The sequence below is a fragment of the Meles meles genome, chromosome 2 (genome assembly GCF_922984935.1).
Source record: "Meles meles chromosome 2, mMelMel3.1 paternal haplotype, whole genome shotgun sequence".
NCBI lineage: Eukaryota > Metazoa > Chordata > Mammalia > Carnivora > Mustelidae > Meles > Meles meles.
The window spans coordinates 153,135,396-153,196,343 of record NC_060067.1 but is presented as its reverse complement, the minus strand read 5'-3'; the positions used below and the strand labels follow the sequence as shown (position 1 = coordinate 153,196,343).

Sequence of the window (60,948 nt, the reverse complement as noted above, 5' to 3'; positions counted from 1 at the left end):
AACTGGTCTGGGTGGGAAACAAAGTAACATCCATCCTTGCTGTACAGGGACGGTTGTATGTAGTTTCCAGGACCCAAGCGTTTCTGGGAGTGGGACCTAGGGACCCCTAACGGGGCCTGATGGTGAGAGTGAAGTGCCCCCAGACCCTAGGGCCAGATTATGTCACTCAAGCCCCAGCAGCTGGTAAACCTGGTACGGGGGTGCTCTTCTGGCCTTGTGGTAGAGCAGAGGGCTTCTTTCTGCCCCCTTTTCCTTGCCACCCGCCCCCCAGAAAGTCCCAGTAGAATCCCCTACTGAGCTGCAGTTTGCCCAAGCCCCTCTACATCGGTTGTGACTTCTGGCTGCACCTGCTGCATTGGCACCTCCCAGGCTCACCTTGATGGCTGCATGCACACACTCTTAACTTGCCAGCTTCCAGTTGGGTTTGACCAACAGGTGAGACCAGACTGGAGTTTGAAGGGCCGGGAGAGAGAGAAGTTGGGGTATTGCATCTCCGGGCCATTCCTGCACCACACAATGTCTGAATGGCTACGGGGCTCGGGGTTGGGGGATGGAGCTACAGTTCTCCCTCAGTTCCAGTAGTAACGCCCCTCACCAGGACTCCCCAGCTTCCCGGAAGAGCTCCTTACCCTCCCTTACTGGTTTCCCATCGCTTGGTCTACACTGTAGACGTTTGACTCTTCTTGCTTACCCTGTCTGGGTGTGTTTCTTCACCTGACAGTACCTTAACATGTTGGAGATAAAAATGATACCAGCAAGCTCTTCTAAGCTCTGCCCCTTTTCTTGTGTCTCCAGTCGGTGGCCCCAAACCAGCAAGATCTGCATCACCTGGTACTTGTTAAAAATGCAAATCCCTCCTGAGTCAGAAATGGGGTGCTGCCCCAACAGTGGTGCCGATCCTGCACTTGGATCCCGAGACGCAGTGCAGTCAGGGCGTTTAGGCTCCTGTGTTCCTGCCCTGTCGTGCTTTATATCAAGCAGGGCCATGTGCTTTTTGCCTCTCCTTCCCAAGAGAGGCAGCTCTGATGGCGTGTCTGGAGTCTGGGCTTCTCAGTGACCTCACTTAAAAACAGCCAGCCAGTTTATTAACCATTTGCTCAGTAGAAGTTTAATGGAGAAATATCTGTTTAAAACAATCCGTCCAAAAGAACAACTCTTTTACAAACAAGTTATGGCAGTGACAAGTCAAAACCCCAGGCTTGATTTCCTGTTCCTTTGACCCACCCCTGGAAGAAGAAAGGGGAGTGAGAAGGAAAGATGGGGTCGTTTATATGTTAGCTGGAGGAATTACAAAAATACACTCTGATGTAGCAACAAGGTTATCATGAAACATGCCATGGGGGGGTGAGGGAGTAGGGGTTGGATGGGGAGGTTCTCCGCCCTGGGGACGGGAACGGGGACCAGGAGGCAAAGCCTGCCTCAGTGCCTTGGGAAAGGAGTCCCGATTCCCAACTGGCAGGTCTGGGGCTGGAGACATGCTGTTTTGGGGATCACTTGGACACCTGGGGAGACAGAAATGATTAAAATGACAAACCCAATAGCTTCTCTGACCTTTCAATCCTATTCGCCTGAGCAATAGCAGGGAGGCACTGAAAAGCTTATCAACCAAATAAAGAGCTTTTAAAGCAGCAAGTAAGGTTCCCTAATTTCCTCTATATACCTGATTTTTCTGGCCTCAAGTCTACTGGCAGGACTCACAAAATAAAGAGGAGCTCTGTGAGCTGGGACTTGAAAGGCATAGCAGAGGCCCCATGTCCAGAAACAGCTCTCTGATCCCTGGTTTTTGGAATCCATGTGCAGTAATTTCATTTCTTGAGGCTAAATAGTGTCCTCATTTATAGCTCTTACCTGGCTCTGTAAACCGGATTTCAACAGTTCCTCACTATGAATGAATCTGCTCATTTTCCACTGTCAGGAAGGGTCAAGGTGTGGGGCAGAAGATAGAGAAGAAGAGGGACAGGGAAAGGGACAGGAACTAGACACCCCCTGGCACAGTTCTGTCTAGGACTGGACCTGCATGTCAATGTCCCTCCTTCCTAACACATCATTACACCTTCTGAGTAGGGTTCTTTATCCCATTTCGGTGTTAGGAGGCCCCACTTCCTGAGCCTTCCAAGTATAGGTTGGTGTTGGGTATCTCAGAAGTCCAGAACAGCCTGGCATCAGGACCCCCCACGATGGAGACATCTCGGGCATGTGTAGGGCTGGTTGGGGTGTGCGCGTAGGTGAATGAAAATAGGATTTAAGCTGCCTGGTGTGGACTCGTAAGTACATATTCCTATTGGCACTCAGCCACCATGAACATGAGCAAAAAAAGGAAACAGAGAGACGGCTGCAGAAAGAGGAAGGAGAACAATCAATGATAGACCCAGTTGAGCTGGTTAACGTTTCCAATGGTTCCGTCAAGAACTTTATATCTTGAGCAAAGCAGCAGACAAAAGCTAGTTACCAGTTACGGTTCACTGCCTCTCAGCTGGAACTTTAATAGAAAACTAGCAAAATCAGTTGTCTGAATAGGAGCTGAAATCTCTCTCTCTCTCTCTTCTTTTTTTCTTTTTAAATTGATTCCTGCTAATGTGACTGGTTTTAAACTGTCTTTAGGTAAAGAAAATAATTGTGGTTCGGAATTAGACAAGAGCCTCAGTGTTCCTTCAGAGCCACTTTAAGAAGAAAGAATGTCTTAGATTTGAAAGAATTCAATCCATGCCCCTTCTGAAAGATATACTGTGTTAGGTACTGTGCAAATATGGCTTAGGAAGAAACAGGATGCTTGTGAAGGATCCAAGAGTATGACTTCAAAAACGGTGCGGATTAATTCAGGGCCTTTGGAGATTAGTCATTCTGCTAAAATACACATGGCCGCCTTCTCCTCACAACTTAATACCGACATCTGTTTGGCAATGGGCCTTCTGCAAACCAGCATACCTGCAAAGATCTATGTGGGCTGTCCCTATGCTGAATTGTGGGTGCCAAAGATTAACATTTTTATTAATACGTTTTGAAGAGTATTAATGATCTGGCTACCTTTGACACATGGGAAGCAAAATAAAACAGCATATGTAGACTTTTTTTCTTTTTTTTAATGCCCCGAGTCAGGGAAAAGCCCCTCTTGGGTAATGTTTGGGGAATGTTTTTGACCAAATGATTAGTTTTTTTCCATTAGGGTAATTTCTAGACAGTTAAAGAAGAGGTATGAGGCTCTGTAGATAATCAAATTCCCATATATGAATTAAGGCACACATGCTTGATGGGTGGGATTTTCTTAGATTTTTCAGAAAATTCTACTGAGCTAGTTTCCTATACCATTTGAAGTTCTGTACAGGTTGTTGGGCTGGGGAAAGCGGAGTTTGTAATGACTGGGCAATAAATTAGGAGTTTTGATGTTTTTTTACCTGATTTGTAATACAGGGCATGTATAAGCATTCCCACGGTGGGGGGGGGGGGGGGCGGAGAACAGGAGGGAGAGAGGACTAAAAGCAAGCAAGGAAGCAAACAAAAATAAAACAAAAATGGCCCCTGGGAAGAAGTGAAGTGAAGAAAGATGCCGATCTCTTAGTCTCTGTCTAAAACTACTTGGTCAGGTGGGCCACATTCTCCACACCTTGCTCAGTGATGTTGCCACTGACCTCAGGGACTCAGTCCATCACTGGCAAGGTGCCAGGATGGACAAATGAGGAGTGGAAGAGAGAAAAGCTGAAAGTGTAACTCCTGGTCCTAATGAGAACTTCTTGACAGGTGGAAGGTGGGAAAGGGCAGTGGTTTCCGTGGAATGCAGCCCCCTTGAGATACAGGAGGTAGGAGAGTAGAGAGCTAATTTGTCTTCGAAGGTGAAATAGCAACATCATGGCCACAGAAATCAGACCGCAAATGGCTAGGGGTAGGTCCAGCTATAGGTTCTTAGAGATGGTCTCTGAAGAAAGGTGAACTGAATGGTTGCTATGGCAACTGGATAGGCAGATTAGTCCACTTAACTGTCCCCATAGTAACTGAGCTCCTGGAGAGCTATAGAGGAATTAGTTATCTTAACATGCTACTATTATCCCCATGGTAACCAATCTCTAAATGGCAGTGGTCAGCCTTAAGCAACAATGCTAGGGAAATCTTTGCTCCCTAGAGAAGGGGTGGGTAGGAGGCGGGTGGGAGGGTGGGGAGGGAGGTGAATATAAACCTCCCCCGCCTCCCAGGAGCCGAACACCTTGAGGCGGTGTGCGGTGTGTGTATGTATTTGGGGGCTAATGTGCTTCCAGGCGTGGGAGGAAGGCTAAGACAGTTGGGTATATAAGGTTTCTTTTTACCCCAAGCTCATTCACACCCAACTCACTCATGGGTTGAAAGGGACGCGGTGCAGCTGGGAAGGGCTCCCCTTCCGGCTACACATGACCATTCTGATTCAGGGTGCGCCGGCGCTGGCTGGACTGCATGCTCAGGACCAGGTACTGCCTCATAAACTCACTGAACCGCTTCTGGTTGGCCAACTTCCGGGCCGACTTCCGGGCCCCGGTGAAACCCCCAAACCTCTTCTGCAGCTGCTTCTGCTCCATGTCTCCAGCATCATCCATGCCAGGCTCTGTCTCTTTCTGGGCTGGGATGAGGCTCCTGATGCGAGGCATACGCTTCAGCTCCATCTCGGGGGCGCTTGGCTGGTAAAGGGCAGCTGCCACGTGCTCTGGGTCAGCAGGGCTGAGCTGCCAGGAGCCCCTGGCCATGACCTTGGTGCATGGAGTCCAGAGAGGGCTGCTGAAGACCTTCCCTTCACACTCAAGGATGCACACCTGCAAAGACAGAGGTGGGAGAAAGGAGGATTGGGAATGTCTCTCTGTCCAAGGCAATGAGATAAAGTCCTTCCACTGGATACAAAGTCCGCATCTGTACCAATGCAAGTGATTCTGAAGCATCTCTTTATTAAGGACCGTGTAGCGCTTTCACATGGCATTACTTAAGTTCATAGAATTTCAGAGTTGCAGAGATACAGAAAATTATCTGCCTCAGCTCTGTCATTTCACAAATGAAGAAACTCAGGGCTCAGAGAGGTGAGATTAATTCACCCAGGTGACACAGAAAGTCAATGCAGAATGAGTGCCCCAAGCTACACCCAGTTAGAGCCCTAGCTGAGTTTTAGGAGCCAAGAACAACTCACAAGGGTCACCCATAAAGAAAAATTTTATTTTGTTCTCTTATCAGGCTTGAGAGAGGCCAGTTGGTTTAAGAAGGTGGGGATGTCAAAGCATGTACTTAAATCTGCATGGCTATTTTAAGATCACCATGTTAAGATGAACCCTGTGTTGTTCATTTTTCATCCCATATATACTAGTTATCATTACCTGGGCTTCAGTCATGGAAAATGAGGCTCAAGATCCTTTGGAAGGTAGGCAGGTTGGCATTAAGGTTTAGCTGGGGAAGAGGGGCCAACAGATGCTATTCAGTGGACCTGCCAGGCCCCTGGCAACTTCTGGTGCTGCTCTGTCTCTGCAAGTGTCTCCCACTTCTAGTCTAGACCAAGAGGCTGACCGTGATGTTTCCACACCCCTCCTGAATGGTCTTGGCCTTGGCCCTGCCTCCCATATTCCTATCTCTGATTAGGTCTTTTGGAAGCATCTAACCTCCAACTTCTCTTAATATTGCTGTTTTGGCTTCACCCCAAATGCTTCTCTGTGTTTCTGTCCTCAGCCAGATGAAAAATTCCACTTTAACTTGACCTTGTCGTCATGGGCAGCCATGGAGCTCTTCATCAAACCTTGGAGCTCTTACCTGGCTTACAGGGCATCAAGAGTTACTGCTCTGTCTGGACAGCTGTGGGACATCAGGAGACTGGTGTGTGTGGCTGGTACCCCCTATCTGGGCAGCGAAACCCTAACCCTGGTGTTCAGAGCAGCATAGATGCCAATATGGGCAAAGTTTCCAACCTGATCCCTAACCAAGGAGTGCGATGTGCCTGCAGCAAAGTCATACACCTTACAGCCATCCCACCAAACCCCTCAAAACGGCTCCTCCAGTCCTACTTCTCCTACAACTCCTACTTCTCCTCCTACAACTCTTTACCATCCCTGACCCTGACCCTCTTTTGTCCCCATCAAGCTTCTCCAAGATGTGGTCTGCACTCATGCCTCCGTCTCAGCATCTTCCATTTTTGCCTCATCTCCTTGCAATCTGCTTCCCGCTCTCATCTTCCACTACCTGCCTTCTCCAAGACCACCAGTGAATTCACAGTCACCAGGTACAATTAGGCCTCATTCTCAGACTGTGCTGCCTTTGACAATGCAGACCACACCCTCCTGAAATTTCTCTGACACTGCACTCACCTCTCAGACTGTTTGTGCTCTTTATTCCTGTATTCCTAAGATTCTACCTTTAAGATCCTTTTCATCTCTCTTTACAATCTGCCCCTTGGTGACTGTTCATTGCTGTGATTTTGGTCATTTCTTTCAGGGGATCCTGGGTCTGTACATCCAGCACCTGACATCTATTGAATTCTCTACACTTCCCTGATCCCTATCTGGTACGTCCACCAAAGTGTCTGACTAGCACTTTAAATGCAATTTGTTAAGAATTCCCTTCCTGGGGGCACCTGAGTGGCTCAGTGGGTTAAGCCTCTGCCTTCGGCTCAGGTCATGATCCCAGGGTCCTGGGACTGAGCCCTGCATCAGGCTCTCTGCTCAGCGGGAAGCCTGCTTCCTCCTCTCTCTCTGCCTGCCTCTCTGCCTACTTGTGATCTCTGTCTGTCAAATAAGTAAATAAAAAAAATTCCCTTCTGGGGCAGAGACTGCCAGTTGTCCATTCCATACTCATCTCCCCTCTTCCTTCTTAACAGAACGCTTGCTTTTTTCCTGAAGACCACCCATAAGTTTCTCAAACACCTTTGTAGCTGGAGGTGGTCGCTGACATATACCTGGAAGTGACCAGGCGTGGCTTCTGGGAAAGCAGAAGGCTGACTTACCTGGGGAAGGCATCCTTTTCTCCTTCTTTCTTCCCTTCCTCCAGGCTCCTGCTTAGAATGTGGATATTTTGGCGGGTGCTCAACTGGCTATTTTGATGTCTTGAAGTGACTCAGGGGACGGAAGCCCTGTGACAGGGGCACCCGTATAAAGGTAAAGTAGAAAGAGAAGGAGCCTGGGCATTGTGGCAGAGCTGTCATACTGGCCCTGAATTGTCTACCTCCCAACTTCCTCACAAGGAACCAAATCTCCATCTTATTAAGCCACTGTCAATTTAGGTCTTTCTTACTAGCAGGCGAATTTAATTATCTGATATACAGTCTTCCCCTTAAGTCTGCTCTTCTGCTTGGTCTGGGTGTGAATTCAAATCCTCTCAGAACTTATTTATTTGAGAGTGAGAATGAGAGAGTGGGGGTGGCGGCAGGCAGAAGGAGAGGGAGACTAGCAGACTCCGTGCTGAGTGTGGAGCCTGATGCCAGGTGGGGCTTGATCCCATGACCCTGAGATCATGACCTGAGCTGAAATCAAGAGTCAGATGCTTAACAAACTGAGCCACCAGGGCGCCCCTTAGAGTTTTGGACGTTGGGGAGAGTATGTGCTAGGGGGAGTGCCGAGAATTGTGTAAGACTGATGATTCAAAGACCTGTATCCCTGAAGCAAACAATACATTATGTGTTAATTAAAAAAAAAAAAAAAAAGACAGAATTCAAGAGCCAGTTAAATTCCTGAGGAATTAGAACAGGGTTTAAAACTTATTTTTTACAAAGCTCAGGTAATCCTGGGCTACCTGTGTAGGTTTGGAAACCCCTGACATAGTCCATGTTCTCATGTTATGATGAGGTTCAGTAACGCGTCCCAAACTACACTGTTAGACAAGATATTACCCGAACAAGAACCCAAATGTCTTGAGTTCCAACCCAGGACATCTCCTATTCCATGAGCTCTGTGCCCTTGCAAGGCAAATCAGTACACATGAGTACAAGAGTAAGGATTTTGCGAGACTAAAACATAAAGCTCTGATGGGAAAAGTGCTCGTTTTCTGCCGGACCAGAGAGGAGAAAGAGACAGAAGCCAGTGGGAGTGCTGCTCTTCTTCACCGATAAGCTTTCTAAGGTGCAGCCCTTGTGGGAGCCCCCCCGCCGGCTCGCCAGAGGTAGTGACGGTGGTCCCTGCTGAGACACACGTCGTGAGCATGTCTTTTCCATTTCGACTTTCCTCAGAGATGCTGACAGAACTAGTATCAGTTCCAACTCAGCAGAGTGATGTAGAGAAATCCCCTTATCACACCCACAGTGTCACTGGGTATGAAAGAATGAATGGGAAGCAGCTTCCATAGGTGGGGAGGGCAGACCTGAACACAAAGGTAGCTACAAACCTGGGGGTTCTTCAAGACTGCTGCTGGTTTGTTAGAACGCAGATCCTTAATCTATACTCCTGGAGATGCTCATCTAGTAAGTCCAGGGTGGGGCCCAGGAATCGGCATTTTTTAGCAAACACCCAGGTGAGTCTGAGGCTGGACTGGACTTTGAAAATTCCTACTTTGGAACTTGCCTTGAGGAGGAATGGGTCATCCCACAATACAGCGGTCAGAGTCTCCTTCAGAGGGAGGGTTGCTTGGGTCTGTATTTAGCTTGCTCCTGAAATACTTTGAAGAAAAGCAGGTAGAACCAACTTGTACGCTCTTTCAGATCATCATCCTACTGGCTGATTACTCTAAAGCCCTGGGTGTCTAGTGGGGGCAATTTTGTCCCCAGGGGATATTTGGCCATGTCTGGAGACATTTATGGTTGTTATAGGGTGGGTGGGGGAAGGGATATGCTACTGCTAGCCGACGAGCAGAGGCTGGGGATGCTGGCCAACAGCCTACACCGTGCGGATCAGCAAACAGTCTACACTGTGCGGGTCAGCCTCCTGTAATTATCCAGCCTGAAGTGTCCGCAACAGCGAGTGTGAGGAGTCCTACTCTACAGGGTCAAGGGGAGAGCAGGAAGGCACGGGGAGCACTGGGAAAGCCAGCAGAAGGGTAAAACTTTGGAGCTCACATGGACTTGGAGCAGACTTGGTCCACTACCCGCAGAATAGGAGCCCCAAATGCTTGTGGAACGATTCTGCTCCTTCCATTTACAAGAACAGGTGGAGGTTGTTAAGCCTAGAGGCTATTAGATCTTCTGTGAGCCCCTGGGTTGCTAAGCCCAGATGGTAATTAGATTAGGTGTCAATCAGAGAAAATGCAAATCTATGATCAAACCAGATGCATGGTCTATACAGAGACTCAACATACTGTTAGAGGAATTAGATGCGAACAAAATCATCTCAACTCTTGATTTAGGAGAAGGTTTTGGGCAAATGCGAGGAAGCCAAATTCACAACAGCATTTGTAGCAGCAGATGGACAAATGAGCTTAATGCCTAACCCTCCGGTCTAAGGGACCCACCGGCCTCTTTCCAAAGACTGGTTAATGGCCTAGTAAGTGAGCTAGACACATTTCCCAGCCCACACGGATGACATTGCTATATTAAGCCAGAGCGTGGATGAGCATCTGGAAAGTCTCAGATTGGTGCCAAATTGATCTGTAAAGCTGGGTTTGTGAGGAAACTGAGCAAAGGGCCGTTGGATGTCTGGGATCGAACATTAGGGAAACAGAGGCACGTGAGCCCATTGGAAGGAAAAGAAGAGGCTCATCGAGATTGCCAAGTTTCTGCCCCTAAAGAATCAAATCACTTCTGACCAAGAGATATTTGGGAGCTACTTCTGTAGGAGGTTCTGCTAGAATGTCTGAGGGCTAACACTAGCAGGGAGGCAGATGAATAGTGCAAGAGAAAAACATATTATGAACTCCTACTGCAAATCAACTAGTAAGAGTTTTCATGTATTGAAGGGAGGGTAGAAAGCACTAGAAGTTAGTTTCTTTTGCTATTAATCGAGTTTCAGGAAGTTGTAAATTAATTTCCCAGGCCTTGAGGGTTACCTTCTCATTTGCCTCTAAAAACAACTCGGTGAATCTAGTTGTTTGAACATAAGCTGATGGCATAAGCACCATTCATAATTAAGTGGAAGGATGCCCAAGACATCGCAATGAGTTTGGGTGTATGAGTCATTTACCGACCAGAATGATAGTCTAACAAAAAGCCAGCCATACTTGGACCATTGATCTGGAGTGAGAAACATGGAACTTCTTGATAAAGCCAAGGATGTCAGGGGTCCGGGGAATAGCTCAGTATTACATAATTTAGTGGCGGGATTGGGAAGGTGATCCTTGCTGAAACATCTAAGTTCCCCCAGCCCCCATAATTCACAGAGTTGGAAAAGGCTTGCAAGATTTGGAAATGCAATGCGGTTGCCAACATTCTAGGCATTTCATCAAACTTTTAAAAGTAGGTTAAAAGCGAATACAAACTAGAAACAAAACAACCAGGCAGTCAGGTCCTCTGAGGGTCAGCAGGCACTTTGAAGGATTTATCCCTCGCTGTGAGGCTCTAACTGGCCATTTTCTGGCCTGTTTCAAAGAAGAATCTATCAGTGTTGTCTGGACCCCTGAGATTTTAGGTGGTAGGGAGGGATGGAAACACGCTCCAGATTCTCTTGCATCTGCAAGGTATGGACCCATTAGGAGACTAAGTAAGGGTCTTGTAGTCTTGGAATTTCCATAGCTCTTTGTCAGGCTCTGTGCCATGCACTGTGGATCCCCAGCACAATCAGAAAAGGACGCTCATACTTTATGGTGAGAGACTAGCAGACACAGGTATCTGTGAGGATACAAAGGAGCGAGGGGTTGGCTGTACTGGGGGCTTTGGAGAATGAGCACAGTGTTCTCACAGGTGAAGTTTAATCTGAGTTTTGAAGTAGGAGTATTGGATGAAGGAGGAGGGAGAGGAGGAGGGGGTCACTTGTGTTTACGGAGTGGGGAGAGGAACAGGAACCCAACAGGAAGTAGAAAAAGAGGAGGCAGAACTGTGCATAACTTTCCGTCTCGTCTAGTTGGCAAATTGAGAATTGAGCAGGGTGGTGATTATCAGATTATCAACCGGTCACTGGTTTACACATAAAGTAAGTTGTCTGCTCTGTTTACTAAGACCATGGAAAAGTAGTTTGTAGATGCACTTTTAAACCTCTCTGAGCTGCACAGCAAAGGCCTGTGAGTCTTCTGTATTCCCCCCAAACTCAGTTTTCTCAGTTCCTTATATGCCACTTGCCTCCGGGCCATGTATTTGCTTGGGTGCTCCCTGCCTCGCTCCACCCCCTGGAGCACTCTCCCTGCCTCTCCGCTCCCATTCCTTAGGTCTCCTTAGACATGTCTGTTCCTCTAAAAGCCCCAAAAGTCTAGGATGGGGGCTGCTGCTCTGTGCTTCCCCAGCACCCAATAATTAATCCCTCTTGGAGGGATTGTGGGATCTTCTTTCCCACTGCTTGCAAACTCCATTCGTCTGCTTACCTTTGGATCCCTTGGCCTGGCTCTGGTCTTGGCATACAGCAAATGCTCAGAAAAACCACAATGGATGAATGAGAAGGAAGTATAAACTTTGGATGGGTTATTTGGGGATGCTCTTCATGACATGGTAGTTATTATTGTTCAGAAAATCGGCTCAAAAACCACTGAGCAGGTGTGGGAAGAGCTTGGTGTTTGGGTCTGTAGGGGCTGCATCTGCTCATTGTTGGTGAGTTAGCCCATGTGAAGGTATGATCTATGTTTGAACACTTGCTTAAGGGACTGTCGTTACTTTTGGTTGTTTTTAAAGGCTGAGGAGTTTGAGGGACGCCTGGGAGGCTCAATCAGTTAAGTGGCTGGCTTGGGCTCAGGTGGTGATCCTGGGGTCCTGGGATTGAACCCTGCATTGGGGCTCCCAGCTCAGCTAGGAGTCTGCTTCTGCTTCTTCCTCTGAACTTCTCCCTGCTTGGGCTAGTGCTCTTCCTCTCAAATGAATAAATAAAAACATCTTTAAAAAAATAAATCTTAAAAAAATAAAGATTGAAGGGTTTGAAATATGACATCTTTTTTTTTTAGAGATTTAATTTATTTGACAGAGAGAAACAGCAAGAGAGGGAACACAAGCAGTGGAGAGGGAGAGGGAGAAGCAGGCTCCCCTCTGAGCAGGGACCCTGATGCGGGGCTCGATCTCAGGGCCCTGGGATCACGACCTGAGCCAAAGGCAGATGCTTAAAGACTGAGCCACCCAGGCACCTCCAAATATGACATCTTTTGAAAGAAGTTTGACTACCAAGAAAAAATAATTGGGTTATACTGAATGTCATAGAGGAATAACTATTTAGACTGACATGAACGCATTGAGAAAGCAGTCTATTTAGTGAGAAGAAATCTAATGCCAGATTTGCACCTCAAATTCAAACCTTAAAGTATGAGGAAACATTTAGGGGTTCATTGTGGAATTATCTATAATACCAAAAATGGAGGGCAACGTACATGTTCAATAGGAGGGGAAGAGTTAGACAAACTAAGCCGTATTCATAGAAAGAAAGAACTTAAAGTAAAATAACATGGGGAAATTATGCTGGTATAATATAGCAAGTAAAAAAACTAGGGTTCTTTCTCTGACAGGTGGGATTAAAGGTAATTTTCTTTCTTACAGGCTTCTCTGAATTTGCCAAATTCTCCAAAATGAGTGTGCATTACTTTAATAATGGGAACAAAATAGCTTCACACGTAGGCCTTTATTTGAATGTGGAAAAGTGGAAAGATGTCAGGGTGTGCACTTAGAAGATGTGGAGGCCCAACTTCTGGGGCCTGCTGACCACGTGACACCAGGTGAGTCATGTGACCTCTGGGCAAGGCTGGAACTTCTCATTCTGGGTCTGGAGGAAGGCGGGAGGAGAAGAGGGGGATGCTCCAGGGCCTACCTCAAGGCTGAAGCTGTCGAGAGCCGGGCGGAGCTTCTCTCGGCAGGTCAGACAGTCCTTCTGGCAGCTGCCCGACACACTGGAGAAGAGGCTGAGCAGCAGGAGGTCACAAAGCAGGATTTTCATGCTGCAGGAGCAGGAAGGGGGGGCTAAAATGCTAAAACACAAGAGAGGATGGGCGGCCATTAGAAGAGCCATTCTGTGGGGCCCTCACATGGGGGGATGCACCAGAGGAGATAGCACCAGAGCCCAAGATTCCCCTCCCAGAAGGAGGTGGGTCAGCAAAGATACAGGGGGCCTGCCCCTTGGGGCAGGGGCTAGTGTCTGGGCTCCTAGGGAGAGCACCCTTGTGATCCCTGCCACCTGGCTGGCTTCAACCTGCGTAAGCGTTTCCAGGGAGCTAAAGGCCTCACTTTGCCACTTACCAGTGTGTGACCTAAGATGGTCTCTCCAAGCTTCAGTTTTCATAGCTATGAAAGGGGAATGGCGGTACCTGTCTTGGCACAGGGCGGTTGCCAAGACTTCAGATCTGTAAGGGAAGGTTTGCAAAGTGCCTTGCGAGAGTGAGATTTATGAATGACTTGTGTACTTTTTTGTCTCTCCCCCCCGCCAGCCTTCTGTCTCAGCAGGGACCTCTCTGCTCCGGGCCCTTTGTCTGTTTCCTGGGCAAGGTGTGAGCTAGCTTCCTGATCCCAGGGCCTCTGTGCTCACTACTTTCGTCCATGCAAAACACCGGTCTGGGTGTGTGTGGTTCTTTATTGAAAAATGAACCAAGAGGTGAAGATAATAGCTCCAACCATCATTAGTTAGATCAGTCATTGACATTCTTTTTTTTTTTTTTTTAAGATTTTATTTATTCATTTGACAGACAGAGATCACAAGTAGGCAGAGAGGCAGGCAGAGAGAAAGGGGGAAGCAGGCTCCCTGCTGAGCAGAGAGCCCGATGTGGGGCTTGATTCCAGGACTCCGAGATCATGACCTGAGCTGAAGGCAGAGGCTTTAACCCACTGAGCGACCCAGGCACCCTGTCATTGACATTCTTTATGTGGGATTGCCTGAGAGATGTACAGTTTTTCCTGCTTCTCTTTAAATTTACTCTGTGATCAAGCCTCCTGAATCAGAAAGCTATTTCCTTGGTCTGCATCGGTTTGTGTCCCTGTAGAAACAGCTTTACTTGGAGGATTAAGTGGAAAGGGGAGCAAGGGAACTTTCTGGGAATGTTGTGAATGTTCTTGACTGAGGTATGGGTCACAGGGGTGTGTACATTTGCTGAATCCCATGGAATTGTACATTTAAATCCTGTGCATTTCACTGTACGTAAATTTTACCTCAACAAAGAGCCCAGCCTAGAAAAATAAAAATTATTGTTTTATTGATTTTTCATCAGACTCTACTGAGAAATAAGACTTGTTCGTCAAATGTAGCCTACAGACTGGCTTCAGCATCACAAGGGATCTTGTTAGAAATCCAGAATGTAGGGTCCTAACCCCGAACCACTGAAGTTGGAGCTGCTTTTTTAGCAGGATCCTCAGGGCATCCAGATACATGCTAAAGTCTGAGAGTCCCCGGAGGAAGATGGGCGTGGAATGGAGCAAGTCAACAAAAGAAGGAAGTGGGTCCTGCAGTTGAATTCACCACTGGCCTTGTTCTGTGTCATCCAAGTAGCTTATAACAAGAGGATGTCCATGAAAAGATACTCAATCGTGTTTGTTAAGTCCATGAGGGGACATTTGAGATGGATTTTGAATGAGTAACAGTTTGCTAAGAGGAGAAAGAAGAGGACATGTGAGAGGCCCAGGAAACAGCTTTGGAAAGGCTTAGAGGTGTTAGGACCACAGCCTGCGAGGGGGTGACGAGCAGGCTGGTGTCCCAGGGCCACCTGCCTTCATGGTCTAAGGGAAGCTCCCTGTGGAAAGAGAAGTTTCGCTCAGATGGAACCAGCCCTTGTTTGCCATCCAAAGGGTTTGGGCTCTACCCTCCAAATGATGGGGGGTCCGGGGCTAATGAACAATGAAGACAAACCCCGATACAAAGAAACCTCTCATATGCATTTTCTTCTCTATCCCAAGGGCCAGTTCCTTAGCTGAGATTTCCTATCTTGGTTATTGTGATGACCTTCTAATTAGTCCAGCTAATGATCTGGACATCTCCAGATCTAAGACATCTCCAGATCTGATGACGTCACTTCATACTTAAGTCTGATGACGTCATGTCATACTTAAGCCCCACTGGGACTGCGTACTGCCCCTGCCCACGTTTTCTAACTTTGTCTCCTGTTGTTCACACTGGCATCCCCTCTGGTCCTAGTGAATCACGGAGAGTTCCCATTTCTATCCTGTCCTTAATGCCTTTGAACCTTGGCCCATGCTCTTCCTTCTGCCCAGAATACCTGTCTCCCACTCATACTGGTACACACCTCAAGAATTAGCCCCTCTGGGAAGCCAGCTCCCAAACCCTGGATGGAGCTGGATGAATTTCCTCTGCTTCAAGGCATGGGGAAGCAGCACTTCACAGTGGGAAGGAAGAGAGCCTCAGGGGCCTGTCAGCCAGGCACAACAGACCTGTGTCCCCGAGCTGTGATTCGCGTTTTCTCATCTGCTCCTCACTACAGACCGGCTGGGTCCAGATCCTGTATCGCAACTCAACCCGTCAGCTTCTCATCCGTAAAACTTGGACAATCACAGTACTTGTTTCACACGGTGATGAATGTGTTGGTATTCGTAAGCAGTTAAAACGGCTCCTGGCACATAACCAGTCCTGAATAAAAGGTTATAAAAGGAAGAGCCCAAAGCGTAGCCTTCACTGTATGATATCGTCATCGTCCCTTGCATGGCACTTGTGACATCATACTGCAAGCTTGGACTTCTGTGTCTGTTTGTCCCACTGGATGGTGACTTCTTTTTTTTTTTTTTTTTTTTTAAAGATTTTATTTATTTATTTGACAGAGAGAGAGATCACAAGTAGGCAGAGAGGCAGGCAGAGAGAGAGGAGGAAGCAGGCTCCCTGCAGAGCAGAGAGCCCGATGCGGGGCTCGATCCCAGAACCCTGAGATCATGACCTGAGCCAAAGGCAGGGGTTTAATCCACTGAGCCACCCAGGCGCCCCTGGATGGTGACTTCTGAAAGGCAGAGACCATGTTCTACAGTTCCCTGTATTTCTGGCACTTAAGAGGTGCTCAGAATGTTTGCAAAGTATCTCAGGAGCATTCTTTTTCTCCCTAGCTCACAGAGAGTTGAGGAGTGTCCAGGAGCATTGGCCACACTGGGTCCAGGAATCTAATGGCACAGGAACCGCTTCAGGATCTGTGTGACTGACGGCATGTCTCTTAGGTGAGTGTTGAGTTCGAGGGGGTTGGGGTGGGAACAGTGTTCTCCAGAGTGAGACAAGATGCCATTCTCACCCTGAGCCCCACGCACGCTCCGGCAGAAGCCTGGTTACAAGGGGCTGTGAGGCGCGATTGGAGTAGTGTCCTATGTTAAGTTTGCAGGTCAAATAGGTGTCCGTACACAAGCTATAGAAGCTCATCACGCAGGTTCTTTTGAAGAGAAAATGCGTCTTGAATTCCAAACAGCTGTCATATAAACACGTGTCTTAAACTGAGGACTGCCTATGTCTTTTGTTTAATTTGAGACTTGCCTGTCCATTTCTTATTCTACTAAATTTCAATCCTTCTCTTTGGGAGACATTTTTGTAACGTTTGTCCAGAATGGCATGGCTGTGCCCTCTCTGGGCACATGGTGGCAGTGTCTGCATGTCACAGAGGAAAGGGAAGGCTAGGAGAAGAGGGACGGGTTCCTTCCTCATACACAATTGCAATACATAATGTTTGCATAGGCTGAGCTGATAACTTGTGACAGCTGTTAATGAAATGCTCTCCGGCTGAGGTTTTTCATGAACCTCATTAACTGCGGCTACTTGCACATTCAGGAAATGCCCGGTGGATTGACTGATGCTTGTTATCTCAAATTCTGGGTAAATGGGTTTTTAGGGTGAGGTGAAGGAAAAGGATGAGCTCCTGGGACATTTAGCATGTAAAATGCGTCTGGTTGCTTTCCCGCATATAAAATGTGAGCTGTCCTTGGTTTGGCACTTGGCAAACCTTCTCGAATCTACTTGGCATTTGTGTGGCCTTCCCGGCGGGTCCACGGGACACCTCTCTTTCAGGCTCCAACCTCCCTACCCTTGCTGTCCCCCCACCCCTCACTCTGAACAAGTGACTCCATCTATTGTTTAAAACCCATCCATACCCAAAGCTCTTTATTCTCCGCAATTCCAAGAATCCTTAAAATGGGACCAGCACAGGTCTGTCTCCAAGGCTGTCATGTTTGGGTGAGGCCAATATAAGTGAAAGCTCAAAATAAATCTAATTATCCTCACAGAGCGGGCCGTATTTTGTTTTGTTGGTACTCCTCACAACACCTAGTACCATTGTGTTCTAGGTTGAATTAGATGGTGAACTGTTCTGGAAGCTCAGTAGAAGTTTTTCATTTTTAAGAAATCTCCACAACATCGATGTGCTTTTTCTTGTAGCTCTGTGTATCAGTTAGTGCCAAGTAAGGTGAAGGGTGGGTAGCTGATTCATGATTATTAATATGTTAATATTAATATATTCATAAATATAAATAAATATACATTGAATCTTTATCCTCTGTGTGACTCTGGGCGAGTTATTTTACCTGCAAGTGTTTGTCTTCTCAACTGCAAAATGGGGATCAGGACAGGCGGTGGAGGTGGTTTATTGCAAGAAAACGACCATCAGTAAATAGAACTGCCCAGAATACGTTTGAATTTCACCTGGCTTGTATTTTGCTTGGTGAACCAAGCGAAATACACTCGGCTAACACTTCCATGTGGTGCTGCTATAATCTGGACATCTCTTATTGAATAAAGAAATGTTTAATTACCTCTTATTTCGGTAATGACACCTCATAAATTTAATTGTGCCTTGTTGCTTATGGAGATAAAATACCACTGTGTTTTAGCCTTAATCTATTTGCATGTAATCTTGCTTCCCAGGGCAATATAATTAGTTGCTTATCTGTTTGGAGGATTACGTATGAAGCTGGAAGTTAATTGAGTTTCATCTTATGGCCTCTGAGAAAGCCTGTTTAAGTTTGGTGCTTTTAGTGGAGAAGGGGGGAGGGACAGCCTTCCTGCTAGAGGCATGTACGTGTACGTCTCTGTTCTTTTCAGCAACCACGCGTGTAGATACTATTCTCTACAAGTCACAAAAGATTTTTAGATTCTTCTACAACCCTCGAACCAAGGGTTAAGAACATACTTCTTTTTGAGAGGAACGTAAGTTCACAGGGGTTAAGCAACTGGGCTAAGACCATCTAGTTTATAAATAGCAGAGCCACGACTCAAACTCTGACGTGCTGACCTCAAACGGTGTGTTCTGGAAAACCATAAACTCTACGTACTGCTATTGCTTGGAACGGTTGGCCGGTTCTGGAGGGATCTCACTGGGCCAGTTTCTGTTTGTCTTCAACCGTCATCACCTTACTCTCATATTTAGAATACGATATGCCAGGCGCTGGGCTATTTGCTTTGTAAGCTCCATCCTGTGGGGTAAGTGCTATTATCCCCATTTTACCGTTGAGAAGACAGAGCAGTAATGACTCGGAGTGGCAGAGGGGAGCCTCAAGCCCATCTGATTCCCGAACTCCTGCTCTCACTAGGCCACTCAGGGATCTCTGCTGCTGTCTGTCTCTGGGTAGGTGAGTTCATCCTAACGACCCCCTTTTATCCTGAGCTCTGAGCTCCCTCTCACCTATTGCAACGTCCTTATTGTTGCCTGTCCCTCCCAGAGGAATTTCTTATTGCCCATAGGCACAGGGGTTTGTCTTCCACATGCTTCATTTCTTTGACTCATGGTAGACAGGAGTCCTACGTGGGATTTTGCTAGTTCACCAGCTATTACCGAGGGAGGCCTCTTTAGTGGCCTTTCCTCCTCTCACTTACATTCAAAAAGGTCCTCCTTCTGCTCTGAATTTCCACCTGCAAAGAGGGAGTGAGCATAGAGGAGGTGGAGGGCAAAGCATGTCCCGCACCCCCCACAGCAGACCAAATAGGGTTGGTGCTGGTGAGCAATGAATGAGCCAGAGCCCTGTGCTTAGAAATGAGAGAGTCCTGGGCTCCAGCCTCTGCTCTCTGTTTCCCTGGGGGATCTGGAGCAAGGCCCTTTCTTTCTCCGGGCCTCAGTTTCCCCTTCTCCAGAAAGGGGTAGTTGGGTGAGATGGTTAGTATTTTTTATTTGTTAAGTGGCCAGATATTTGTGCTGTCCTGGGAAGGGGAAGCAAGAAGGGAGGAGGGAAGAGGAAGGGAAGATGAGGGTTTCCTGAGGAAGTGGCCTCAGGGCAGCAGCCCGGGCTCAAGAGAGGACCTGGAGAGGCGCAACAGACACATTTCCTGTCAGGGCTGCCTCAAGCTGGAAAGGGATCCCTCTGAACTTTGATCTTCCTGATTCTGGCCTATGGTTCCACATAGGTGGTCAAAATAATTTAAATGGATTTTTAAAAGCTTTCATTTACTTTTATATTAAAATCACTGAATGTTCTTTCATAAAGATTAGAAAATACACATAAGCCAAAGAGTCATGAATCCAGACCAGCACTCTCCAGACTTTTCTAGCCTTCTGCCCCCAGCAGTCAAACAGTTGTGAGCACATTCCCAACTGACTTGTAAGTTATATACATTCTAAAACCCACTAAAGTGCCAATTAGGAAAGATAACAAAAAATAAGGCTTCAGTTTCCCAAAGCCCAGTGGATCACAGGGGCATCCACACCCCTTTGGGAGACCCGGGGCCTAAACTCATTAGTGTTCAGCTGCAGGGATGCGAGATCCTACGAAGCTGAGGACATTTTGACACTTAGCACTACAAGCCTCCTATCATGAATGTCACACACGCTTCTTGGCTGAATGAATGAAATGATGAATGGGGGTGGGGGGTGAGGAGGAAGCACAGGACGAGTGTGGGAAGAGGGGAGCTTGGCTCTGAGCCTTGGCTGTATGATGATTCACTGACATTTTCACTCAGACTTAGACTCCTTGAGAGCAAACCTTTCACTTCATCGGCCAAGCCAGGCCCTTCAGAGCTGGGCAGGCCTCGTTTCTGCAATGCTGAGGGAGCAGCTAACAGTTGAAAAACCACAAGATCACAGAATGTCAAGACCAAACGTGATTGGAGCCTATCTAGGAAGATGCCCAGAAAATCGGCTCACCCCCCAAACTGGTGTGCCCCAGATCTCAAGGTCTGTGGTTAGTAAGAAACCCTCAGGATAGAGAGTGGGAGCACCTATAGGCGTAGAAATAAAAACGTCAAGAAAATCCAATTTGCTTAATGAGTTCTCAGCCATTGAAACTGCTCCAAGATGCTGTCGGAAGGACTCCTGTTTCCTGAGAAGGGCCCATTCCCTTCCTACAATGTCTGATGAGTAGCTCCCCCCAGACGCAGTTGCAAAATTTCTGTCCTGGGCTTCAGGAGCCATGGGGCTATGGAGTGGAGCTCATTGAACCCTGTTGATAAAAGCATAGAACACTCACCCTAACCTTCACATCCCTACCACGCCTGGATGTGCATGTGTTGGAGAGGGGATGTTAGCATAAAATAAACATGTGGACAAGTTTAGTTCACTTCCTGGCACATAGTAGGTTTCAATCAAGGCTAATTCCCTTGCCCTCCTTTTGTGGCTTTGTCCTGGCTTCCACTTCCCCTGCTGCAGCCCTCAACCCATCCAAATTCTACCTCCTTGCCTGCCCAGGTCGAATCTCTGGAATCCGGGAGCAAGTGCCCCTTCTTCCAAATTCCTCCAGCACTCGCTGTTTGGACCATGCAATTTAGGACTTAATTACATCCAACCTTGCGTTGTCCTCTAATTGTTTCACTGTGTTCGTGTTGTCTGACCCTTGCCCCCATTAACTGGTGAGCACCCTTGGCCCAAAGTGGGAGGTGTGCAGAAGCCAGGAAGGCTGCACTCAGTCCTCCCAGGGCTCAGACTCCCAGACACCGTGCGGAGCAGAGCTCTCAGCTTCAGTTTCACCACCTGCAACGCGGAGACAATGACACCAGCTCACCGGGCTGTTTGCTGGGGATAATGGGTGCAAAAGCGTGAAGATGTAAATCGTTGCATGAGCGTAAAGGGCTGTTATCATTACCTCTGTTGAATCCACCAGAACACCCCCCCCCCCCACTCCGCCTCTCCTGCCTGGTGGAGTGTGGATGATAAATAACGGATTGATTGAATGCAGAATGGCTTTGTGACAGCTCCTGTCATCAGCTCCAGAGAGCACGGGTTTGAGCCTAATCCTGCAATGACTCCCTTCATTGACAATGCAAAATCTCCCGCATTCTCTGAATCCCTGAGTACCTTCAGCCTTCCGCTGCTGAAGCAGGGGCTGTCACCCTCGCGGAGAACAGAACCGCACCCCTAAACCCCAGGCTGCAGCATAGGACCCTCGACGGGGCAGCACGCATGGGCTGGTGGAAGCTGCTCCTTTTACAGAGACGGTGGTTGAGGACGGTCTCCAGGCACCGTCGCCTGCAGAGGACTCAGCAAGCCCAGAGGAACACTGATCCTTTCTGTTCAAGGTATCACAGCATCAGTGGAAGTGTATTGACTATTTCCCTGCCTCACTTTATAAATGCGAAAAAGGAGTGTGCGTGTGGCAGCTACCCACAGGCAGTGAGAAAGAGCAGCAATTTCTTTGGGAGGTTTTGATAAGAAGCCAGGCAGTTACTTTCCCCCCATCTATGTTGAAAACTCTGGTTTAGGCTTGCTGGCAAATGCCATGCAAAGCTCATCTTTTGTTAGTCTGCCGAACAATGTTATTGGTTATAATTGGGGCAATTATGGGCTGCTCGAGGAAGCGAAACACAGATGTTTAAGCCCAGGATCAGGGTATTCAAGTCCAAAGCAGCTTGCTTTAAATAGTCCATCTCCCGAATCATCCTGCTTTACTTGAAATTCCCCCAGAACTTACCCGTGTTCAGAGTGAAATGGGGGGAGGAAGGCATGGGTATGAAGGGAGGGGAAGCGAGATATGCAGAGAGATAGAGAGAGAGAGTATTTGTGTGTGTGTGTGAGTGAGAGAGAGAAAGAGAGAGAGGGAGGGAGAGAGACGCACAAAGGAGACAGAAAAGGAGGCTGAGAAAGAACGAGAGTTTGGATGACTTCTGAACGTCATATTCAGCAGAGACCTTTAAGTGGGAGAGATGGGCAGGAGGAGAAACATGCAAAGAAAAAGAAGAAACCACCACATAATTCAGGGTCTGGAAGTCCAAGGTCATCCCTGTGGAAATCTACATGGGTCTCACACACAGTGGCCGCGTTCCGCACTGTACGGGTCGAGCGTGATGCCCCGGGTCCCACTTCCCCCACATCATTACTGTCAATTTCTATTCAGTGCATAAGGGAGAAGGGTTCCCGTAGGACGGAAAAATCCCACTCCAGATCAAGTTCAGTGGTATGCTAAAAACCAGCCTGAACACACTCCGCACTCCGAGGCAAGGAAAGAAAGGAAGTCAGCCAGAGAGAGGAATCACGCACAAGCCCCCTGCCCCAGTGCCTGCTCCTCCCCTCATCTCACTCCTGCATCCACCTTTTCCCAGCAGATAACAACGACATAGCTGGGACCACAACCGGAGAATCAAAACTTTTTCTCGTTTCCAAGTTCAGCTCCTTCTTCTGCATCTCTCTCTTCAGGATAAAAACCTCAGCCCTCCCCTCCCACCCCTTGTCTGAGCACTGAAAGTAAGAGGAATGGAGAAATAATCTTCCAGGAGGCCAGCAGCATCCACCCTGGACAAAGGAGAGAGGGTGAGGAGAGAGCCCCTGGCTGCCGTGTTCCTTCCCGGGGCTCCCAGCTGTTTGTCTTGGGGCTGGGGTTCGCATGCAGCTGCCTACCTGAGAGCTGTGGGTAGCCTGGCTCCTTCGGCTGGGAGGCTCGGTTCCGCCGTATCAGCCACACCGGCGTATATATATCCTCCCCCCACCCCACGCACAGCCCTCCCCTTCCCTGCCCACCTCGATGACACATACACACGCTGACCCCCTTAATCAAGCGAGCAGCAGAACCTACAATCCTTCCTGGCTGCTCCCTGCTCCCCCCACCCCCACCCTGGCTCTGTGCTCAGACCTGTGACACCCCCCCATCCATTCTCAAGCCTGCTTTACCTGGACTCTCTCCTGCCAGGATCCCCCAGCTGCTTTCCCTTTGCTTCCAGAGGCACGGCGAGGACTGATGGGGAGCTCTGGCAAGTCAGTCAGAAAAAAAGGCTCCTGGTGACAGTGACGAGGCGGACCCCAATCCTAGAGTCTCCTTGAACAACATTTTTGCCTGAGGAGTAAAGAAGAGGGACTGGGCAGAAGGAGGGGACTCTCACGCCAAGCTCCCACCAGCACAGAGAAGCCCAGAACTGAGCTAAGCCAAGCCCCTTCCACTGTCCCTACCCCACAGGCGGCAGTAACTAGGCCACTCAGGGGAGAGGCTCTTACCTGCCATGGGTCACGCCAGGAGGCATTTTCGCAGGTGTCCACAGCATGACACAATGTAAAATGCTGAGCCTTTATACTCAGAAGGAAGTGTCTGAAATTCTGGCTCCCCTGTCAGAACAAGTTACTTCTCTTGGGGAACCTCGGGACCTCCTTCTGTAAAATGGGTGTGATACCTCCCAGGACCGTTGTGGGGAGAAAAACGAGATTCTGTTAGTATTTGGAACATATGAGACCTTTAATAAATGAATTCTGCACCCCCTTTAACCTTTTCACATTAAATAATACCCGCCAAATCTAAAAATCCCCTGTCCACATCTAGCGTCACAACAGAGTACTTTCAAAGTTGCTGCTGAACCTTAGGGTGTCACCCCCCCTTGGAGTCTCAGATGCTGTTGAAGATGCCCGCACCTCTCAGGGCCGATCCTCCTTCCCTTCCCCGTGGGGAGGTAGTTCACGGTCAGCCCAGGCAGGCAATGCTTAGGTCCCCAGTGTCCCCAGATTACGTTGTTTTTCTCTTTGCCCCAGGCAAATTGCAACATGACTTCCTCCTTGGCTCTCCCAAAAAGATGCAAAAGTATTACAGAATCCCAAGACTTGACCCCATGTTGTGCATTCAGGTACCCTCTTGTGAGGCAAGTCTGGCTCTTTCATGGACCTGAGATCAGTGGGGAAGGATGAAAGAAATCATCTGCTTTGACTGCTTGACTGCTAACCCAAAATTGGGCTGATTTTTGTTGTTGTTGTTGTTGTTTTTCTAGGAGGGGGAGGTGATGGAGATGTTCTGGAATTAGATACTGCTGAGAGTTGCACAATATAGGGGATGTACTAAAAACCACTGAATTATGGCCTTTAAAATAGTGAATTTTATGTTATGTAAATTACATCTCGATCAAAAAAAAAAAAAAAAGAAAGTTAGCAAGTAAGAAAGCACCTGCTTCAAGGGAAGAGCAACAAGTTCTAAGAATAACATTTCCCTGCCATCTGGATTCGCAGCAAAAGGGTCTGGGAGACCAACACACCAGTAATTTCCACTTAGACCTTGATTGCCCAAAGCTTACGCTTTGTTATTACAGGTCAAAGCCACCACTATGAACTCAGAAATTAGCATGACTTGTGGTCAGTTTTACATCCTGGTGTATGGGCGGGGGGAGGGATCTGAGGCTTGGAGTTTGATTTCACATATACTGGCACAGATATTTCTGGTTGCCTTCCTGGTACTCATTCCTCTATCCTTCCTTACTAAACAGCACCCTTGATTTTATTCTAGGGGGCAATGTGTTCTGCTAAAAGGCTCCTTGTCTCAGCCTTCCTCCCAGCTCAAGGTGGCCAGTGAGAATCAAGCCGCTAGTCGTTGGGTGGGGATTCCAGGAAAGCTCTTCTAAAGGGAGTCAATTCCATTAGAAGGAGCCCCTTCTTTGTCCTCCGACCTGCCTGCCTGGAGCAAGAATGTGATGGCCGGAGCTCTAGTAGCTCTCTTGGTCATGAGACAACTTTGAGGATGAAAGCCATGAATGAAAGATGAAGCGTAGAGACAGGATGATTCTGGGTCCCTCATAAGTATGCAGATGCCACGCCAATCCTGGATTTCTGACCTCTGACTTTTTTTTTTTTTCAAAGAGAGAAACCTCAGATATCTATTTCAAATATCAGCCAGGTTTCAGTTAGCTGTTGCTTCCTAACAAGCCACACCAAAGCCAGGTGCTTGAACAGCAAATCCTTTATTTGGCTCGTGACATTGCAAATTGGCAGTTTAGGCCAGGGTCAGCAGGCTGATTCTTTTGGCTCCGTTTGGATTCCCCATGAATCTGCAGTCAGCTGGGGGCACTTCGGTTCTCCGTGTGTCTCATCCTTCACCTTCATGTGTCTCTCGTATCCCTTCAACAGGCTGGTCTGGCATGGTCTCATAGCCAGGCCGAGGTGCAAGCGCAAGCAAGTACAATCAAGCAAGGAGACAAGGTAGTATCCCTTAAGACCCAAGCTCGGAGCTGGCCATTGATAACTTTCCTATTGTTTTCAAGATTTTATTTATTTGAGAGAGAGAGTGGGAGAGATCGGGCACGAGCTGGGGGGAGGGACAGAGGGAGAGGGAGAAGCAGACTCTCTGCTGAGCAGGGAGCCTGACATGGGGGCTCCATCCCAGGACCCTGGGATCATAACCTGAGCCAGGCAGACGCTTAAATGATTGAGCCACCCAGGCACGCCTGAGCCATTGATAACTTTAATCTACCATGTTTTGTTTAAGCCACTGATTTGACTTTTTGTTACATCCAGTAAGGAAATCATCTTAAATGATATACCTGCCTTTGAGCACCTCGTCATTCCCACAGTTTTGGTAGCCAAGTGCTTTTCTCCCCGTGCAGCTAAGGGAAAGGAAAAGCAAGGGCTAAAAGCCACCACTTCTCTAAACTTTTCTTTCATCATTTGCCAAATGACCTGGGAGTTCTCTATGGGTTAAATGAAGCCACATATTCTGATAGGCTGTCTCCTATAAGGCATGGAGGGGAAGGGCAGGGACGAGTCTAGAAAGGGACTTTACAACCATTGCTGTGTGGGGGCATAAGAACCTTGCCTCTCAGAAAAGCCAGCGCAAATTAGAAAGGGTGCAAATCACATGGGCCTCACAGTCAGGTAAAGGTTTTCGCCTGGGCACTTTGCCCCCGGATCATGGCCCCTCCAGGTCCATGGGCTTCCCTCGGGTGTGATAACTGGTCCTAGAGAAGCGAGCTGCCCTCTGTTCTCACAGTATACATTCATTAAAATCGTTGGAGAGGAAAGGTGATGTAGCCTATCTCTAGTGATCAGGAAGCCACGGTTGTTCCCTTCTGCTCATGCCGGCTTGCCGTCCTCTTGCAGGAGAGACACCCAAGCTAAGGTGGCTGCAAGAATTAGACTCCATTCCATTCAGATGGGTAAGTTTTGAGGCTGCTTTAGGGGCTTTTAAAACAGCCACCTGAAAAATTCAGTAAAGGGAGTGTAAGGGGAAGACGGCAGCTGTAGCCGGGCTCCCACGCTGAACTCCTGGAACCTCCACCCACCCAGCAATTCTCCCCTCTCAAAGTAAAGAGCCTCTCACCATCAGGTGTTTGGCTGCTCACAGTCCCCTGATTAATTACAGTACCTATAGCCAGTTGGTCTCCTTAGTAACCACGCGAGCAGGGTCCCAGCTGGGAAAGCGGCATCTTATTTCCCTCTTCACATTTTAAAACCCCACCAATCTGAACACAAACACTTTTAATTAATTAATTACCTTTTTTTAAAGAGAAAAACAGAGCCCCCATTGCTACAGAGAACTTTCAAGTATTTACGTTTTCTTTTTTTTAAAGGACAGCGGACACACAATGTTACATTAGTTCCACCTGTACAACATGTGATGGGGCAGCTCTGTCGGTTATGCTGTGCTCACAAGTGTCGCTGGCATCTGTCACCCACAGCGCTATTACAACACCATTGACAACAGTCAATAGCGTAACTGGAAGCTTGTGCCGCCCACTTCCTTTCACCCATTTTGCCCAACCCCCATAAACCCCACACCCCTCTGGCAACCACCAGTTTGTTCCCTGTATTTATAGGTTGGTTTCTGCTTTTTAAAGTCTATTCCTCTGTTTTTTTAGATTTCACTTATAAGTGAAATCATATAGTATTTGTCTTTGTCTGGCTTATTTCACTTAGCATAATGCCCTCTAGTTCCACCCACGTTGTTGCAAATGGCAAGATCTCATTGTTTTTTTGTGGCTGGGTAATATTCTATTGTATATAAATCCCACATCTTCTTTAACTATTCATCTATGGATGGACACTTGGGTTGCTTCCATATCTTGGCTATGGTAAATAATGCTGCAACAAACATAGGGTGCGTATGTATTTTTAATTAGTGTTTTTGTTCTCTTTGGATTAAATACCCAGTAGTGGAATTACTGGATCATAGGGTAATTCTATTTTTAATTTTCTGAAGAAACTCTGTACTCTTCTCCATAGTGGCTACACCAGTTTACATTCCCACCAATGTGGGTTCCTTTTTCTTCACATCCTCACTAACCCTTGTTATTTCTCTTTTTGATTCCCTTTTTACACTCTCATAAGTGTAAGGTATTATCTCATTGTGATTTTGAATGCATTTCCCTGATGATTAGTGATTGTAAGCATCTTTTCATGTGTCTGTTGGCCATCAGCCTTCTTTGGAAACTGTCTACTCAGGTTCTCTGTCTATTTTTATTATTATATTTATATTATTATATATATTATTATTATATATTATATATAATAATATTTATATTATTATCTCTGTCTATTATTATTATTATTTTGGTGTTAAGTTGTATAAGTTTTTTATATACTTTGGATACTAACCCCTTATTGAATATGTTTTTGCAATTCATTCAATAGTTTGCCTTTTCATTTGTTGATGATTTCCTCTGTTGTGCAAAACTTTGTATTTTGGTGTCTTTTTTGGGGGTGGTTTATATTTGCTTTTGTTTCTTTTCTCTTTGGAGACATATCTAGAAAAATGTTGTTATGGACAAATGGATTTTTTTGTTTGTTTATTTAATACATAGTGAGCATTTTATACATAGTTGGGTTTGATTCACTAATATATATATATATATATATATTTTATAAACATATAATGTATTTTTAGCCCCAGGGGTACAGGTCTGTGAATTGCCAGGTTTACACACTTCACAGCACTTACCATAGCACATACCCTCCCCAATGTCCATAATGGACAAGCCGATTTTTAACATTTATTTATTTGAGAGAGAGGCGGGAGGAGTAGAAGGAGAGGGAGAGAGAAATTCAAGCAGACTCCGTGCTGAGCATGGAGCCCAACACAGGGTTCAGTCTCACGACCCTGAGATCACAACCTGAGCCAAGACCAAGAGTTGGATGCTTCACCGACTGTACCAGGTGTCCAGGTGCCCCTGGACAAATGGATTTTTAAAATGAAGAAGCACTCATATTTCTCCACAACTTTGCTTCCAATCATGAATGGGCTTTTGAGCTATTGAGGGAAACTTGAATTTTAGTGATCAGTGAGAGATAAGTTTTAAATGAAGAGTTAGTCAAATATAATTTCAAGGCAAACAACCAAGTGTACCTTCACAGGCATAGGTTGGACTACTCAGAATATCCAGCCGAGTGCGAGTGCTGTGCCAGGTGAGGTGAGAGTGAGAAGAGGGCCTGGATGTCCTTGCTCTCGAGAGGTGTCCTGGGGGACAAGACATGCTAATCAATGGTGGCCTGGACAGCATATACTATTGTGGTCCAGACAACTTAGGAATTAGAAAGCACACAAGACGGTACTAATTGTAGATTAGATTGGAAGTTAAATAGACGTTCAAGTGAAAAGGAGAAGATGCCACGTTGTTTATCTTCTGTGTTGAAGGAAATGTTAATTAAGATGTCAAGGGTCCCTAGCAGGATCTGAGTGGGCAGGAAAGTGACAGCAGGGCTTCAATAAGACTGCGTATGAGCATTAGGGGGGATAGCTGTCCGCTGGGGCTGCCACCGCGAAGTGCCACGGACTGGAGTGGGGGTGGGGGCTTCTGCAACAGGATTTATTTTCTCACAGTTCTGGAAGCTGGAAATCTAAAATCAAGGTGTCCGCAGGGTTGGTTCCTCCCGAGGCCTCTCTCTTCAGCTTGCACAGGTGGCTGTTTTCTTCCTGTGTCCCCCATGGTCTTCCCTATGTGTGTGTCTGTGTCCTAATGTCCTCTTCTTATAAGAGCACCAGCCCTATTGGATTAGGGCCCGTCCTAGTGACTTTATTTAACTTTAACCACCCCTAGGAAAACCTGATCTCGAAACTCCAAATACGGTCACATTCTGAAGTACTGGGGGTTAGGATTTCAACATACGATTTTTTTTTTTTTTTTTTTTTTTGGTGGGGAGAGCCTGATTCAGCCTCTAACGGCGGGGGGGGGGGGGGGGGGAGGGCGGTGGGATGGGAAATGATACTGTGCCCATCAGATAATGAGGATAAAAATCCAGAAAGGGAACTAAAGATCACTATGTTTTGGTGGGTGACTAGTGAACACAGTGGGCTCCTTCCATTCTCTATCCCCCAGGTCCAGGGCACTGGTATCCCCAGGCACCCAGCTGATAGTGTCCATCCTGCTTTGCCATGTCACAGTGTGCCTGGAACACCCAGGTGGTTTTCATGGCTGTGTTTTAGGAGTCTCAGCACCGCTGGCATGTGTATCCCAACACTTGAGCTGTGAAGAACAGAACAAATTCAGACATGCCACGCTCAGAGTAAGAAGGCACCTAGCCACTTCAGACACTTTGGATCATGGTTCCTGAGAAGTTTGTAGGGCTGTGCAGGTTTTCTTTGGGGGTCAGCATCTGAAGGCGGGGGCGTGGCTCCAATATCCTTATGCTCTGTAACTCCCCATAAAGAAGCGTATGTTCTACATCGTGAGCACAAACCCCTCTCCAGCTTGTTTCTCTCCCGGATTGATTAGGCATATGAGTTTCATAGGTGAGCCCATTTCCTTCCACAGCTCCACCCTGTGGGGGAACTCTTAGGTCCCCCTCCAACCCAAATCTCCCCTTGAGCTTCAGGCACCATATTTCTAGTACTTTCAGGAGGTTGGTACTCAGATATCACCTTGGTGCCCCTAAGGATACTATCATATCTCCATGAACTAGCCCCTGCCCAGATTTCCAAGGTCAGCAACAACATTCTCTCAGCAGCCCAGTGTTACAACCTGAGTGGTCTTCCCTCCTGCTCTTTCTCCATCCTTTGTATTCAGGGTATTATTGAGTGTAACCATGTCATCTTTATGCCATTTGTCAGAGCCGCAGCTCTCCTTGTCTCTTCAGTCTATCCTGTATACAGCAGCTCGCATAATATTTCTGAATGGCTTTTCGTTTTGCTTCAACCCCTTGCTCTAAAATTTGGATTTAAAGGCAAAGGGTGGTAGTGTTGGAAGACAGTTGGGGGGCGGGGCACCGCACAGCCCCTTGGACTCTAAAGTCCTGGGTTTGAGTCCCGGCTTAGTCCCTTCCCTGCCATTATATTATGACTTTGGCCAAGTCACGCCTGCTTCCAAGACCTTGTACTCTTACTCTTTAAAATGGGCATAGTGATACCTAACAACGGTGCTGTGAAATTTATACAGCTATTTGAAATGAGGAGGCTTTGAAAACTCTAAGTTACCTCACAAATTCAAAATATAATGATTACCCCTCCAGACTATCTCAAGTACAACTACCTCTTTTTAAAAAAAGTTTTTATTACTTTATCTGAGAGAGAGTGTGTGTGTGTTTGTGTGAGCAGGGAAGGGAGCAGAGAGAGAATCCTCAAACAGACTCCCCACTGAGGGCAGAGCTGAATCCCCCAACTCCAGTTCAATCCCACCACGCTGAGGTCGTGACCTGAGCCAAAATCAAGAGTCAGCCACTGGACGCTCAACCGATGAGCCACCCAGGAGCCCCTCAAATACCACTAGCTCTTATAACTAGTTAAAAATTGGCCTTTTCCTTTCCTGAACTTCACTTCCATAGTGCTTTTCTGGACAGTTGCTTAAATTCAGATTTGCTGTTTGTGTTGTGACTTTATTTAACTTTAATCACCCCTAGAAAAACCTGATCTCCAAATATGGTCACATTCCTCGCCCTACCGCAGTTCTCTGTGGAGGTGAGGTTGGAGGGGTGGGGGCGGTGGGTCACATCTTGCCTGTCCAGGAGGACTGTAAACCACCCAAGGGAAGCAAGTTATATTCTCTTCTATTTCTCTCCAACTGAGCACAGTGCCAAGCACTCTGAGCTCAACTGGTTCCACACGCATTGGTTGAGCACCAGTTCCTTGTTGATACACACAAGGCACAGGGTCGTAGACAAGAGACTGAATGACATAGAATAAAAATCCCAGCACTCAAAGAGCTCACAGTCTAGCTTGGAAGATGAGCTACAAGACCTAAAAAGGATATAGAGTTGACCCTTGAACAACACGGGGGGTGGGGATGCCAACCGTCCCCCTTCGTGGAATTGAAAATCCACAGGTGACTTCCAACTCTCTCAAAACTGCTGATCGCCTCCTGTTGACCAGAAGCCTTACTGATAGCATAAACAGCACATATTTTATGTGTGGTATGTATTACATACGGTATTCCTTTCAATAGAGTAAGCTATAGGAAAAGGAACTATTTTTAAGAAAATCATAAAGAAGAGAAAAATATATTTATGGTACTGTACTGTAAAAATAATCCGCATATAAGTGGACCTATGTATAAGTGGACCTGCACAGTTCAAATCTGTATTGTTCTAGGGTGAACTGTAGAAGGCTGTAACAGTGTCGACAAAAGCCACGTGGGCATTGAGGGGTGATGGATGCCCCGCTGGCTGGAATGGCACGAGAGCCCTGGCCACCAGGGAAGATTTGAGCTGCGCCTTGAAAGATGGCTGACATCTGGATAGGTGGAGACGGGGGAATATAGGAGACAGTGGGCAGGCTGGGGGAACTGGAGCAGGGGAGTCTTTGCAGAAGCGAGTGGCCAGAGAAGGGGCTGCACATGCAGACTGGGAGAGACAGCAGAAGGCCTTGAATGGTGGCCTCAATAACTGGTACCCTGACAATCAGAAAAGACTGAAGATTTTTGCACATGGGGTGATATGCTCAAGGCAGTCTTTTGGGAGTATGAAGCTAGGGCTGGCACTAAATACTTAGTGATCGGAGAAAGCAGGAGAGTCTCTGAGTAGGTGTTCGTCCGTCTCCATGTGGCTGGTTCTGTGTGGATGACTGCAGCCTCAGAATCCCACTAGAAATAGTCAAGCAATCACACTGAAAGCTTCCTATTTTTTTTTTTAAAGCAAATAATACCACATGAAAATCTCCTAATCTCTTGACATTTCCAGTTTCTAGACCAACTCACCTCTCTCTTCACCACCACTAGCAGAGCCCTAAGAGTCAGGCACAGTCTGAGCCTGTGACTACTGGAGAAGGGCCTGTTCTTCCTCCCTCTCTCCAAACAGTTCCTGGCTTAAGGATTGTAGAATGCCATTTCATGAAATTGTGTTGTTGTTCAGGCAAGATGACTATCTTTCCAAAGCCATTACATGGCTCTGGAAGGGGAAAACACGAAATAAATTTTTTTTTTTTGAGAAAGAAAATTATTTTAGTCCTTTGTAAAATAAAATAATGGATCTCCAAGTCCAATTTTTCTGCATCAATTAAAAGACATTTCCTAAGAACCTTGTTGTAACCTCTCCCTCCTGCATGCCCTCTGCCCACCCTGGGTCTCTGCTGGCCACACACTCACACACACACACACACACACACAGCTGGTACTTCCATCTCTGTCTGCCATCATTACAATCAAAGAGCTTTTGCCAGCACCCACATGAGCTGGTGCCATTAGAATTGCTTGCAAATTATATCTTGTTGAATCACAAGAGTACAGTGCCTAAAAAAATCCAAAGCCCCTTGGTCGCTTAGGATAATGAAATTTTTTCTCTGAGGGAAAGGTAGGTGATTAACCTCTTGTGTCACATAATAACATAACTGAGAGCAGATAGCCAGAAGAGGAACTTTTTCAGAAGCTAACTGGTGCTTGCCGAACCTTGGCTCTGCCTTCTTTTTGTCACGTTGCCCACCAATGTGAGAGTTATCCAGGCCAAGGCCCCAGGAGTTCAGGCTCCTATCCTAATGACAGATAAGACTAAATGAGAATGGGACTCCCCCCTGAGGTAGCACATCTGTATTCCGGGCTGCCACACGGCCTCCGTGGAGCTGCATCCAGGACCTGAATGTTTTATTGAGGCATTAATAGTGAATTTTCTGCTTGGATTCCTTGCTGCTTGGAGACAAAAGGCACCAGAGGGCTCTGAGTCAGGGCTCAGGTTTGGGGTGGAAACATGCTTATTTGCATTCCATAGCTTTGTGTGTATGCACAGTTTAAACACAGATGGACCATCCCATCCCTGCCAACAGACCTGTACATATTGTGGTTCATTCATTCAACAAACATGGACTCAGGGGCAGGCGCTATGCTAGGAGCTGGGCACACAGAGGAGACTGAGATGGGATCCTGGCTGCAGGATCTCCTGAAGCTTGAAAAAGGCATTTAGGATTAACACAAAGCAGTATATGTGGCAAATATTAATAGATTGCAGAGGGTTTTAACTTAATAAACAGAAGATTCAGAACAGAGAAGTCAAAGGAAGGCCAGATGATTGCAACTGGATAAATGATATAGATACAGATTGGAGGAAAGAAGAAGGAAATCATTGATACGGTAATTTTTCCTTCCTTTCAAAATTTTGTTTCATGCTGTTACAGTAACATTTACATAGTAAAATGGAAAGAAAATACTTAAGGTTAGGTGAGAAGACCTTCAAGATCTATCCAGAGTCTTTGCAAGCAACACAGTATCCTCTCATACTGAAATGTTTGCTAAATGAATGTTTCATCACACAAACAATTATCTCAATCATTTCCAGAGATGGAAAGACAACTTATGGAATAGAAAGTGGTATTTTCCCCCAAAATGAACATTGTCATTTTTCTGACTCTATAAGCAAAGTGTGCTAAAAAAAATAGACTATATCCCAAAAAAGCACAAAAACGAAAGTAAAAATATATCTGGAAACCCACATAGATATAAGTCAACTGATCTTTGACAAAGAAGCAAAGGCAATACAATGGAACAAAGATAGTCTTTTCAACAAATGGTGTTGGAACAACTTGACATCTGCACGCAAAAAATAAATGCAGACATAGACCTTACACCATTTACAAAAATTAACTCAAAATCCATCGTAGACCAAAATGTGTAAAACACAAAGCCACAAAACTCCAAGAAAATAACATAGGAGAAAACTTTGATGGCCTTCAATATGTAGATGACATATTAGCTATGGTACAAAGGAACAGTCCGTGAAAGAAAGAACTGGTAAGCTGGACTTCATTACAATTAAAAGTTTCTTTTCTGCAAAAGACAGTGTCAAGAGAATGAGAAAACAAGCAACAGACTGGAAGAAAATATTTGCAAAAGACACATTTGATAAAGGACTACTACCCGTAACATACGAAGAACTCTTAAAACTCAACAATAAGGTAACAAACAACCTGATTACAAAATGAGCAAAGACTTCAATAGATACCTCAGCAAGATACATAGATGGCAAACAAGCGCATGAAAGGATGTTCCACACCATATGTCATCAATGAAATGCAGATTAAAGCAACAATGAGATGCCACTACATTCTTCCTGGAATGGTCAAAATCCAGAACACTGATACCACTGAATGCTGGTGAGGACATGGAGCAACAGGAACTCTCATTCATTGCTGGTGGGAATGCAAAATGATACAGCCAATTTGGAAGACAGGTTGGTGGTTTCTTACAAAACTAAACATACTTTCACCATATGATGCAGCAGTCGTATTCTTTGGTATTTCTCCCAAGAAACTGAAAACTTCTGTCCCTACAAAAACCTGCATACAGATGTTTATAGCAACTTTATTCATAATTGCCAAGATGCCCTTCAGTAGGTGAATGGATGTGGCACATCCAGACAATATTACGGAATATTACTCAGTGCTTAAAAAAAAAAAAGGGCATTCAAGCCATGAAAAGACACGGAGGAAGCTTAAATGCCTAATACTAAGTGTAAGAAGCCAATCTGAAAAGGCTATTTACTTTATGAGTCCAACTACAAGACATTCTGGAAAAGACAAAACTGTGGGGACTGTGAAAAGATCAGTGGTTGTTAAGGGTTGGGACGGAGGAGGAGGCATGAAGAGGTGGAGCACAAAGGATTTCAGGACAGTGAAGATTCTCTGTATGATACTATAATAACAGATGCACAGCATTTACATGTGTCTAACCCCATAGAATATACAACACCAAGAGCGAACTTCAAAGTAAACTGTGGACTTCGGATAATTATGATGTATCAGGGTAGTAGGTTCATTGATTATACCAAAGGTATCACTCTGGTAGGGGATGTTGATAGTGGGGGAGGCTATGTATGTGGTAAAATTCATGTTATGTGTATTTTACCACAATAAAAAAATGTTCAATTAAAATAAAACTGTACCATATCCCCCCTACCACACACACACACATACCTTGGTTACAACTGCCAGAAAACCTCACTCAAATTGGTTTTAACACAGAGGAGGACTTCAGATACAGGAATATCTCCAAGAACCTGATGGGAGGCCTGCCGCTAGCTTTCTAGGGTACAGAGACCAAGAACCAAAGCTTCGGAAATAAGGAGCAACTCCCTAGGGCTCTTTGTCTTTTCTACATTTGGGGTTACATGGTCTCTCTCTTTTCAGCATCATTCTGGGCATCTCTTTCTTTCATCTTTTGATTGAGGCTTGTTTTCACTGATTTTCCAAGCATGTGGTAGAAGGTGGCTGCCATCAGCTTCTGGGTTGACTTGTCCTTTAAATTTTTTTTTCTTTTTTTCTTTTTAAAAGATTTTATTTATTTATTTGACAGATCACAAGTCAGCAGAAAGGCAGGCAGAGAGAGAGAGGGAGAAGCAGGCTCCCAGCTGAGCAGAGAGCCTGATGTGGGGCTCAATCCCAGGACCCTGAGACCATGACATGAGCTGAAGGCAAGAAGCTTAACCCACTGAGCCACCCAGGTGCCCCTATAATTTTTTTTTTTTCTTAAAAACAACAACAACAACTCAATTTTTAGGTTTAAGTGACCAACCTAGAATGACTTAACATTTCTAAATCCCAATTACAAATTCCCAAGAAAGAGGTTATTGATCTTGTTTATTATAAAAAAAAAATTTCGAACCCATAGAAAATTTGAAAGAACAGAACAATAAGCCTTCTATCAAATTAATCAATTGTTAACATTTTTCCATGTTCATGTGCTTTCTCTTTCCCCAAACACAAACACACTGCTTTTTGGCTGAAACATTTATAATCAGGCACATTCAGGGTGGTCTGGCCAGAGAGGTCTGTGGCTGGCTGAACCATTTGAAAGTATGTTGTAGATATTATGACACTTCTCCCCTGAATCCTTCAGCATGATTTCCTAAGGGAGAGATGGTCTTCTGAACTATATCTTTATTGCACCTAAGAAAATTAACCATGATTCAAGAACCTCATTGAAAGTCTGGCATATGTTAAAAATTTTCCAAGAGTCCTACATTTTCCTTTGTAATTTTAAAAACTGTTTATTTATTTTAGAGAGAGAAAGAGAGAGCAAGGGAAGGGGCAGAGGGAGAGAGAATCCTGAAGTAGACTCCCTGCTAAGCACAGAGTCTGATGCAGGGTTCAATCCCAGGACCTGAGATGAGGTCCTGAGCCAAAATCAAGAGTCAGATACTTAACCGACTGAGCTATCCAGGTGCCCCTACAATTTTTTTTTTTTTAATCAAGGATCCAATAAAAGTTTTTTATTGTATATTTTGGTCATTTAAAAATTTAGAACAGTCATCCTGCCTTCTTGTGTTTCTTGATATCGATTGCTTTGAAACATTCTGTCCAGTTGTCATATACAATATCCTTCATTCTGGTTTTGACTGGTGTTTTTTCATGATTAGATCCAGATTAAATATATTTCTTTTTTGGTAGAACAGCTATCTAGGTGATACTGTGCACTTCTTATTTCATCACATCAGGAGGCAACTTCTGGTGATACCAAGTTTGATTACTTGGTTAATATAGTAATACGTAATATAAGTAATATATAAGTAATAAGTAATAATAAGTAATATAAGTAATAAGGCTTGGTGAAGCCTTTCCATTGTAATGACACATTTTGACCTTCTAATCAATAAGAAATCTGTGGGGTGATAACTTTGAGACTGTGTCCCTACAAGTTTTAGCCGATATTTTTTGATGATCTTTGCCTGAATCAGTTATTATTTTGGAGGTTGCAAAATAATAATTTTCTATCATTCCTTCTTTATTTTTAAATGGCATTCTTGTAAAGAAGCGCTGTCCTCTATTTTCCTTCTCTTGCGCACTGCCCGCCTCTTCTTTAAGAGTGTTTTAGAATGTATATCTTTAAAAAAAACCCAACCTCAAAGTATTGTAAACACTCACAATAATTTTTCTTTTTGGATACTCAGATTGCTTCCAAATTTGGCCAGTGAGAGTCCTTCATGTTCTGAGCCGATGCTGTTAATCTCTGAACACTGTGTGGTCTGGTACAAAATGTTCCAGAATTATTTTGCAGTTCCTTGCCCCAGATCAGGAATCAATCAAAAGAGAGAATCTAAATGACTTAACATGAATCTGTTACCCCTAACCTTTGGCCCCAGTGGCTATGGAGGGCTTGGGAAATGGCGTAAGGGCCCCTAGAACAAATCTTCCTGCATATGTATATGAGTGTGTTGAGTGTGTATATGTATGTGTATGTAAGTGTGCATGAGTGTGTGTGTGTCTGGTGGGAATAGGGATACCCTTGGGTGCTGGAAAAATCTGAGGATTTAATATTCCAGGACACCAAGATTGAGGCCAGTGCCTAGCCCAAGTGTTCCTCATGTGACCTTTTTGGAACATCTCCAACCCATCTTTCCACTTCAAACTTACTTTTGAATTTCATTTCAACTGTGTTTTAACTGTTTGAAAATGCTGATGGGAGCACAATAGTTTTATTTATTTGGGCTCCTCACGTCCCTAGGGATCCACATTCAGACAGGCTCTCAGAAACTCGGTTAATATTTGCTGATCTCCCACTACATCCTTTGATAGGTGATTTCACAGACATCATCTCATTTAGACTTGAAAGCAACCATGCCAAATACATACTGTTATTCTCATTTTACCTGTGAGCAAAGGAGTGTCAGGTTAAGTAACATGCTTAAAGTCACATGCTAGTAAGTAGCAAAGTCCAGACTTGAACACATTCCTCAGACCACAAATGTGGGGATCTCCTGTACCTTGTAATCCTGTATGTGAAAACAACCTGATGCCTTGATACAGTCAATCACCAAGTATGTTCTGAGTACGTACTATGTATTTACCCCTGTATCAGGCACGTTCAAGGATATATCATTTATTAGGCACTGACTGTGTGCAGAGTATTAAATTCATTAATATAGCAAATGAGTGGAAGACATGATTCCCATTATTCAGAAGTTTATACTCTCACTTGGGAGTGAGAAGAGACAAACATGGAAAGATTCGTGTAAGGAAATAAATGCAGGCTAGCTTGGACAATGGGAAAAAGTGTCATAAGAATGTCTAATGAATAGATTCTGTAACAACCATGGTATGTTATTTCAACTTGTTTGAAGATTTTGAAAAAAAATTATTGACCTATGAGCCAAAAGACTTTAATGATAATTAGATACTCCTCTCTTTTTAATTGAAATATAATTAACATGCCATGTAATGCTAGCTTCAGGTGCACACCATATGGGTTTGGCAATTCTATACACTTCTCACTGCTCACCATGATAAGTGTAGTCACCATGCAATGTTATTATAATATTATTGACTCTATTTCCTTTCTCTACCTTTCATCTCTGTGACTTATTTATTTTGTAAGTGAATGTTTACACCTCTTTAACCCTCTATCTATTTTGCTCATCCCCCAATCATTTCTCTGACAACCTCCAATTTGTTTTCTGTATTTAAGAGTCTGTTTTTTGTTTGTTTGTTCAATTTTGTGAGTGTGTTTTTGTGTTTTTTTTTCATTCATTTGGTTTTTTTTTAAAGGTTTTTAAAGTGAAATCATATGGTATCAGTCTTTCTCTGTCGGACTTATTTCACTTAGCTTAATACTTTATAGGTCCTCCATATTGTCACAAATGGCATTCTTTTTTTTTTTAACGGCTAAGTAACATTCCACTTTATATATACAACATCTTTTTTTTTTTTTTTTACCCATTTATGATTGGTGGACACTTAGGTTACTTCCGTATCTTGTCTATTGCAAATAACACCCCTCCAAATGTCCATCCTTAGATGAATGGGTAAAGAAAATGTTGTATATAAATTAGATACTTTATTTATTTATTTGCTTACTTATTTATTTTTTGATACTTTTAAATCGAGCGTCTTCTGTGTACCAGTGTTTTGTGCTAATCTGAGCCTATCAATAACCACTGTAGTGGCTGGACCAGCCCTTGTGGTTCTTATTATGATTGCAAGATGCCCTTTAGCAATAACCATCAGGAAACTTAAAAAACAAACAAACCCCAAAACAGATTTTCATTATTTACAGGACCTGGAAATTACATAGCATACCCAGAGCCACAAAATGAGGTCATAGGTAGAGAGAATGGGGCCTGGGGTTCAGCTTTCTTTGGGGTAAAGGGTGGGGGCCTAAGGTTTCACAGGCTCACTTCTGTTGGTGATTTTAAAATATGAGTGGGAATTTAAAGTGAGAGAAGAGAAAAAAGAGAAGTGGCCCAAATGGTCAGTTATTGAAGGCAACCTAGATATCTAAGAAAGTAGCTTCACTTGCAGTAGGTGGCCCGGTTCTTAGTCTACTCATATGGCTGGCGATGTGTTTATTCAAGATAGCCATCTTCTGAAGATGCTTCCAAAGTCAAAGCTTACAAAAAAAGAAAAGCCAATTGTCAGGGCTTACACTACAAGGTGGTTTGTAATATATGGCATATTCCCTAATCCTCATGGCACCCTGCTCTGGATGGGGTGTGTCTTTCCAGAGTTCATATGTTGAAACCTTAACCTATAATGTAACTATATTTAGAGATAGAGCCTTTAAGAGGTAATTAAAGTTAAATGAGGTTGTAAGGGTGGAGCCTTGATCTAACATGACTGGTGTCCCCATAAGAAGAAGAAGAGACATCAGAGATGCATGCCCTTGGAGGAAAGGCCATGTGTGGACCCAGGGAGAAGACGGTCATCTACAAGGCAAGGGGAAAGGCCTCAGGAGAAACCAACCTTGCTGCCACCTTGCTCTTGCACTTTCAGCCTCCAGAACTGTGAGACAATGAATTTCTCTTTTTTAAGGTAGCCAGTCTGTGGTATTTTGTTACGGCAACCCTAGCAAGCTAATGCAGACCTGTTCAAGAAAGACAAAAGGACCTCTATTTCTCAGACTCAGAGAACAAGGTTCAGAGGGGCAAAGAAACTTCCCTAAGTTCCTACAAATAGGAAGTAGAGAGAGCAAGAATTCAGATCCAATTCTGTTGCACCCTGAAGCTATGACTTCTTTTCACTGCACTCTCCTTCGATCAGTAGAAGAGCTTCTTGGAACAGTAATTCTAGGGAGGGAAAGTTCAGGGTGGGTTGGAACAGAAGGGAAGTTTCCAGAAGGTAGGTGGAGCTCCAGCAGGACCTGAACTCTCAGGACACAAGGAAAAATAGTCATCATCAAGAAGGCTCAATGGCTTATTTTTCTTTTAAGTCATTCTATGAATACAGAAGTGAAAATAAAGGGATAGTGAGAAACACTTTACTAGATTTTCAAAAAGAATCCAAACATGGTAAACCTCTTCATAGCAAGTAAATTTTGAGGCACAAACGTCATTGAAAACGAAATAATGCTATCACATGTCCTTTTAGCAAAATGGGATAGGCCAGATTCTTGTCACAAATTATTGCATGAAGAAGTCCTTTGATTGACTAACTGGATGAAAATACTGTATTCCCTTCATGTCTTTAAAAATACATCATTCGGGGTGCCTGGGTAGCTCAGTTGGTTAAGCATTGGACTCTTTTTTTTTTTTTTTTTTTTAAGATTTTTTTTATTTATTTATTTGACAGAGAGAGATCATAAGTAGGCAGAGAGGCAGACAGAGAGAGTGAGAGGGAAGCAGGCTCACCGCTGAGCAGAGAGCCCGATGTGGGACTCGATCCCAGGACCCTGAGATCATGACCTGAGCCGAAGGCAGCAGCTTAAACCACTGAGCCACCCAGGCGCCCCAGCATTGGACTCTTGATTTTGGCTCGGGTCATGATCTTGGGGTCTGGGATGCAGCCCCATGTTGGGTTCTGTGCTCAGCAGGGAATCTGCTGGAGATTCTTTCTTTCCCCTCTGCCCCTCCCTCCACTCACTTTCTATCTCAAATAAATAAATCTTAAAAAAATACATTTTCATATGTTGATTCTTAAATTTGAGAAAGATCATTAGAATTAGAATACTGTCATCTGAGGACTCAGTGTCTGAGATTTCACTTAAAGGATAAATTTTACCATCATTATTAGAGTCTAGAGTGCTGCTGTCTCTTTTCATTTCATCTTCTGGTTGTCTAATAATTTGAAGTATCTTCCCCTGTTCCCTGTATTTTCTTTTCTTTGCCTTTAAGAGTAGAAAATGAAAAATTCTGAATTGTCATTTGTTTTCAGTGAAGGCTAAATGCAGACTACAAAGATGGTATGTACTGCCTTCTTTTATGCCCCTTGAAAGATAATACATTTCTTTAAGCAAAAACTGAAGGAAAACTGAAAGGATGAAGAAAAACTGAAGGATGGTGATTTCTTCACTACCGGTTCATCTTTCTTGACAATTCCATCATTTACCCACATAAAAATTATGATTATTTATTTTTAGTATAGTTGGGAACAATTATGAGTAATGATGAGGGATGATGAGTAACAATAATTCCAGGTAATGGAATAGTAATGTGTTCGAAAATACAGGAAAAAATAAAATCATTAAGATCCCACATTTGATCTGACACACATTGCCCTTAGATAAAACACTTCATATGGTAATTGCAAGCTAGAAGAAGTTTTGTGTAATTAAAAAAAATATGTAAGTCCCATTTTTAATCTTTGGAAGACCTCTAGGAAAGAAGGGAGTCATAAAGTACCAATCCTCATAAATAGAATTCAGAAAAACACAAAAGGGGAATTCCAACTGTGTGGGTCAGGGCTAGGAAACACAACAGGGAAAGGCAACACAGCGCTGCATAATGGGAGTTGGTGAGTAGATTGGATTTATCACAACTGACATTTTGTTGGAAAATAGGGAGCTGATGATGGCTACCATCCACTTGAGTAATGTGGGCTCTATCCTATAAGTCATGACACAGTAATTCCAAAAGGTTTTGAGCAGGGGTGGCATGATGGCGTGTAAACATTCCCTGGGTAGTTTCTACTATAATTGTGAAGCTGTATTCCCAAGGAACAAAATTAGTTTTTGACATGTAATAAAAATTGTACCTAAGAATTTAATATTCAGTTCAGAGAATTATGTATTTATTTTCTAGTCCTTCAATATGTGTTTCATTCTTTTTTTTAAAAAAAGATTTTATTTATTTATTTGGCAGAGAGATAGCAAGAGAGGGAACACAAGCAGGGGGAGTGAGAGGGGAACCGGGAGCAGAGCCTGTTGCGGGGCTCAATCCCAGCACCTGGGATCATGACCTGAGCCAAAGGCAGATGCTTAACGACTGAGCCACCCAGACGTTCCTGTATTTCATTCTTTTAAATAAAGTAAAGACCCACATGCTGTCTTCAAAGCCGTTTAAAACCATACACATACTAACAAATCCATTTCTAAGTTATACCCCATTTCTTTGGGAGTTCGCACTGACTCCACAGGCCTTGAATGTTTCAGGTGCCAAATTGTTTTGCCAGTAGGGGATGTGATAAGAGATTCTAGACTTTTTAACTTGCAAAGGCGAAGCTTAAGAGTGAATGTGATTGTAAGTTCTGAAATGGTAGGAGTGGTAGATAAATTGAATATGCATTTGTTTTCCAGTTCTGGAAGAGTTTCATAGGGAAGAAGCTTATGGAACCATTATCCCAAGAGGTGGTAGTGCCTGACAAAGTAATTTCAAAGATTAAGATAAATGTGGAGATGACAGTCATAATTGGCTGTTACAGAAACCCAAGTGCCTTGAGTGGCACTCCCCTAGAAGCTATTGTCTGGGCCATAATTTCCAGCTGCTTAGGCAGAGTCAAACCTACTATGGCCCTTCTCACATTCTTGGGAGGCAGTCTGCCTCAAGAGGAGCAACTCAGAACACATGCCCATTTCTTTCTTTCTCCCTCCCTCCTGTTCTTCCTCCCTCTCTTTCTCCCTGTCTTTCTTTCTCTCTTTTCTTTCTTTTTCTCTTTCTCTTTCTTTTCTCATATCTCTCCCTCCCTCCCACCCACCTACCCTCCCTCCCTCCCTCTCTCTCTTTCTCCCTCCCTTCCTTCCTTCCCCGAACAATCATTTATTGTTAACTGGACTTAGGAAGTGGTTCTTAATTGGGGTACCTCACAAGGTTGCCATCAGATAGTGACTGGAGCTGGAGTTATCTCAAAGGATGTTAATGTTCTCTGTTAGGACCGAGACTGGGGCTGAGGACTTGGCCTCTCCATTTTTGCTTGGGTTTCTCTCATTACAGTGGCTGGGATTGAAGAGCATTCCAAGAGAGGAAGAGCCAGCCTAAAGCGCTTTTTATGACCTGGCCTTGGAAGTCATACAATGCCACATTTGCCCATCTCTTCATTAGAAGTTGGTCCCTAAGTCCAGCTCAATTCAAGGACAGGGGAAGTAGACTCTACCCCTTTTTTTTTTTAAATTTTAAAAAGATTTTTATTTATTTATTCGACAGAGATCACAAGTAGGCAGAGAGGCAGGCAGAGAGAGAGAGGAGGAAGCAGGTTCCCCGCTGAGCAGAGAGCCCGATGAGGGGCTCCATCCCAGGACCCTGAGATCATGACCCGAGCCGAAGGCAGAGGCCCAACCCACTGAGCCACCCAGGCACCCTAGACTCTACCTCTTGACAGGAGGCTCACTGACTTAAAAAATGCTGGTTTTCATTACCACATATTGATAATAATTCTACCTAACATTTCTCTCTTGCCAGTCAATCGATCATTCATTCACCAAATATTTATTGTGTTGGTATTTTGTCCATCTTTGACATCCCAATGGGGTCTGATCCCAATGGGGCCTTTATTTCAAAGCATTATCTATTTTTTCACTTGGTATCTCAACAGCCACGTATAACACACTGGGCATATTTTATTACTTCAGTTTTTTTCAGATAAAGCAACAGAGTAAGGAACACATCCGTATAGTCCCTAGCTGGTGCCTGGCCCAGAGGTCGTTCAAACCCAAGTCTGCCCTGGAACCATGTTCTTTCCCCTTACCACCCTCACCACCACCATATCACTTTCTCTCAGTGAGTCTAACATTGGGGAAGGAGACAGACTGCCAGACAGACTTGCTCTGAAGTCACATGTCCTATGCACTGGGTGACCACATTATGGGACACTTGAGACTGAAAGGCAACACCAAACAGAAACGCTTGGGAGTGAAAAACAATACTGCTAATAATTATACTGTGATGACAGGTGTAGACCAGAAATGTTCCAGGTAATCAGGATATATGGTCACCCTATCCACACAGTCAAACTTCATTTTCACCCAAGAGTCCTGTGTTTTTCCACCAAAATCCTGGCTTAATTTTTAAACTTCTCATCTCTTAAAGTGAACCCCACCACTGCTAAGAGAACCATCAGCACATGAGGGATCTACAGCTTCCCACGATAAGGCACAGGGGCCCCTGCCTACTTATACACAACTGCCTGATCATCTCCCGGAACCTGGCTCATCCCATGTGAGTGGAAGCCCCGGTATGGGTTTGGGTCAATGGACAGAGGCCTGTAGAGAGACTGTCCAGTTGTCCTAGGCTTCTTTTCTGTGCCGCACTGTGGACTGCGGAAGCAGGAAGACCATAATCTCGAGAGCTGGAGTTGAAGGTAAAGTGGGTGACATGGGGTGAGGGTGGGAAAAGAAATCCTTCCCTGAATAGGTGGCCTATAGCTCAAGCCAAGAATTAGGGTGGGCAAGTCAGGGATGAATAAAAGTCAAGGACAAGGCGGTTGCCACTTAAGTGTGGGTATGGCATTGCCAGGAGAGGCAGGTGGGGCAGGTTGGCTGCTTCAGAAGGAGAGGCTGAGGAGGAGTCCGGGGTGTGAGATGTTTATTAGGAACCAGAATCTGTGAAAGAGAAGGAAGGAAGCCAGATTGGGCAGAGGAAGAAGTCACAGTGTGATGCAGGTTTGATAAAAACCTGACTAGCTCACTGGGAAGTTCTGGAGTGAATCCTGCCCACCAGCATTTGCCCTGTTAGGCAGAAATGTCTTGGTCTTTATACCCTGCCTCATTTAGTCAGTGGATACAGGCTGCCCTGGGAAGGGTGTGACCTTGGGTGGCATGGACTTCTACAGTTGAGGCAGACCCTGAAGGCACTGAGAACTGTAGGCTGTGTGCTGACCATGCTTCCCACAACTGGACCAGCATTCTTTCCTGAAAGGGAGTCTGGGTGCGCATGTCCATGACTACCCTGGGCTGTTGTAGGAGGAACAGAAAATGAGGGGGAAAATTCTATTTTAAATTAGGTGTGATTTCAGATTTAAGAGACCCAGATCTGGTGCAGATCCTGGTGCCGACTTGCTGCTGATTAGTTGTGTGACCCCGGGCACGTCTTTGCCTCTCCCCAGACTCATCCTTCCCACCTGCAAAAGTGAGAGAGCCCAGTAGGAGTTGGAGCCAGCCTCCAAGCAAGGCACTCCCCAGCTCAAAGTTACCTGGGCTAGGCAGACTTTTCTGCCTCCTATGGTGGGTTGAATTATGCATTTTTTGCTTTTGGTTGGGGATATTTGTCACTGGCTGTTCAAAGTAAACTAGAATACCCCCTGGAGAATAATGTTTAATGTTTTAAATGGAACCACAGAAAATTTACTCTGACTGTTAAGTGGCTAAAGAACAGAGAATCCCTAGGGAGTGATCAGACGCCACTTGTCACACTTGGAAAAGATTTAGCCTTTCCATTAATGGGAAAGGGTGTAGAGCTGTGGTTAATAACTGCAGTGTGCCCTCCTTAGCATTTACAGACAACGTTTTTGTGTCTTTCCTGTCCTTTGGATTTTACTTCCTTCCTGAAAACCTGTCACTGTCCTCTTTTGTGTCTTGAAGCATCAACTTTAAATTGCACATTTGACGTGGAAGGTTTTTTTTTAACCAAATGGATTATCTGTAGCTTTCCATTATTCTTATCTCCTGTTCCCGAGGTAATTAAAAGATGGCTGTGCCATTGAGTGATTTCAAGCGCTTCATCCCTTTATCTACAGTTTTTATCTTTCTCTGTGCAGCTGAATATCCTCTTTCCTCTAGCTGAAGAAACTTTGGCATCTTCACTATTTCTGGCAGATTGCTGGTGGGAAGGATGGCAGGTCATCCTGGGACCTGCGAGTTCTCTGGGCAGTCAGGTTGAAATGAGGTTAAGGTGGGAGCCTTGGCTGGTGTCCTAGAACATTCTGTCCCCTGACTCCCCTGAGAACAGGTGGAAGATAAAGGGGAAACCAGGGACTTTGGGAAATGGAAGTCTCTGCAGCATGTGGAGTCCTGCTGGGGAGAGATTCAGGGAGATGAGATTCCTGCCAGGTTGGGGAGAGTAGAAAGGGTCTCTTGGTGGAAGGGCCACCTCTAGTGCTGCTGGTCTTCAGTGATGGGAGGGGAGAAAGGAAGCCAAAAGTGGGGGCATGTCCGGTTGATAATTGTCATCTGTATGTTAATCCTAGGTTTCCTGGAGGTGAGTTGCAGGCTGGATTTTGAAGAAGAGGAATGTAGACTAATAAAAGGGAGTCAGGCAAATAACATAAAGAAATACCAGTCGCAGGACCCAGCCAGTCACTCATATATGTTGGAAAATGTACCTTAGCGGTCAGCAAAGCCCAAGGGGGCACAGAACATGGATGAAATAGGACAACCGTTCTGACTGTAATCAGAAGTCCTTCCTCTCTATTTTCTGCCAGGAATCTGAGAGGTTGAAGTGGGAACCACTTGAGGTTCTTGAGCCAGTGGGAACATGCATTCGAAGTGTGATTCTAGCAGCCTCTTGGGAATGGATCGCATGTGGAAAAGACTGGTGGGTAGGGGAGTGGCACACGAGGGAGAGTGGTGGAACCTAGCTGGGAGAAAAGGGAAGGGGAGGTATTGCACGAATGTGTCCACTCTTGCCTTCAGAAACCTGGACCTCAAACCCTGGTAATATCCCAAAGAGCTCCGTAATGAACCATATCCAATTTCACTGCCCTGCCTCTAATTGAGTCCATTAATAATGTGATTTGGACTCTTCTACGAGCTTCCTACCTGGGCTTCCTGCCTCAATTCCTTCTTCTGATTATGACTTCTTCACAGTGTCTGGAGCAGTCTTACTAAAACACAGCTGTGATTTCTCCCCTCTGGCTGACAACCTCTTCACATCTCCCCAACTCCTTCAAGTGTGGCAGATTTTCTTAGCAAGCACTAAGCCCTCCAGATTACGTTTTTCTTCTTAGGTCCTGTATGCTTTCTCCCCCTGGTCTTACAGAAAGTCACAATTTTAATTTTGCTGCCTCTGCATCCTAATTTATAGCTTGTCCTCTGGATTAGAACCTCCTTTTCTTCCCTCCCTCCTGACCAACTTCTCTGGGCAGAATTCGTTTTCTTTTTTCGCTCCTCTGTTGCCACAGCACTTTTTTTTTTTTTTTAAGATTTTATTTTATTTATTTGACAGAGAGAGAGATCACAAGTAGGCAGAGAGGCAGGCAGAGAGAGAGGAGGAAGCAGGCTCCCTTCCCAGCAGAGAGTCCGATGCAGGGCTCGATCCCAGGACCCTGAGATCATGACCTGAGCCGAAGGCAGCGGCTTAATCCACTAAGCCACCCAGGCGCCCCACCATAGCACTATTTTTGCATGTAGCCCAGTTTGCTTTGTTTATTGGTTCTTTTCTGTCTCCTTCACGAAGTGTTGGTAATTGAGGACAGGGTTGGTATCTGATTGATCTCTGTATGCCGCACAATATCTGGGGTCTCAGGGACAAATCATTATAACTGTTACTGCTCTCTGCCTTGAAACTTTAGCATCATTTATTTTCATCCTACATGCTATTTTTCTTGGGGACCAAGGTTCCTTCCGCAAGGTCCTGATTCTCCACAGGGTCAATGCTACTGTGTTTCCAGTGTTCCCTTGAATGTATGATAAGAGATTATATCTTTAGCTCCACGTGGTAACCCACCAGGCTCAGAAGGGATGAATCACTAGACAAGGACCCTATCCCCAATATGCAGATGTTAAAAATGGACATCAGTAACTGCTTCTCAATGGGTATTAAGGATAACAATAAAATTATGGGCAAACAAGCACTTATAAATAAAAGTTTAAACCTCAAGATAAAACATTTGGATGATCCTTTACTCATCATTTGATTTTTGGGTACTGTTGAAAGTATTCACCTCCATTTATCATCTATAATGTTAGAATTCGGGATCTTCAGAAGAATTGTCTGACCCGTCTGGAGAGTGTGAGGGGTGGACAGAAGTTAGGGGACTGGCCCAAGGTCACAGAGCTAGTGGGTGTTGCACTATATACATGACACAGCATTAACCAAATACAGAAAGAAGGAAGTTCTGATTGAAGCTCCCGAACAGTTAGACCTGGCGTCTTCTCAACAGGTTATTAAGCTGATTGCTGAGGCCATGGCTGTTGATTAAATGGGTCACTTGACTCACCTGTACCTCTTTCCAAACTGACACAACTATTTAGACTCAGCCTTTGGGGTATCATGATGCAGCTAGCTTACAAACGCTGCCTCTACGGATGAGAACAGGGTGAAGAGGCATGGCCAGGAAGATTGAAGCTCTCCTGTTGAGCCAGCTTGAAGAGTTGTTGAAAGGTTAAGAGGTAGTGGGTTTGAAATGCACTCATCAGCTCCCAACACAGAGTACGCATTTATGAATGTCACCCACTGTTCTGTTTTTTCACTCCACATTCCAAAACTATAGTGTGAACTACTTTTCTGTCATCTCAGAATATGGAGCTGGAAGAAACTTTTGAGATCTAGTTTAACCTATTCAAAGAGGAATTCCTAGCAGATGGTCTAGAATAGAGTCTTGCTATCCATTGAATCAGACCTATTGCATTTTAATAGGATTTCAAAAATAGGAGATCCTGTTAAAACAGTCTAGATACCCTTGAGTAGGGCAGCGGTTCTAACTATTCCCCCACTGGTTGGCTTTGTTAGTTCCTCCTTATGCTGAGTCTAAGTCCTCCTCTAGTGATGTGTACTCCGGGTTAGAGTTTGGCCTTTTGGTGCCACACAAACATGGTCTTCCCTGCTTTCTCAAGGGCAATCTTTCAGTTATTTGGCGACAACCATCATCTTTCCTCTGAGTCATTTTTCTGCCTAAGGAGGCTGATCCCTTCAGTTGTTCATCATGACCCATGACTTCCTGAGCCTTCACAATCTTCCTTCCCTGCCTTTGGACAATTTTTAGATACATAATTAATGCAGAGCTCCTTCCTAAAAGGATTAGAGGTGGTTTGTGATGACAACAGTAAAAAAATGCTATAAGGTTAGGTTTTATTCCTTATATTCAAGGGAAACCAGGATAAAGGGAAATGAGGAAAACAATATGAGAGCTCTAAGGACTAAAGCAGCGGATGTAATCCAGCATAGAATTTGGCTCTGGGCATCTGAAGAGCAAAAGTAAAAACAAAGGACAATAAATTGTGGTTACTTATTGTTACAAAAGAAGGAAGCATACAGAACTCTCTTGGGAGATGTGTCTTTTTAAACTGAAAACCCCTTACCCAAGCCTTTTCTTTCTAAAGTAACTTAATTTTGGAATAACTTCAGATTTACAGAAGAGTTGCAGAGGTAGTGGGGTTGCTGCAGTCTCCTCACTCCATTTCTCCCAACTTTCACATTTTGTATAATCATGGTACATTTGCCCAAAGTAAGGAATTAACATTGGTACTGTGGACCTTAAAAGTAAAACAGCCAGTTATTTTATCAGGAAAATGGGTTTATTTGGGACTAGTAGAGGAATTGCAATTTGGGACAATCAATCTGTAGTAAAAGCAGGGAGTTGGGAGGGGTAATTACAAACAAAAAGTCCATTGGGATAGACCAGAAGTTTGAAATGTAGTGACTTTTCTTTGGCTGAATTGTGACAGTTTCTCATTGCCTGGGCTTTTGCTGGGCAAGGAAAAGTCTTCTTTCATTCTGCTGGGGTAGTAAATTAGCAGCTGAATATCGGTTGAAGATTTTGCCCAGAAAGAGGATAGTAGCTGATCCAATAGGGACAAATGACCAGTACCTCCAGACTCAGCCGTAATGCTGTCAGAGATGGAGCAAATAAAAGATGTCAACAGATCATTTAACTCACCTGGTTGACTATTTTGATTATTACGGTCAAATTCTAGAATTGTGACCTCCTTTTGGAAGAAAGAAGTTACAGCACAATATTTTCCTAAGAAATCTGGACCCAAGGAATGCATAGTGGCAGAGGAACTAAGGGGAAGAAGATGGATATCTCTCAAAGGGCACAAACCAAAGGGAATGGGTTCAGAGACAGGAACCTGTTGACGTTTATTAGAGAACTCCAGTTTTCGGGCCATTTTAGGCCTCCAGTGCAGGGGTTGCTTCGTGGAAGTTAGGTTGAGCTCCAAGAGTATAGCTCCAGGGGCGCCTGGGTGGCTCAGTGGGTTAAGCATCTGCCTCTGGCTCAGGTCATGATCCCAGGGTCCTGGGATTGAGCCCCACATTAGGCTCTCTGCTCAGCGGGGAGCATGCTTCCTCCTCTCTCTCTGCCTGCCTCTCTGCCCACTTGTGATCTCTGTCAAATAAATAAATAAAATCTTAAAAAAAAAAAAAAAAGAGTCCAACTCCAGTGTCAGTAAGATACCAAGAGATAAGAGAAGATGAATTCCCAGTCTGGAGAGTTGTTTCTCCAAGTTGATTAAGATGGAAGATTGGGAAAAGCTCTTGTTGTTCCTCAAACTTCATTGTTGGGAATTAGGAGGATGTTGGAAAGGCTGGTTAGAGGGCTGAAGGCTCCTGGAGCACTTAACTTGGTAAAAATCTTTTTCCGGGGCACCTGGGTGGCTCAGTGGTTTAAGCTGCTGCCTTCGGCTCAGGTCATGATCTCAGGGTCCTGGGATCGAGTCCCGCATCAGGCTCTCTGCTCGGCAGGGAGCCTGTTTCCCTCTCACTCTTTCTGCCTGCCTCTCTGCCTACTTGTGATCTCTCTCTGTCAAATAAATAAATACGATCTTTTAAAAAAAATTCTTTTTCCCGGTGTCCTGGCGGTTTTTGCAATAATGGTGGAGACCATGTGGTTTTTGGCTTTATTTGGGGTCTCCATTTGCCAGAATTGAAAATTAGGAATTTTTGGGTCTCCTTTTTAGTTGAATCATCTAGGGTATGGGTCAGGTGATTTGTCAAGTTAACTAAATCTGGAGTGGATATAATTTCCCATTCTATCCTGGTCCTTTTAACTAGAAGACAAAGATCCTGGTTTAGCCTCTCAATAGACAGAGACCTAAGCTACCACAGGGAATTCAACATTGAAAGGAAGACTAGATTTGTAATTGTCATGAAAGGTTCCTCAGGCTTTGGTGTCCAAGCCTGTATTTTGTTTCAATCAAGGCTTAGGGCAAGGTACTGTTAATTGCTTGCTGGAGATTTCTGGCAAGTGTTCTAGCATCTTGCCAAAAGTTAGGGGTCATTTTCTTTAAATCCCTTTGAGGATATTCCTACTGGGTCTAATTTCATCTGACCTTTACAAACAAGCATGTGGACTAATTAATATATCTAAGAAACCATGTTGGTAAGTTTGACTATGCTGAATTCTTCAGCAAACCTATGGGAGTCCTTAGTTACTTTTGGACACTCTTGATGACTTACGTTCAGCTTTAGTCCCAGGAGCACAAGTTTGGGATTTATTTCGATCCTTAAAAGACTCAACTCTAAAGGAACAGGTTTTAATGGGTTCAGGAAAGGAGGAAGCTGGGCAATTTTAGAGAAAAAGGAAGTTTGGTGAAAGGATTAGAATGAAGGAGTGGGGTTATAGAAGAAGTGGGACAATGCAGAGGAAACAGAGAAAGTGGCATCAGAGATGGGGTGTGAGTACAGGATGGTTGCTGCAAGGGAAGGGGGAAGGCCTCAGGAGCCCTTTTGATGATGACTACTTCTTCTCCTCCCCCTCCTCCCCATCCCCATCTTCCTCCTTCTCCTCCTTCTTCTTCCTCTTCCTAATGTTTGTTTGTTTATTTATTTATTTATTTATTTAATAGAGAGAGAGAACAGGAGTAGGGGCAAGGGGAGAGGAAGAGAAAGAATCTCAAGCAGACTACGCATTGAATATGGAGCCCAACACAGGGCTCAATCTCAGGGTCCTGAGATCATGTCTGGAACTAAAATCAAGAGTCAGGTGTTTAACCAACTGAGTCACCCAGGTCCCTCTTGAATTCTTTTGATTGTTTATTTGTCTTAGTTAATTTAGAAATAGTATTTTGCAAAGAGGCAATTTAGAATCCCGAAAATGTTGGGGATCCACAATGAACCAATAAAAATAGGCATCCCTTTCAGTGTGTGTGTGTGTTTAATTTTGGAGCTTTCTAATTTAATTTTGAGAAAAACAAGTTTGGGGAGATCAAAAGTTCCCCATAATGGTCATTTAAGTTCTGAATAATCTTTAGCCAAGTTTGTCCATTTAGTTAAGTTTGAACATGAGGAGGGACCATTGTTTTCAAACATAAAGCTGGTCAATGTCCCTGAAGGGGGATGTCCTCAGAGCATTTAGATGACTGGGATTTTCTCTAGGGTTTCCCAGGGTTTTTCTCTAGAGCAAAAGAAAAACTAAACAGTCTGGTTCCAAGGGAGTGAAGCCAAATATCAGCATAGTTCCAAAAGGAACATCCTGATTCCAAAGCATTTGAGCCAAATGCAAGCACAGTTCCAGTGGGAACAGCCTGATTCCAAAGGAGTCAGGCCAGTGTGAAATGAGTCCTCACAAAAAAGACAACACCCTTAATTCCCCATCTTCTCCTGCCCCCCCAAACAGGTCCCAAAATAAACCTGGAGAGCTTAGCTGCAAAGAGGTCAAGGCTTGAATCCAGAAGAAAAATTATCCTCAAATTCAAGAGTCTATGAGAAGGAAGTGAGCTCAGTGGGCTCAGTGGATACTGCCACCTGTTTGCTCACTGGCCTTCAGAGTTGTTGGGGGATCTTCTCTGGAGACTCTGATACCAAATAATGTTGATCTTAAAAGCAAAACATCCAGCTGTTTTACCAGCAAAATGGGTTTATTTGGGAATAGCAGAGGAACTGCAATTCAGGAAAAGCAAGCTATAGCAAAAGCCATGGGCAAGTCCAAAGAACAAAAGAGGGATGTCCTACTACAGAGGAAACGGGAATGTTGGGAGGGGCTGCTATAAACAAAAAATTCTTTGGCATAAACTAGGAGCTTGAAGTATAGCAGCTTCTCATTGGTGAGTTGTGAGAGTTCTTCACTGACTGGGCTATTGCCAAGGAAGCAGAAAATCTTCCTTCCTCCTGTGGGATAGTAAAACATAGACTTCTTCCTGTTGAGTCTGTAAAGGGCTGCAACATGTGGAAAGGTGTGAGGCTCCCCATCCTGGCCTCTTGACTCCATTTTATTTATTTATAAAAATTTAAAAAATTTTTAATAAACATAAAATGTATTATTAGCCCCAGGGGGTACAGGTCTGTGAATCGCCAGGTTTACACACTTCACAGCACTCACCATAGCACATACCATCCCCAACGTCCACAGCCCAACCACCCTCTCCCTACCCCCCTCCCCCCCGCCCCCCGTCAGTTTGTTTTGTGACAGTAAGAGTCTCTTATGGTTTGTCTCCCTCCTGATTCCATCTTGTTTCATTTATTCTTTTCCTACCCCCCAAACCCCTCATGTTGCATCTCCACCTTCCTCATATCAGGAAGATCATATGATAGTTGTCTTTCTCCGATTGACTTATTTCACTAAGCATGATACCCTCTAGTTCCATCCACGTCTTGACTCCATTTTAAATGAGATTTCCTATATTCATTTTCACAGCACATAACTATTAACTAAACTCCAGAGTTTATTTGGGTTTCACCAGTTTTCCCAACTAATATCTTTTCTTTTTTTCTGTTCTGTTTCAATCTTGAATATCACATTGAATTTGTGGGTCTGGTTTCTCTAGTCTTCTCTGGTTCATGAATTTCTTAGGCTTCATACAGAGTTTTTATTGTTGTCCTTATTACTAGAAAAGTTGAATAATTTCCTTAATAGCAAGATTTTAACAAAAAGCAGAATCACATTTCATATAACACCTCTTGTAATGATGCTCAATAATAGTTGATGTTAAAACACTTAAGTGCACTTCAGTGAAGATGATTCTGTAGCTCAGGTTAATGGGTGCCAAGTAGAAAGCCTTTTGCTGGTTTGACCTGAACAATAGGTAGACTGAAGTTAGCTGTGGATGACTCTAAGCCTTCTTTAAACATCACATCTCTTAACAAGGCTTTCTAAAAGAGTCAGAGTATGTGATTCAAAGTTATATTCTCCGACAACGGCCTGCAGTGGTGGTGTCTATACTGCTGAATCCTCATCTTTTGAAAAATCAGAGAATAATGTGGTAGCTCTTCATCATGCTGATATAAAATCTATCCTCTTGATTAAGTTTTAAAATTCACTCTATGCTGCTTTTCTTTCTTTCTCTCCTTCAGACTTAGGAAATGAATATTCTCTTCCAAAGTGTGTGTGGTTTTTTTGTTTTTGTTTTTGTTTTCGCAAGTTGCTTTCACCTCAGCTTGAGTGAACAATGAGAATTAATGCCAAATCTAATTCCCTATAGGAGACAGGCCATGGAAATTATATGGTGGTGATGTGACAGTTGTTAATCAGGCTGGAAAAAAGGGTTTCAAGAATAATGTACTGTAATGGACTGGAAAATGTGGAATATTCAGAGAAACTGACACTGTGGTCTGGTTGAAGGAATCCTCTGGCAAAGCAGCCAAGTGTTTTGCCGGAGTGAGAGTCATTCACTGCTGATAGCATATATTGGCTTACTTCACATGGTTTGTTATAGAATTTTGTGAGATTGACAATATGAATGAGTTCTTCTGGTCTAGATGAACAAATGTCAAGTATTGGATATGCAGTCTGGTTTCATTTTGGCCAAAATATTCATATGCAGAAACTGGAGTAATATTCCAATCTCAAATAGCTCTTGAAATCCAATATTACATGTAAAATAATAGAAAATTCTTTATTATCATGTGAGTTGCACATTAAATACATTGATTTAATTCATTAAGTAATTGTTTTAGTCCTGTAGAGCTGCTATAATAGATTATCATAGACTGGATGGCTTATAAACAACAGAAATTTATTTTTCACAGTTCTGGAAGCTAGAAATCCAAGATCAAGGCACAAGGAGATTCAGTGTCTTGTGAGAAACAGTTTCCAGGTTAATAGGTAACAGTCTTGCTGTGTCCTCATATGGCTGTACAGGCAAGGAAACTCACTGGGATCTCTCTAATAATGGTGCTAATCCCATTCGTGAGTATTCTGTCTTCATGACCTAATCCCTTCCCAAAGGCCCCACCCTCTAATGCTATTATACTGGGGATCAGTTTTCAAATATATGAATTTTGGGGGGCACAAACATTTGATCCATAGCAGTAATCATGGAACATTTGTGGAAGCATTGTATAAAAAAAAAAGTAGAGGGGCGCCTGGGTGGCTTAGTCAGTTAAATGTCTGCCTTTGGCTCAGGTCATGATCTCAGGGTCCTGGGACTGAGCCCCACATCAGGCCCCCTGCTCAGCAGGGAGTCTGCTTCTCCCTCTCCCTCAGCCTGTTTCCCCCAAATTGCGCTTTCTCTCTCTGAAATAAATAAATAAAATCTTTTTTAAAAAGTAGAAATTTCAGTCAGTTGGAAACTGTTTAGCTCAACAAAGAATATTTTGTGGACATACCAAGTGGCCAGCATTATGCTAGGCACTGGAAATACATAAATGAATAAGACAAAGTCCTCCATCTTGAGGAGCTAATGGCTTAGAAGGAGACAGTGCAACTGAAGTTCCATACAGTGTGAGGGAAACATGATGAGAGGGGCATTTACGAAGTGCTGTGAGAGTACTGATGAAGAACATTCAAGCCAAACTGGAGGTTTATGGACAGCTTCTTAGAGGTGACACCTGAGCTAACCTTGAGATAAAAGAAAACTTGGAAGTGAGATGTAACAGCATCAGTAAGACTACATTGGTGTTGGAACTATAAGCAGTTCTATCCTATTCAGGTGTGAAATATGCATCCGTCATTGGTAGAATGAAACTAGAGCTTGCACCTTGTCTGTGGCTGATGGAATATCACGAAGGGTTCCATCAGGGCGTGTTTTTATGTGTTAGACAAATGTCTCTGGAGACCATTTGAAAGATAAATTCCATGGAAATAAGATGGGATGCAGAAGACTCTGGAAAGATTTTGGCTGGAGTGCACTTTTATGACCCCCTGTCCGCTTCCCTCTGCTGGGATCATCAACTAATAAGAAAACTGTGTTTCACTGCTGGAGCCTGGAGGGGAATCCCAAACACATCTGGAGCCCTGAGTATGGGAAAAAGTATGGGTAGGGGCACTATTATTTGCAATATTGGAGAAAAGCTGAAGGGCTTGTGAGAAAGCCAGACTTTCTAGCTAAGGCAAAGCCTAAGCCCACTGATCCAAAGGGCTTAAACTGCTGGTTCCATCAAGCCTTGTCTTCCTCAAAGGGAACTTCTTTCCTGGTTGAACTGCTTTCTCTCCATGTAGTTGTGTGAGGACTCTACCTCCTGTAGTTTCTGAGAAATTGGGTACCTCCTCAGGTGCCTCAATCAAGAGGTGCCTAGGTGACTCAGTCGGTTGAGCATTTGACTCTTGATTTTGGCTCAGGTCATGGTCTCAGGGTGGTGAGATCAAGCCCTGCGTCAGGCTCCATGTTGAGCAGGGAGTCTGCTTGAGATTTTCTCTTTCCCTCTCCCTCTGCCCCTCCCCCTGCTCACACACATACACACTCTCTCTCTAAATAAGTAAATCTTAAAATTTTTAAAAATTTATAATAAATAATAATAATAATGATAAATAATAAAATAAATTTATTTTTTATTTTAGAAATGAGACTGCCTGATAAAGAATGTATGTATGTATGTATGTATGTATGTATGTATGTATGTAGTGTTCAGTGATTCAGTATTTGCATATAACACCCAGTGCTCATTCTAACATATGCCCTTCTTAAAAGATGTCCCAGCATGCCAGGCCATTTGGCTCAGCCATGCAGAAGAACTGGTTCCTTCCTAAGCAGCCAGCTCCCCACTGCCGGCAAGAGCCCAATATCCTAACCTGCATTAAGTGATGCAAGTAGACAAGGAAAGCCCCTAAATTACTTAAGGGGCTCAGTAGCTTGAAGACAAATCTGACCAAAACCTGACTTGGTTCTGATTAAAACTCAGGAAGAAACAAGAGATTTAAAGAAATTATATAAGTTTTATGGAGATATTAGACTATATTGCAAAGGAATGGTCAAAGAGCCAAAAAAAAGTTTCTGGAATTATAAAATTATTCTAAACTGAAGAAAGTGAACAGAATACCTGAAAAAATGGAACAAACATGATTGATTTAGTAATCTGAAAGATCAAAAGGGGAACCAGATCTATGGATTATTGTGATCCCTGCTCAGCTGTCACATGATTAATAGGAATTTTTTTTCAAAGGGAAAAATAGTGGGCCATATTATTCATATGTTTTTTTACAAATTTATAAACCCATTTATGATTTTAACTGACACCTTACTGCATTATTGTTCACCTTCTCAAAGGTTGTATATGGGTGGTATTTTGTGATTTCATCTCTTATAACATTTCAATGAATAGATTTCAGTTCTTCTAGGTTTGTTTTTGTCATTGGTATGTTTTTATATGCATTTGTTGAGGGTTTTTTTGCATTCATCATAATTAGTTTTTTAAAACAGATTTTATTTATTTATTTGACAGACAGAGAACACAAGTAGGCAGAGAGGCAGGCAGAGAGAGAGGGGGAAGCAGGCTCCCTGCTGAGCAGAGAACCTGATGTGGGGCTCAATCCCAGGACCCTGAGATCATGACCTGAGCCGAAGGCAGAGGCCTAACCCACGGAGTCACCCAGGAGCCCCCATCATAGTTAATTTGCATTGTAGTGTCTAGAAAACTAGTGGAGTGAAGACTAGGAGAACATTTTATATCAAAACCAGTTGGAAATAGTGAAACCAACATTCAAAGGAGTATTTGTACTTTAAAATATGTTGTATTTTCCTAGCTTACCAAGAAGGATAGATGGCTTGGAAGTGGTTCAATGAAGCATCAAAATAGAGGTGAAAACGATAATGTAAACACTACAATTCAAATGTAGAATGTACTAGAACAAGTAAAACTGCACAATTTGTTAGAAGAGAGGTGCAAATAAGAAGTATGACAATAAATTAGAAATTGGATTTTGTTGGGCAGGTAATCCATTTCCCCCTGGTTTTTAATATGTTGTCTGCTATGAAACCTTGTCAAGTAGTGGTACAGAGCCACTAAAATTCTTGCAAATGAAAATTAGAAACCTCTTTAGTAAACCTCCAACTGATTGATCTTGATGCAAAAGACAGAAGAGAGACCAAATCTAGAGGCATCTTTCAGAATTGCAATCATAGCAAAAAAAAAAAGTATTACATTTAAAAAATATATTTTTATTAACATATATTGTATTATTTGCCCCAGGGATACAGGTCTGTGAATTGTCAGGCTTACATACTTCACAGCACTCACCATAGCATACACCCTCCCCAATGTCCATAACCCAACCAATCTCTCCCTACCCTGGTATTAGTTACATTTTTTTTTTTTAAGATTCCATCTATTTATTTGACAGAGAGATCACAAGCAGGCGAGGGTCGGGGGGTGAAGCAGGCTCCCCGCCAAGCAGAGAGCCCGATGAGGGGCTCGATCCCAGGACCCTGAGATCGTGACCTGAGCAGAAGGCAGAGGCCCAACCCGTTGAGCCACCCAGGCGCCCCAGTTACATTTTTGATGGAACACTTGTAAAACCAGCCAAAAACTGATGATAAATATGCTTGGAGAGAAAGCATAACAAGTTATTGAAAAATTCATTTAAAAAAGTCCTGCTGTTGAAAAAAATGATGCTGTTGGACATCAGAGGCAATGTGAAAAGCAATTACCATCATGCATGGTTGGATGAAACCACTGATGTATAGAGTATGAAATAGCTCTTGGTATAGGTGTGATATACACATAAGGGAGAAGTGCTTTGAGACTTCTTGTCATCTGAAAAGCACATACTGCAGAGGAGATTTTTCACTCCATAGCTAATTAGTTCACGAGTGATGGTTTAGATTGGAAATGAAGTGTTGAGACCTTCTCTGAACATACTTAAGTAGGTGTAAAGCAAGAAGGGGCATTCATTGCTTTCAAAGAAAAGGATTTGCTTGGTAATGTTATCCACACATTGCCCTATTCACTGAGAACAGCTGGTGGCCAAGTGTCTGCATCCTGTGTTAAGCACATCTTTCATTTTCTGTTTGCTGATGCTTTGACATCTCAGGCCTTGCTAACACTGGAGGGACCACCCCTCTCAGGGCTAGCCAGTTCCTTGAGATAGAAAATGACTCCCCTGTGACCATGACTTTCATGTGCAAACCAACCAATCCAAGTCCTTACTCTCAACCACCTTGCTTACCAGGCTCTCACACCTTGGGGGCACTATACACCTGCTAATCACTCCAGGACCAGCTAGCAGACAACTAGGGATAGTCCCTAACCCCAGAGCCTGATGAATTTATTCTAGCTAGCCAATCCTGCCTGGTTTACCCTGTCTCAACTCTTCCTTCCCATGCAAGCCACAATAAAGGCTCTTGCCTACATTTCCTGCCCCCACACCGCCTTACTTTTGCTTGCATAACCAACCCTGGTGCTTCTTCATCTTCCCCCATTCTCCCTGTAACTGTATAATAGTCTGTCTTTTCAATGGCAGTTTTCTCCTGATCTGCTGCTTCACATACCTGAATAATCATAAAGCCTACATTTTCAAACACAACTTGACCTTGATTCAAGGTTAATAGAAATAGTGAAAGTGGTAAATCCATCCAAATTATGCCCACTGGCAGCATATCTTTTTAATGTGCTATGTCAAGAAATGGGCTTCTAGTACAAGAGTTTTTCCACACTGAAGTACCCTAGCTGTCAGAGAAAGCAGCTTTCAAGAGTTTTTGAAATCAGGAATAAAATAAAAACATTTCTTCAGGACACTGATAATGTCATAAACTCCATTTCTAAGACTTCAAGTGTTTTGCTCAACTGTGTTTCTCTGCAATGTATTTATTGTCTTTAAAGCCTGAGTCTATTGCCTAAGGGCTGAATGATCATGAATTTTAATATTGAGGATAAGATATCAGAATGTGTCCATGGTACAAATAGCTCAGTTGCAGAAAGTTTGTCTTTTTTCCAGCACTTGCTGATTTTCTTCTCAGGGAGAAAGAAATCAATGACGTATTATTGGGCATATTTTTAAAATTACCTCCAAGGGTTGCAATGGAGCATGAAAAGCTACTTTCCAAAGAGTAGATTAGGAATCCATTCAGCACCAATTCCCAAGCTGAGAGTCATTCCTCCAGCTTTTGAGTGTGATGTGCTTATTGACTTAGCATCTGATGGAGAGCTGAAAGACTTCAGTGAGTCATCTCTTCATGATTTCTGTGTCCCTATTCAACCCAAATATCTAGCACTATCTGACAGAGCCAAACTCTTGCTGCCATGCTCAATAACATCATCGAAACTTAGAATTTTATAATTAGATGGGAATAGAGAGAAGAAACCAATTAGATGTAGAATCTGGTGGCACCAAACCAAAAAGTCATCAGACCAAAAAGTGAAAGATTTCAAGTTGTTATCCTTTTCAATTGATTTGAAGAA

General features: G+C 44.2%; 1 protein-coding gene across 3 annotated transcripts; it reads right to left on the bottom strand.

The window, feature by feature from the left end:
• Positions 1-1,122: 1,122 nt before the first annotated feature.
• On the bottom strand, positions 1,123-23,030 carry PNOC (prepronociceptin). Of its 3 annotated transcripts, none has more exons than XM_045997449.1 (4): positions 22,963-23,030; positions 12,786-12,942; positions 4,322-4,772; positions 1,123-1,502 (listed from the first exon to the last, which is right to left on the bottom strand). In XM_045997449.1, exons 2-3 carry the CDS (start codon positions 12,909-12,911, stop codon positions 4,371-4,373), a joined length of 528 nt encoding a protein of 175 aa, XP_045853405.1. In that variant the 5' UTR covers positions 12,912-12,942; positions 22,963-23,030; the 3' UTR covers positions 1,123-1,502; positions 4,322-4,370. The 3 variants fall into 3 exon arrangements, with proteins under 3 accessions (XP_045853405.1, XP_045853404.1, XP_045853407.1); XM_045997448.1 differs by lacking the exon at positions 22,963-23,030 and adding an exon at positions 22,693-22,726; XM_045997451.1 differs by lacking the exon at positions 22,963-23,030 and adding an exon at positions 22,693-22,726 and having other exon boundaries at positions 4,454-4,772.
• Positions 23,031-60,948: the final 37,918 nt, after the last annotated feature.

Bases quoted from the DNA above. Each gene is read 5' to 3' on its own strand.
- PNOC (XM_045997449.1), bottom strand. From the start codon at position 12,911: ATGAAAATCCTGCTTTGTGACCTCCTGCTGCTCAGCCTCTTCTCCAGT. The intron at 4,773-12,785 runs GTAGGCCCTGGA...CTGTCTTTGCAG, and splicing joins TCGACAGCTTCAGCCTTGAG to GTGTGCATCCTTGAGTGTGA.